Here is a 72,089-nt window from a genome sequence, read left to right as displayed (position 1 = left end):
TATTTGAATTATGGATTTCAAATGGAACATTATTGTGGCATGAATCTTCTTTATTAAAATAAAAATATGGTCTTTATAAAAGCATAACACTTTTTAAGATTTGAGAGAGTGAGAATCCTTGAGTAGGTGACAGCACTTATAGCAAGGAAGGCAGATGTGATTCATGTATGAAAGCTAGTTGTGAAAATAGAGAGCTTTCTCCCAGGTCTTACTATAGGTGAAGGGGGCTTCTAGACAAGTCTTATAGCATGAAAGGATAGTATTCATCTTGACAAAAGTAATTTATCAGGGCATGACGCATGTAATTCTGCTTTCCCCAATGTACTGACTTGCTGGTGAAAATGATTTTTTGATTCCTTTCTAGGGGCTGCCACAGAAGGAAGTCACCAGACTGCTGTTCTTTTGCACTAGTTCATTGTTAGAAAATTATCTGAAGATTTTTTTTTTTTTTTTTTTTTTTGTTTCAGTAGGTTGACACCGAAATAGCATTGTTAGATACTATTCTGCTTTGCATTACCCTTTTAATTTTAGGCTATGTGTGATATTTTGTGAATCTGTTAGGTTGTTATCAGGCTAGGTTTTATCAGCTCGGCTAGATTACTGTGATTCTGAGATTTTCAGAGCAGTGAGAGGCTGTTCTGTCTCAAGATCCCACATATATACTGAATTTGGCCTTATGCCACCCAGAAAACACTGTAGTTTTTTTCCTGATAAACATGGTCTGAAGAAGGGAGGGCAAGATCATTTTTGCAGTTGTAAAGAAATAAATAGGTGAGAGACAATAGGTAACATGAAGCAAAAAAAAAAAAAAAAAAAAAAAAAAAAAAGAAAATATGGGAGTGGGGTGGGAAAAAAAGATACTGCTTTTCTTTCAACACCAATTTACAAATGGAGGCGGGGTGCGGTGAGGAGAAAAGAACTCTTCAGAATTCCTCAGAGCTGGGAGATAATAAAGCATTCTAAATCAAAAAGGAGGGCATTATTATTGGAAGAAGGTGCATATTCCTCCCATCTTCAGCGAAGGCAGAATGACAACAGCCCAAATAGCCTCACCTTTATGCCATGAACTGTTATGTCCTTAGAGAAGCCACCTCTGGGTACATGATGGACTGACTGGGGACACCTCTTATTGATGTAACAAGAGCAGATTATACCTGACTGACACTGTTTTCTATAGTGGGATTGGACTGTCTCTCTTGCAAACAAGGCAAGAGCAATGAAAGTTGTATACCACAGCAAGGCTTTTGTTGTGATTTCTCACATTTTTAGTCAAACCAAGGAGACATGGGTTGTGAGTGTGGACTACAAGGTGGCTGAGAAGCTAGCTGGCTTACCAGCCTCAGTGGAGTGCTAGTATTTCAAAGCCTAACTGGTTGTCATCTGGATTTAATAGAAAATAATTCTCCATTATTATCTCAAAGTACTGGAGCAGGGCCCAGAGTGATTTGCAAAATCTTCATACTGGAGTTTTGACGGAACTTGACTACACTATATCCCGGGCAATCAAATCTAAAATTGAAACTGGCCTTGCTTTGAGCAAAAGGTTGAGCGGGATGTCTCCCAAATGTCCCTTTGAACCTAAAATTGTTCTGTGATTCTGAGTTGTCGCAGTGCTTCCAATAGTCACTCAAACCAAGCCTGATTGTTGAGTTTTGTCATGCCCATCCACTGCACGAATCACTCTGAATTCACCAGGAAAACAATATTAAATGCAGGTAATCACTTCAGCATTCAATGTGCATGGTGAACAGTGTACCAGAAACTGCATCATTAAATATGGAAAAGGCCTTGCTAATCACTGACCTTTGTTAAAGATTCATATAGTCTAAATACTTCCCCAGAATTTTAACAACCTTCCTCTTCAATTAAAATAAAATAAATGCATCAGAGCACAGAGAGAATTGTCAAGTACAGGAAAGTACAGTTCAGAATGTACATCCTTGATTGAAAAAGTCACCTAATCAATGGGATCATTGAAGTAATGTATAATCAAGTAGCAGGGAACGTTCAACAGCTTTCCTCTGCACAAAAATTGTGAATAGAATTTAATTGTTTCTGGACTGAACTTTGTTTAACCACCTTGAGTCATATTTCAGCGACACTATTGAATGAACTGTCTGCTGCAATTACTAGTCAACCTAATGAAAAATTTGCTGAAGCCTGTTACAAAAGTCTTCAGGATGAAAACAAAAGGTGGGTTTCATATAGGTATATAAAATTACATTTTTTCAGAGATAGAAAAGCTCCTTAAGAGATAAAAGGTAGTACTTAAAGCTATTCAACCCAGACTCAATACCAGTTGAGAAAATATATTGATGGATATTTACTTTTTGTGCTGGATCATTGCAGTATTTAAGAACCCCACAAAGAAATTATAATAGAAAATATCTTCTGTTGGAACTCATTAAGTTTTGGTTCCGTGAAGGCCTTCTTGATAAATGTTGCTGTTCCCACCAGTGGTCTGGTGCTTCCTTTGCAGATGATTTTATGATGTAACATTATGTATACGTTATGTATCATTATGTATGCATTTATGTGACATAGAATCCTTCCTACCCTTGGAGTAAGCCAATTCTGCTGGTTTTCTATAGCTCTGCTGACTCGCATGAGACTTTTGGATCTACACTAAATATAGGATTGGTACCAATGGGACCATGTGTTGTTTTTGTAAGTCACTCTCTTCTGTAATGCCAGCAGGAGATAATAGCAAGACAATAGTTTTATTTGTCGGTTTAAGCAGCAGAGGTTTGTTTTGGTTTTGCGTTGTGGTTGTTGTTTTTATAGGGTTCTCTGTTTTTCCAGCACTGAAGTAAGAAAAACTTCACAGTAGCTTCATCGTACACTCACCCATGAAGTCGTATTGATTGTCAGGTGCAAGCATTCTGACAGCTGTGAAATGAGTGGATGCTGTGGTGCTAAGGAATGAAGAATTTGGAACTGCAGGAGTTCTATGGCAAGGAGTGTGCTTCTTATTGCTTTTTGTTGAAAGTGGCAGATATGGTTACGACTGAAGGTTACTATTATTTCAGTGAATCCATCCTGAAGTCTGTCACTAGATACAATATGGTATTTGAAAGAAAAGGTTGATGCATGATAGGTAAGGCTCTGAGGGTAAACCATACTATAACAAGAAGTTATAGAGCTTGTACCTGTCTGCCTTTTAAACAGTAGTTATCAGAGTTTTTGAAAAGAGATTTTCAGATATGGATATGGGACTGGGTATTAGAGGCATGTACAATTTAGCGATAGGAGATGAGTCTTTGCCGCTGACAGACACACTTCAGTGAGGTTTTAATTTTATCATACCTTGTCTTTCTTGTGAACAAAGCTAGCAAATGTTAACACTGTACTCAGAGTTTGTTCAGTCAAAATGTTTCTCCTCAAGATTGCAAGTGGTGGACATAGATAAATGGTTTGAGATTAATTTCTGAATTTGAAAAGTAAACTGCAGCAGTCTCAGTCTTTAGTAAGCAAGATCTGAGGGGCAGAGAAGCCTCTTTTGTTGTGTAAAAGGATATGTTTGCTATTGTGATTGACTGTTACGGAAAAGCATCATAAAATGTAATGTAGAATCTTGTAAAATGCTAAAGCACTTTTAAAATGCCACTGAAAAGTTGTTTCTAGTTCTCCAATTAAAAGTTATTACTCTCCAGTTTTACCTTGATTATGTGGTAAATTCCTTGGAACCTTATTTGTTTTATTCCTTTGAATTAATCTAGACTTCTCCATAACATGAATGACAGATGACCCCAAGGGGCCTGAACTTTGCTATTTTTACCATATTGGAGATTCAGTGATTGAATTTCAGTGTCATGTACCAAGAATGAAATCCGTCAAACAGTTTAGAAAAACATGGCTAATTTAGCAGTGTTAGATAAAACAACTCCTTTTGTTTTTTCCTGTGACATTAATAGCCTCTATTTTCAGCACAATTGGCCTTTGGCGACTATTGGTAACATGGGAGGATATTTTTGGAAAAGGGAGGAAATAAAAAAAGGATTAAACCACAGGGAATTGCAAGGGAGAGAGAATGCTGAAGAACAGAATTGCTAAGGAAGAAATAGCTTTACAGCAAGTTCCTGGACTATAGCATTTCATTTCTCTTGTGTTCCCTATATGGGTTCAAAATAGGTCAGACACAAAAATGCACACTTTATCTTAACATTGTGGTTTAACTAGGTACTACACAGATGCTTGCTTGCTTGCTTGCTCTGCACACCTCTCTCCCCACCCTTCCTTGGGATGTGGAACAGAATCAGAAAAATGTAAAACATGTGGATTGAGATAAAAATAGTTTCGTAATTGGGGAGGGGGAAGTAAAATATAATAATAATTTTAATGAAAAGGAGAGAGATTATGAAAATCCAAGAAAAAAGTGATGCATAGTACAATTGCTTGCTACCCACTGATGGATACTCAGCCCTCACCATGGCAGACTGGCACCTTCCAACTAAGCTCCCTCAGTTTTTTATACTGAGCAGACATTTTCTGTTATGGAATGTCCCTTTGGCTGGTACAGATCAGCTGTCCTGGCCACACTCCCTCCAGGCTTCTTTGCACCTGCTCTCTGGCAGGGTATGGGAAACCGAAAAGTCTTTGACTTAAGGTAAGCACTGCTTGTCAACAACTAAACCATCAATGTGTTATCAGCATCATTCCCATCCACTGGCTGCTTCCACCACTGTAAGCACATGGCCCTGGCCCTGGTGGGTTGGTGAGAGTGTGTTATAGCCAGTCTGCGAGGCCCTGCCACATTTATACTGCAGACACCATCCTCCACACAAGCTTGTCCTGCTTGATTGCAGCTCCTGTTTCACATTAATGGATAACCTTTGTGAGAGTGTCCATGCTTTGGTCATGAACCCACCTGTCAGTTACATCCCTTTTTGGCCCAAGGTGTCATGGGCCGAACTGAGCTAAAAATAGTTTACACTTATGGTACATCTGAGCCACTTAGCAGTTGGATTAACCTTTTGGTTAATCTGATGTTCTTCAATGGCCTAGGTCTTGGTGCATGAGCATTCATGTGATGTACCAGGTTTCCCCCTCAGGCAGAAATTTTGCCACAGTCATATAATCATTAAGGTTGGGTAAGACCACCAAGACTATTGAGTCCAACTTTTGACCACCACCATGACAACCTAAACATTGAATAGTTTCTTGAACTCTTCTAGGGATGGTGACTCTACTATGTTCCTAGGCAGACCGTTCCAAAGCCTGACCTGATGCCTGAATAAAAGGCATATGTGACAGGAAATGGATTAATCTTTTAATAGTACATTTTTTATTGTCAGGCTTCAGTGTTGTAACTGGAGATGCCTTGAAAAACCAAAGTTAAGTTTGCAATGCAGGGTGATGACAGGAATCTTGTGCTGGTCATTTCCTACTTCTGTTTTACTGTGTGGGTACATTTCAAAGATATTTTTATTACTTTAGTTGGTACTTTCATTAAGTGAATAGTGATGCTTATGGCAAAATCTGCTCAAACATTGCTTATGGTAGTCTCTCAGCCAAATGTAGGTCTGACTCACTAAATCTTTCTGTAAATTATAACAAAAAGCATATAGGTGTGTCACTTAAGGACATGGTTTAATGGTGGACTTGGCAGTGTTAGATTTATAGTTTTATTCAATCTTACAGGTATTTTTTAGCTTCAATTATTCTTTGATTATGTTTTGAAAAAAGGAAGCATTCCCTCCCCTTTATTTGCTTTTGACAAATCTCCCAATCATAAAGAGAGTGTCAAAGACAAGTAATTCAGATTTGTTCCTCTTTGTTTCCACTCAGCTTTGAAGTTAATGACAATGTAAACTTAGTGTGGAATGTGAACAAAAAGGAAACATATGAGAAAATAGAGAAATAAAAAGAAAGGAATTAGTCTTTCCATTGTTGTGGAGTATGCAACTAGGATGTCTTGAATTTTTAGCTCAGTGATGAACTTCTGGTTTAATTAATTTTTTATATGTTTCTCGGTCTTCAAAAATATGGATAATCTGATTTAATAAGATTGAACCTCTTAATATTTGAACAGAATATTAACAAAGAATTAGTCTTCTCTCGGTTCTATCAACATGAGTCCAAAATAACTCCCTTGATTTCTTAGAATACTTGTCCAGTAATGGAATATCACAAAGAATTGAAAATAAATTATAGCATACTGCTTTGGAGCTCTTCAAAAGTACTTTCTTGCAAGATTAGATTATATTTTAACTGGCTCACTAAATAGTTATTAACTGCAGTTCAGTTTACACTAGAGATTTTTTATGAACAGTTATTAGATTGGGCTTTCGATCAGAATGAATCATTCTTGTTTCATACCCCGTGCCTGTGACTAAACTTTGAAATTAGCCCAGATCTGCAGAATGGCTGTTTAGTGATAATATCTAGTGAGATATTCTTCCTGTTTCCATGCAGAAAAGAGGATCTGACTTGCACACTATATGCAAATCTGGTTTGATGTCAGATAAACTTGGATCCTTCAAAGTATTTTCATGTTAGGATTAAGCTGCACTTAGGCTTTTATAAGAGTAATAAGGGTCTTTCAATAAAACCAAACCCACAAAAAACTCAAACCAAAGGCAAGCCATGGGCAGGCCTCTTTTTCTAGACTTTTTGGGTTTTATTTTTCTTCTATTCATTATCAGAAGCAAGGCATCCTTCCTCATTAGCCAATAGCAGACGAGTGTCTCCAAGGTGCTCCTGGAGTTCTGCTGATTAGTTTCTTGCCATCTTGAGTTACTAATAGTTTTCAGGGCTTTTTCCTTAAGGAGTCATATTCTGCAGGTTTGGTTATAGAATTAGTTGGAGATGAAAAACTACAGGAGGGAGTTGTAAGCAAATAAACTCATAGTGCTGAGCCTCTTTTCAAAGTAAGAAAGTGAACCTACATGGCAGCCCAATGCTGGCAGCTCTGAGAAGCACTGCTTTTTGCACATTTTGACCTCTGTATCAACTGAAGTACACAATGTAAATGACTGACTTTGAAGTTACTATCATAAGGTTTAGGGCTTTTCTGCCTTATTCTACAAGCCGTGAACGATATGCCCTTATTGTGCATTCACAGGCTATTCAGCATCTGCACAACTGGCTGCTTGTCTTCATTGTGGACCAAAGGCATTTGTACAATGTAGATATTGAATACAGTAAAGAACTTAATAGCTTGGGAAGCTAAAAAATGTGATCTGAATTTTGGCTATAATGAGTGACTGCCGACACTTAAAGTCAGACAAAACCATCATGACTTAAACCAGGGTACTCTGTTGATTGACCTACCCAATTGTGGTGGTAATTTATAACAATAGTATAGAAAGGTGAGGTGGTATTTGTACATGACCTTCACTAAAATCTTTTGACAAAGTTACCTGCTATTTCTAGCAATTTAAATAAATTCAAAATAATTATAGATATGAATTATAACATGTTTCCTATGTGTTCTAGATATCTGTAATAATTAGGTGATGGATGGAGATGCACTGATCTCTGACTACTTCTTGAACCTGGTTTTAAAACTGGATAATATCTTAGTAAGATTTCTCTTTATTAGAAAAAGCAAATTTAATCCCCAAAATAGCCCACAAACTGTTTTTTGCAGCTTATTAGAGATTGTCCTAGTAGTTAACTTCCCAGGGCCTTGCCTGAGGCTGAAGCGGTTTCTAACAATCCATCATTAACTTCTGTGACAACCGCAGGTAGGCTGTGATTGTCAGAATTAGTCATGACATGCTGTAGACCTCCTACTGTCATTCTAAAAAATGCAGTTGCACCAGGTTTTCCACACTGGCTAAGTGACTGGGTACAAGAATGAATGTGAAACGAGTTTATTTCACACACTCTTACAGGAAAATCTATGCTGTCTAATCTATGTTTGTCCAAGCCTCTCCTTAGTGTCTTAAATATCTGCTACTGGAATCATCCTTTCTTCAGTATCAATGTCCCATTGTCATCCATGCATCACAAGTTCTTCAGCTTTTAACCCCAGTTATGTGCAAATCCCAAGAGGAGAACTAGAATCTGCAAATAAACCTGATTAACTGGAAATAGTTGTAAATATATCATGAACTGTTGCTCTCTTATTAAGAAGAAAATATGGAAATGCAGCTTTAGCTCCTTAAAGTTAAAATCCATTTTTAAGCATGGTCCACCTAGTAACACATTTCCTACAAATTGTTCCAGCTGCCAGTAATGTAGGCATTTATTGTGCTGTATGTTATAACCAGGACAGAGACCTCATTCTTTGTTGGAATGAGTTTGTAAGAAAATTGCATCGTCCTTCTTTCTGAATGTCCCTGTATGTCCCAAACATAATAAATACATCTGGTAATCTAGATGTTTATATATCAAAATTACTCCAGTGTGAGAAATCATATTATGTCATGTCAAAAAGATCTGATGTAAATTATTTGAATGGGAAACTTGCCTGAGAAAATGTCTTTGTAACTGTATTTATACTATGACATACTATATTTTTATTAATTTATTGTGCAGGAAGAAATGTATACTTTTATGGATTGACTTCATTATTAAATATGCAGAACATTCTTCCAAAGTTTGAAGAAAAAAAGAATTTTAATTTCTGTGAATAAGTGTTGGTATTTAAACTTTTTTTTTTAAGTTGAGAATTTCCTCAGGACAGAAAACTTACCAGTGCTGTTCGTACATTTAGTAAAGATTGACAGGAAGATGATGCCTTTCTGTTCTGCTAGGATGCAAAAATTTGTAGTTATTCATTTGTTTGGGCCAGTTATGCATGCTGAATGGAAGATACCTGAAATGTTAAGGAAGCTGTGATATGATAAACTGAAGAACAAAGCATGCATTTGAGAAGAAGAGAACGCTTCAAGGGCAAACTTGAAGTACTACTTCAAGTGATGTGCAACAGATGAAATTACTTGGAAATTATAAAGAGTACACAGATCATGGTGGTAGATAGCACCATAACCCAGCATCACGTTTTCTGGGAAGACATGAAGAGGGAATGTGGATGTAAAGAGATGGCCTTGAAGGCAGCCAAAAGTGCAACAGGCATCATTTTTTCTATGTGTCTGCGTAACAAGTGCTGAAAAATCATCTGCTTATCTACTAGAATTTTTAGCTGCAGTCCCAACTGTAGCGCATGAAATTGCCAATTCTGACTCACCTTAAGTTTCAAAAGGATCACAACAACAATGTAAGGGGAAGCAAAGAACTGAAAGAACCTTAAAAGGTTATCTAATTCATCCTTTTTTTGCCAAAGTCCACCAAGACAATTTAAAATAATTCTTAAATAAATTTTATCTCATTTTTTTAAGACCAAAACTTTTCCAGTTGAAGATTCCATAAAGTTTTAAACAATCTGTAAAATCTGTGACCACCCTTACTGCTACAAAGGGGTTTCCTTTCTCTTTTTTTTTTTCTTACCCTTTCTTTCACTGTAATTTAAATTCATTACTTAACCTCTCTGCAATTAGGATAAGAAAACCAAATTTTCTTTCCTTTCTGCTATGCTTTTTAATTACCCCACTTTTCAGCCTTCTCTTGTCTATATTAGATAACTACTATTCCTTCCCTTTTTCCACATAGGTCATATTTTGCAGACCTCTCACAGACCTCTCACTTTCTTATCAATCTATTCTGGACTTTGTCCAACTGGAACATATAGTTGAGATCTTACTAGCTGCACAATAAACAAGATGATTACTGAATATGACTTGCCAACAATAATTTTATTTATGCATGTCAAGATAGTATTTATCTTTTTTCTTAAAAGCACAACATTCTTGCCTTAGCCTAACTTGTAACTCATAATCACTGACAACCTCTCCATTCCTTCTGCAAAACAGTTAATAAATCACCTTTCCTGTGTTTGCAGAGCTTGCTTACTTTTGTAGGAAGTTGTCTTTATTGATTAGTATCCTTTGTTTTTAAATTCCAGCTTTCCAATATTTTTGAACTCTAACAATGATTCAAACATGCTTAAATCACCTCTACACTGATGTCACTAGCATGTTTAATGAGAATACTTCTTATTGCATCATACAGATTTGATTAATTGTGATTTTCAGTGGCACAGACAGAAGTCTATTGTGAAATTTCATCTTGCAATACTTTGTTTTAGTGCTGAGACATTTATAATTGTTTAGGGCAATTTTCTGTCATGTAGCTATATATACATGTGTATATATATAGTTGTAACTGTTTCATTTAACATGTTTTGTTTTTAATCACATAATATAGAAACACTATATGAGAAAGTGTCAAAAATTCTAATAATAACCAAATGATAGCCATCTTCCCCTGTATTCAGATATTCCTATCTACATAGGTGCACATACAATAAGATGGCATTTGGTATTTATATGGCAGTAGCATAAAATAGGGAAGATGGTATTCCAAGCAGAGCTTTCTTCTCATAGGGGATTTCTGGAACTGTTTTGTTAGTGGCGAAAGGAGTTTTGATAGAAACTGCTAAAAATGCCCTTTCTTTTCTCAAGAAGTTAGGTGAGGTAGTTGAAGTTTGCATCACACTGCTGTGTGAAAGCAGCAACCAAATAAATAACAGCAGTGTCATTTTCATGAGAGATCTCTTTCTCTCTGCTTTTCTATGTGCATTTGGAATTTGATTGAACCAAAGAGTGAGAAGCTATGGATTAGATCTAGAAATAATAACCTTTCTAATACGCTAAAGACAGAGAAAATCTAAAAACTTTTAAAAACTCTTCTCCCTTTTCCTTGAATTTGGAACAGTTTTAGCACGTAAGACGTGCAGAAAGAAAGTGTTTGAGAGATGCAGTACGGTGGGTTAAAGACTTTTCACCTTTGTACCTTTCTAAAAATAGTACACCTTGCACATAATGATTGTGAGGTGTCACTGGTTTAAAGCAAAGCAGGATGGACATAAAATGATAGAATCCTTTAGACTGAAAAAGATCTCTTAGATCAAGACTAACAGTTAACCCAGCACAGCCCCTGTCCACCACTAAACCATTACATCTATGTGACTTTCAAATACCTCCAGGGTTGGCAACTAAATCCCTTCTCTGAGCAGTCTGTTTCAATGCTTTGCAACCCTTTCCACAAATAAATTTTTCATAATATACAATCTAAACATCCTCTGGTGCAATTTGACATCATTTCCTCTTGTCCTTTCACTTGTTCCTTGGGAGAAGAGACTGACCTGGCTACATCCTTCTTGTAGAGAGCAATGCAACTGCTCTGAAGTGACTCCAGGAGGGACATTTGGCCATGTTTGCTGGCTCCACATGGCTGCTGACCCACTCAGGGTTTGCTAACTCTCTACTACAAGTGCATGTATCTTCTGTTTGTTTGGATCCTAAAGTCTGATCTTGGTCTTGGATCCTCTACTGTGAATTTGTGCTGATACATCAGCATAGTAGAGCAGGGGAACTTTCCTGATTAATTTTGAAAGGTAAAATGCTGCTTATAAGTTCTTGCTTCAGATAGAGTCTTAATAAATGTTGGAAAGGTGGAACTGTAACTATAGAAGCATGTATTCTCTAAGCCTTTTCAGAGGCATCTAAATGCAGGTAGCATCTTCACAGCAATTTGTCCCTCTCTAGAATTTCTGTTCTAGATAGGCTTTACTTTGTACATATTTTTGTTAAATCAAAATATAGTGTAAAGTAAAATGCTTAAAAAAGAAAAAACAGAGGAAAAACCCCATAAAATCTCTCATAATTTTTTGGGAAATATACAGTCATGATAATTGCAACTGATAACTGTAGCTATAGAATCCATTACTTTTATCCATTTTCATTCAAGAAGTACTTCACCAGGCATCAAGTATTTGGATTTTTTTTCTAATCTAGTGCTTTTGGAGGCACAAATACTACCATACTCTTTCAAATTGAATATCATAGCATGAAATTAGTCCAATCATCAATATTTATTTGGGAGAAGTTGTTTGAAAAGTGCAAAACTTGTAACAACTCTGATCAAGTTGAGTGTTCTTGCTTATATGGTACTATCTAACTGTAAAAATTAAATACAAGAATTATAAAACCCAGGTGTTTCTAGGTGCTCAGTATTATTTTGCTACCATTCAAAAGTGCTATAGCAAGGGCAGTAATGCGTAAACACTGGGTTATTATCTTGCTTCATGTAATATGCCACAGGGTAAATAAGGTTGTTTACAAGGTGGTTTTGTCAGAGATAAATTTATCTTTCTGCTGTGGACAGGAATATAATGTTGTCCAAGTAACATGTCTGTACTTAGTGCAGGGTAGTAGTGTTGGGGGAGGATTTTCCTGAGAGTGCATTGAGATGGAATTAGACAAAGCTGTTGTTGTTTGTATCTATTAATGTTCTCTTTCTGAAGAGGAGGTTATCTATGGGCAGAGGGCTTGGATGTTTAAAGTGTAAGTTTGCTTTTTTCCCTTTCATTGTCACTTGAGAATGTCTCATGTATGTCATGTGGGCTTTACTTGTTTTAGATTTGATGTGTAACAAACTGCAGGGAAATTTAGCATGACACTTATTAAAGTTATGTTATTAAAGTTTTTTCCACTTTCTCCCTCCCCGTACGGGCCACCAAATAAGAAATGTCCTAGTTTGGACAAACTTAGGGGGAAAAACCCCCAGAAGAGCTCCCCAGGGAATAAACCCCCAATTCTTTATCCCACTGGACTTAAGAAAAAAATATTTCACTCAGGGGGAAAAGTGGAAAAAACCTATTTATTAACACATACAAGAGAAACACTTCCCAGCACAGATCCAGATGACCAAAAAAAAATTCCACCGAGAGAGAAAAAGAGACGTGGATGATTTGATTTTTACTAGAAGGACGAGATGCTTTTTTGGCCGGTGTTTAGAGGCAGGCTGCAGGGTTTCTTTGGAGCGAGCTGGTGCTGATTTTCGGGAGGTGGGGGGGGGGGGGGGGGAAGGGAGAGGGAGAGAGAGAGAAAGGAAAGAAAAAAACAGCTAGCAAGCTTTAAACAACAGCGAGCTAAAACAAATAATTCAAGCAATATAAAGCCAAAAAATCAAGAAAAAAAACAGCTAACTAACAAACCAGGCAACGAACTACTACCACAGCAGCAAGAGCTACAAGCAGCAGCAGCCAGAGCCAAGCGAGCCACTGCAAGAAGAGAAAAAAACTAAGGCCAGTTCCACAGAGCCGAGCCCAGGCGGCCCCTTCCCCGGGAGCAGACAGCTTCATGGCCAAGGGGGGCAGGGTGAGGAGTCAGTCAAAACACCAACCCAGGACACTTATTAATTACAATTCAGATCTCTCTATACCACAGAGTTTAGAGGTCAGACCATAAGGATACTACAGAAGTTCAGGGCAAATATTCAGACTTTCCAGAGTTCAGGATTGTGGTGGAGCTGAACAAACTTCTATTAATCTGTAACATTCCATATGTGTTGCTTCCAGATGTAAAATTTAAATACTAAATGAACTTTGCTATTAGTTTAAGTTCAATTAAGAAATAGGTAAAGCCTTTTTACATGTAAATTTTTTTTCTTGTATATCAAGTATATTAAGCTTGATGCACAGAAAACTTGAAACCAAGATTTACTGCTGCTTCCAGATTTCAGTAGGTGGATAAACTTCAATCACATAGTCTACATATAGTTCTGAGAAAATAATGAAAGATGCTACTTTTTTCCACTTCTGCTTCCAGCTTATGCTAAAAGTCTTGGCTGATGGAACTTCTATAGCTTCCCACAATTGAATGTCTCTTACTCTAAGAAAAAATAAACACATCTTGCAAGTCACTTAAAATGCAGAGCCCCCATCTTCTTCTGCTGTTTTGAATTTCCTGGATGGACAAAAAATGTGAGAAAAATCTGGATTTGATGATCTGGCCAAGCTGCCCCAGTTCCCTGTGTAAGATGTCTGTACCCCAGCTGTGCCTGTGACCCTGACAGAAATGCAGCTGCAGCACTGGGGGTTGCCAGCCACAGGGAAATTAGGAATCCTGAAGTGAAACCAGGTGGAAAGCAGTCTGTTAGAAAGCTTGGAATCTGCTGCCAAAAATTACTTAGACTGCTCTGATCATCACGATTTTTAACAGCAATTAAATGAACAGCAAGGTTATAATAACACTCTTCAACAGTGTTTATGAGAGGAAGCATGAGGAGCACCAGGTTAATGAGAGAACAAGCAAAACTGTGATATTGTTATTGATGACTGAATTGTGACAGACATTAAAGTTAATAATTTTTTTCCTTAAAAGGGTGATATTAGTGAAGTTTTGGAACAAAAGCTTTGGGAAGTGTCAGAAATGAGCAATGTTTTGTCCTTTTTTTTAGTTTGTTTTAGCTTTTGTGATACATTATGAAATCTTCTGGTATAAGTTTGTTTCCATTAGTACTTGGTAGGACAGCTATGAGAGCAAGGGGAATGTTTATGGTTAGAACACAACCCTGAGAAGAAAGGGTACAATACAACTCCAGCTCATTCTGGGTAACTGACAGTGTCGAAACGGGTTGTTCTGTACTGAGTGAACATCTCAGCAAGAGTTCCACCTCCTGTCTGGAAACCTGGTAGTTAAGCCAATTAAAAGTGCACAGAATCAGCTGTAAAGTGCTTCTAATGCATACCTTTAAATTGAATTACTAGCCTTCGAGTGTGCTGGAGCAGCATGTGTTTTGTTAATCAGGCACTGAGTAGCTCTGGCCAATTTTGTTCCTTTTCTCATTCACGTCATTACAAGCAGAAAAGAAAAGTCCTTCATTTGAGCAACTCATGTGAGGAGGCTTTCAGATCTCATAGATTATGACTGCTAATTTCACTGTTACTTTTGCAGTGTGTCATAAAGTGCAGCATCCAAGAGCAAGGATTGCTCAGAAATTATCAGAGGAGAAACTTACACTCTACAGATAAACAGTGGAAACAAACCAGAGGATAGATGCCATTGTAAGGGCTGTAAAAATTTGAGTCGATGGTCATTAGTAGCTGGATTAACTCAGTTTTAAGAAAAATAATTTAACATAGCTCTTTTCTGCATCTGCTGGTTGGCAGGATTGGTATTTTTCATATGCAGTAAGCCACTGTGTGCCACAGAGTAGTGAGGCAATGAAGTAGGAGAAACTGAGCTGAGATTTGTGAAATGGGCAAATATTTAAATTAGTAAAGGAAAAGACTTCAGCAGAATCTTCTGAAATATTTTATATGTAGGGAAGTGTTAGGCCAGTGGCAAATCTATTCCTGGGAGGTGTAACATACTGCCAAACTCAGGAAATGAAAAAATCCATCTACTGCCAGTTGTTGCCTGGTCTTACTCCCTCTGTGGGTTTGTGTTCATGTATGAAAATACAGATCCTCAGGTTGCTTGTGAATAAACATTAATTCATTACTTTCAGCATGTTTCCACCAATTTTTCCCAAGTGAAACATTGGCCTGGATTTAGTGGAGGTAGAAATATCAGTGATATTTTCCTCCATTCTCTTTCCCAAGAAATGTATTCTAACACCTGAAAAGTTGGTAAGTCATTTGGAAAGATAAAATATAGGTCATGCTTCCAGAACTTATTCACTGCAACCTCTAGTGTTGCTGCTGCTGCCTCCTGCTCAGTGGGGAAATGTGTGCAAATCCCCTGTGTAGATAAAGCCCAAGTGATCTCAGATCAGTAACATCCAGTATTGACAGGGCAGTCACATTTTCTTTACTGAGAGAAAGAAATCAAGGTCACCTCACAAAAAGGAAGTATTGCTTTCCCTATATTTATGAGGGGATTGGTTTTTTGCTCTGCTAGTGAAGGGTTTTATTTTTGATTAGTTGGTTAGTTGAGGTTGATTTATTCATTTATTTGGTGGGATTTTGTTTGTTTAGTTTTTTTGGTTTTTTTGGTTTTTTTTTTTTTTTTTTTCAGATAGCTCTTGCCAATTGAAGGCCAATTAAAAACAAGGCAAACTGAGAATGACCTTATTCTTCAGCTGATGACAGAAATTGCCAGGCAGGGTTCCCAGTGACTCAGAAGCAGGGATGAATCTATCTGACATCCCAGAAACACTGCTTTCCTCTGACAGAAGTTTGTATCACCCCCCTTGTTGCAAACAAAATAGGTCAGGGTCAAGAATTTGGCATTTTTCAGCAAAACTTTGTTCCTCTGAGAATTTCCAGATAGATTCACTTTGAAGTGAGGGAGTCAAAAGGACTAAATTATCATCTTGTCAAAGCTACTTCTCTTCCAAATGCCTGTTTAAAATACAGTGGCACAGATGCTCTCTGCCGTAACCAGAATGTTTCAGAGCAGGATGTTGTTTAAATTTCACTTGTTCTCTCAATGTTCTTTCCCATAATAATGTCAGTCCTTTTGAAGAAACAAACAAAGGAAATAAAAGCTGAAATAAGGCGGCTCTGTAAGCATTTGTGGGGGAATCTGTTGTGTTCCATGCTCAACAAGAAAGCCTTTGAAAAGAAGCAACTTGTGGGAATGCTTGGAGACCAATCCCCCTCCTTCCCTTCCACGTGCTCTGTCCTCCTGGCCTCACCTTTGAAAAGTGGTCAGCTAGAATGCAGCAGGAGAGAAAAGGACAAGCACCTGGAAAGCCAAAGAAGTTTAACAATTTCAGTCTCAGACTTGAAGACTCATCCAGGCGATGTCAGAAGAGCAGCAGACCAATTTCTGTTCCTGGTGGGAGCACCAGGGCCAGGTAGACAGTATCCCACAGGAAATTATGTCTTCTTCAAATTATAAAGGACAGAGGGAGAGAAAGGCCACTTTGCTTCTTATTGAATACCTCCTTTCATGTTTGTGCTCAGATTTGTTGGATATTTACGGATCAAGTCACAAACTACTTCCAGTGCATTCCATCCTGCAGAGGCCTTTCTGTAAATACAGGAGAAAAAGGAGGAAGATGCCTATTCCTCATCTAGCCTTTTTTCCATTTTTATTTTGTCATACTTTTGGTTTTGCACTGTTGGTTGACATACAGTGACTTAAAAGGGAAAAAAATATATATCTCAGTGTATTAATATTTTTAAAGGAGATTCTGTTTCCCTCTGTGTAAAACAGAGTCAGGTGTCACTTCCTGCATGACCCCATCCCTCTTCCTTTTCTTAAGTGTTTCAGCACATGAATTACTGTCTTTCAAATATTAATGCAACTAGTGCTTGAATAAAATAAACTATCCAGGTGGTTTTAGTGTTGTGTTGTCCTTCAGTGCTCATAGTAAAGAGGATTTTTAATCCAGCTGAATGGGGGCATCCATTAATGTAAAAGCCTTGCAGCTCAAAATCATTTGGAATAAATAGGAGCAAGGAAGAGAAAAAGAAAGAAAAAAAAGAGACGAAACAGCACTTTCCACCTAAATTCAACCATACACTTGAAATGCATTCATTTTTGAATAATGTTCAGAAGCTACAGAAAAGAAGTAAAATAAGACAAGAAATGCTGTTACCCATTTACCAACTGGAGACCTCATTTTGGCACATTTAGGAGCCATTTTTGCACCTTCATTTCCTTCACATTAGAAAGTCATTCTCCCTCAAAGGAAAAAAAACTGTATATGTATTATATTTCTAAAAGAAGATCTTTTACTTCCAGTCCAAGGCATAGAAAATCATAGATGCATTCATGTCTGTTCCATGTTCCTTGACCAGGAGGTTGATAGGTTGATCCAGCTGTACTGCAGAAAGGTTCTGTATTTGCTTTTCTTCTTCATTAAAATTGACAGTTAATTTTAATGTTATTTTGGTGCAAATCCTCGTTTTCTTCAACTCTTACCACCTTATCCAATACACAGGAATTAGAAACCCCTTAGAAATTATTAAATTTTAAATTATTAAATTGGTCTTTTTTTTTTTATTATTTTTATACAATACTTTTTTTTTGCTTTCATTTTATTTCTGTTGATTGCAGGTGCTTTTCACCAATGTTTATTTTTGCTGTTGTGGATATTTGGAATCAGCTGCTTCAGTAGGTCTCTGATATATTGGTTTTATTTTAATCAATGTAATCAAAGGCATGGAGATCAGGAATGGAATGGAAGGGGGGAGCTTGCCAAGAGGGTGAACAGTGCTGAGGGTTTGAGTGCAATGTAAATCACAGGGCATTCCAAAGTCTGGGAAGCAAGAAGGAAAAGATAGACCAGTCTTTTCCCATCTGACTGTTAAATAAGCTTATTTTGAGAGATGTTCAGCAAAGGCCTTTCTCCCTCACAGCTCTGTTTTTTCTATGCCATGAGCCTGCAGCAAAATTGCAATCCTTTCAGAACGCCTGCACTAGCACAGACGCCTGCAGGAGGGAGGATAAAGCCCAGTAGCATTTTCAGCAGGAGCTCTGGACCAGCACAGTGTTCCAGTGAAGATGCTATTAACATCTGTTTGTCTGCTGTTCATGGTTTAAGTCTCAGTGGGAGCTCATCTGCTGGGGGAAGGGTTTCAAGAAAGGTCAAGTGAGAAATACACTCTGCCCCACCCCAGGTTTTGAAGGGTTTGTTTTCACTGTGGCTTTGTTGTTTTTCCTCAGGCTAAAGTACAAAGTCATCTGGACTGAAAAACACATGTTGCTCGTTGTGCATAAGAGATGGGCTTTCCATGTGTGGGAAGCAGCACTGCCATTCACCTTTCTCTCCTTCCAAACAGTAGGAATACTTGCAGAGAATCTCTCTGAGCAGAAAAGTTAACCTGCACTTCTTCCTGCTGTCTTCCAAATACAGCCAATTATCTTTGCCAGTATTGGAGATTTCTCTGTATAGGTGATCAGTCATTTCTGCTGAGCTGTGGTGGGATTTCCTCATTAAAAGAAGGGACAAAGAGAGAAGCAAACTATCATTATGAGTCTAAACAATACAAACTTCAACTAGACCAGAACACCTCAAAATTGGGATATTTTGCCCAAGGTTTTTCATAGACTCCAGGGAAGGAAAGAGTGGTATTTATTTTAATGTTATTCTTTCTACACATTGGTAAGTTTCTGTTTGTTCTAAGGTGGCAGAAATGGAGCTAAGCACTACTGTTTATATTTGCATTTCAGCAGGTTTGACGGTGACCTTCCTCCCCCAGTTCACCCAAATGAAATTAAAAGATGCAAGGGGAAAAGTTGTAAGTTCTCGAAAAGGACTGTCTTCAAAAGTCATGCAATAATGCTGTGGATGGATTTTAAAATAGGCCTTGCTAAATTTATGATCACTAATAACATTTGTAGTTACAGTATGCAAGCAAAGATAAGGCCACTCTAATTTCATGCTCCAGGAACTGAGATGATTGCCCACGGGGGGTCAGGAAGGATATTTTCCCTCCATGCAAATCCAGCACTGCACAGCTGCTTGGGACCCATAATCACCCCTCCCATCCAAGGAACATGCCTGGCTTTAGGACATGCTGAAGTGATGGGCTGGGCTGGGGCTCTCAAGGCTTCTTATTACCATGGGCAACTCCAGAGCTCTTCAGTTTCAAATGCTGTAGAAATACTGAACGAAATTCTGCTAATTCTCACAGCAACTCCTTTCATTTGAGTGTGGTATCTCCAGGATTGCCAATGACCAATGTTGGATTGTCTGCTTTGTTACTTAACATATTCTCTAAACTTCTCCAGAACTACATATGTGAAACACAAGTAATTCAAGGCACCTAAAATACTTTGAAATCCTCCACTAGAATTTCTCTAATCTTAGGTTTGTGATCACTTCTGAATTTCTGAGGTAATGAATCTTTGGTGATGAAATTATAGCTAACATATATATATGACCTATGTGTTTATCATTTACCTATGTGAATGCCAAACAACAAACAAATTAAAAAGACCATCCTTATCTAAAATCTAGTGAAAAAGCAGAGAAATGGATGGGAGAAACTAGCCTTTGATTTCAAGGATGTTAAATAAGTTTGTCAGGAATTGAATATAATGCCATTTTTTTTAAAGTACTTCTAAAAGTGAATTACAGTACATACTTCAATATTCTCACTCAACAGATGAAAAAAAAAAAAATAAGACAAAGCAATTAAGTGAATCAGTCAAAACCTTGGAGTATTTTGGGGAGATTTTGACATTTGCCCAAAAAAGAAGAACATAATGTTTAATCTGTCTTAAATGGCTGGTCCTGCCTGTTCACATGGAGAGAGAAAAGAAAGTAAACCACTCATTTATCTATTCATATATCTAATTATTTCATATGAATATAGATATTTTCATATCTACTATTTTTATAAAAAAGGTTTTCACTGTTGAAAGTAAATGTTTTGTAATATAAATTAAATTCCTATGGTTATAAGGAGAAATTTCAGCAATTTTAGTCCAGCTGGATTTGGGATAGATGCTATGAAGTTTGGAAGTTTTAACATCATAAATAAAATACTTTGCCCAAGTATCTGCTGCCTCTGTTTCTCAGTAGCCCAGACAGCTGGAGAAGAACAGCATCTGCCTCCACATGTCAGTCTTTGGATGGAAAAAGCAGACATTTTGACATTGTATCCAGCAGAGAGATGCACCTCACAAAGGTTTTGTTTGATAGGAATCCATTTATTTATGTTGGAGTGCTTGATGTTAGCTTGCTCTAATTTTTTACCTCGCTCATGTGCTCCTGTTGCTACTCCCCTGGGTTCCTTCAAGGACCAAGACTACAGTTAATTTCAGTCTCATTAAAATCCAATGTTTACTGGTTTCAAAAGCTGAAGATTTGCAGATTCCAGGCATTTGATTCAGATTGCCAAACAAGCCACATGCTACAGACAGAAACATCTCTTTACTCTGTCCCTGAGCAACAGCAGGAGAGGAACTGAGAAGACATTTGTGTGCCCTCAGCCTTTGATGAATTTCTGGGTATATAATTTCCCTGTACCATGTCATGTAAACTAGGTGATACAGACAACACAGATAGGGCTTGCAAAAATAGTAACCTGAAAATTTTTCCTTCAGAACTGCACAAAGTAGAAGCCAGAGTGGTCCAAAACTATTTTTGACTGTTCTTCAGAGTTTTGTTTTATCGAGTAAATGCTATGTGGTGAGCCAAGAGATGAGCCCATTCACACAAAGAGGTGTATCAATGCACCATGGGCAAAGCAGCACATCAGCAGGTATATTTTGGCAAGGGTAGGAATAGAGGGCCTGGTGGGAATAGTGGGGCTAATCCTACCTCTGCCTGCCTTTGTTAGTAAATGCCTGCCTTACCTCTGCATTTTCAGTCTCTAAATCATCAGTGACAAACCAGGAGATTGACAGGAGCTGGCTGAGATGGACCCCATTGATAATTTCCTGTGTAAGAGCCACAGGTACTATGTTTTCAGTGCACTGGAGGTGACAGCCTGATATTAAACCACACAAAGAAATTAGTGAAACTAAAGCTCAGTGTCTAGTTGATTCAGGCTGGTCCAATTTTGAGCAATTTTCTCAGCAAGCAGCAGTGTTTATCCTCCAGAGCAGCCATTCATTTATTCCCATTACAATTACATGGAGGTAAAATGTAGTAATGTGGCAGAAGCCAATTACCCACTGTATGCTTGGGTACAGGGGTGTTGGTGAACACATGCCATCCATCTCAACAGTGATTCTGTCCACTAATAAATACCCAGGAAAGAAATTTACAACAGACCCATGAACAATCCCTTGGTACTGAGACCCATTTTAAAGTGATTTAATTGACAATAGCCAACTGAGAGTGTAGGTTTTAAGGTTTTTTTGATTATTCTTGTTATCATCTTAGAATATTTGCAGCTGGTTTTTTATCTCTGACTTTCCTTTTTGTATAGATTAATATCCAGCTTTTTTGTATTGCCTTGTATTTAAATATTTATAAATAATTGAAGATTTTGAACAAAGGAGAAAGCTTTATGCAGAATAAAAGTTGCAGTAGGCTGGGAAAAATAGGTCTTAAACCTTCAACTCAAAACATGGTGGGAGTAGATGTCCCACATCTGTAATAGTGAGTCTAATTATGCTTTTGTTAGAGATACTGAAATTGGATACTATGCCAAAATAGCAGATTAGGCAGGGAAAAGAGTCTATATTTTATCTTTAGCATTGGCTGTATTAAAGTCCAAAGGAAGTTCAATAAATACCTGTCAAAAAGCTTTGTATTTGAAACTGTCAACAGTATTTATATTTTTTGCTCTGTCTTTCACTCTGTTTTTGGTTTTTTCCTCTTTATCCTTCGCTAAGGTGTAACCAGTACCTCCTGATTTTATGATTTTGTCATTAGTTGTGTTTCATAAACCTATGTGTTGGCAGTAGTGTGCCTCAAAATGCAGTATCCCAGAGGAAGCAAGCATTTATCCTGTATTACATGGCATCATAATGCAACACAACACAGCTTGAATTGCACTCTCCAAATCCATGCCCCAGAGGTGAAGTGTGATTACCCAAATAAGCATAGAAAGAAAATAAGGACACTTTAGAAAGTAAGAATTAACTGGCATCTTGGGAGAGAACCGATTTTCCCGTCATGCACTCCTCTTCAGCAGAGAAGCAAGGAAAATAAAACATTGCTGGTGTGATATAAAATAAAACACTGCAGGTGTGATGTCCTGTGCTCTGGGTGTCAGAGCAGCTGGGATATATGGAGTTATGCTGAGAAGGGCACAAAATCCAGACAGGGACCCCTATTTTAATACCTTTCTGTCTTGATAGTGAGCTCTGTCACTACCAATAAGCTTGTGTCAGAGTCAGGAGGAGACCTACATAGTTTCACCCTATTCAAGAAGTAAGTACCCATTACATCTACACTGAAGTCCTAGTGTAAGGGAAGGAATGATTGCCTAAAGTTTGGGGCAAAAAATTGTGATTCTGGAGCTATGAGTTCAATTGTATCCTCTGTCTCAATGCTGATGGTTGATTTTGAGCAAGTTGCTCACATCATCAATTCCCATTTGTTCAAGGCACGTAATAGCAGATTCCTGCTTCCCTTGGGGGGGAAAAAAAAAAAAAAGTGTGAGAGATTATAAGAAACAGGGGCTTTTAGAAACCAGAGGGGTAGGCAGAGGACTGAAATCTATTTGTGGAAGCCCTGAGAGGTGTCCTTGAATTTCAGTTACCTGGTGCTGATAGCCTGGAGTATTCCTGGGTCTTGTTTTTCTCTCTGCCTCAGACATGCTCCCAGAAGAGGCTCGGATCAGGGTTTTGCTGCAGTAAGTCCTGCAGTGGCAGCAAAGAAGGAGGATTAATGGCAAATTGCTGGGGGAGGGCAGGCTCGTTTGTGTAAGCTCCTGATAGACATCCTTATTGCTGAGAAGCTCCTCAGAGCATCTCAGCAGACTTAGCAGTGTTTCTTTCAAGCCAGACTTGACTTTTTTGATGTTGGGCTAGCAAGAGAATATGAAGCTGAGCAGCATTTCTCTCTACAGTATGGTCTGAGCATTCCTTCAGCTGTTTTTTTTTTTTTTTTTTTTTGGTAGAAAGTTGATCCAATGTTCCTTCAGTGCTTTTCTATCCCACAGGACAGTGTTTCTCAGAATCTCTGTGTATGCCTGCCACAAGTGAAAGGCAGCTGGTTTTCAGCCCCGAATGTCACCAGCCCCAGTGAGAAGACATTTGATCTGCCATTTGCCCAAGGACATTTAGAGGAAACCCCTGATGTTTTGAAAAGTGCCCTGGGAACATTCATCACCAAGGCTCAGAGCAAAATGATTGTTGATTGTGCACAGAAGTGTATGGCAGTAAGGAAAATATGTCTTTCTCAAATTTTCCTGAGAAGTACTCAGATGAACATTCTCTCAAAATAGGCTGTCCTTCCCCTGGCTTCCTGAGCTGCACAAATCACAGGTAAATCCACCTAAAGGCTACAAAACATTAAGCCAACATATTTCCCCACGATTTTATTAATTCTATCTGTAAAAAAATAGATGAAAAATAGCCCTGCTATAAAGAATATCTGTGTAGAGAAGGGTCATCAAACATCAGCCATTCCTTAGCTATAAGCATTTGCAAAACAGGTAGATAACATGGAAGGGAAATTCTTATTGGATAACCTTGAATAACCTGATTTTAAACCTTGCTTGGCTTAGACTGCAGTAATAATGTAATTGATTGATTTATTAGAAAAATAAGGATGTCTCTTTATTGTTTTAGGTATGTCTGTAGGATTAACCACGCAATAAATAAAATGAAATCCTGTGTCAGTAGATTTTAATACCAGCTGTCCAGCTGGCCTCTTCTTGCCATCATTATCTAATGTGCACACACTCTCTTTTGTAGAGACCCTCCAGACTGCTCTTAGTTCTGTGACAAAATCTGTAAGGACAAATATGAGTTTTTAGTGCACCAACAGGTACTATTAGGAGGAAAAAGAGGAAAAAACCTGGCTTACACAGAAGGGAGGAAAATTTCATTATTTTCCATAATTTCTATTTCAGACTTGGAGAAAGGCTGGACTACATGGTAATTTATTTGGTTTTACTGATTATATCAGCTATTTGGATCACATTCAGAAACTCACCAAATCCAGGCTATTTTGAAGAGCATGTTAGAGTGTTTTTTGCAGGAAACTTCCTTTCAGTCATCCTTTCCTACCTGGAAAAAGGAAGGAGACTTCAGTTCGCATGTCCCTGATGAATGGGCTTGCTGGAGCAAAGCATTTCCTTAAGAGTTGTTCTCATGCTGGGACTTTACAATACAAAACTTCTGTAATTGCCTGAGAAGGGACAAGGCAGTGCTCCAAAAAACACTGCTGAGAGGTGATGGAAAAACTTTAATATTTGTATTATATCATCCCCAGGAAAGCAGGAATCTCAAGGCACTGTGGAAGTGTAGCAAGTACTTATGGTTTAGGTGCTCAAGCTGAGCAGATCAGATCAGAAAGTCAAAGATGAGTGCCTCAGCTCCCTGTCCTTTGCAGCTGGATGTGTCAGATGAAGGATCTGCAGGTCCCTGTGACAGCAGGAAGGGCTCAGAAGAAGGATGTCAGCCCTTCCTGTGAGAGAGAAGGCAGGGAAGCATCCTGGAGGTGCCTGGCTGCCTGGGAGACGTGGCACATAATTACTCATGGAAATCAAAGTGCAGGAAATACATCCTCCCTAAAACAGGGAATTGAGAACAAAAAGCAGCAAATAAATTAAAGCAAATCACAGTGTATAGCTGGCTTTTGTGACTCAGTGGTAGTCAGGTGTAACAGGCTACAGGGGGTTCAAATTCTTGTGTTCTGCTTGCCAGGAGACAACCCTAACATGAGGTGACAAACACAGCAGGCTGGAAGAGAGGGCTTGTCACCTGCCCATGGCAAAGGGCATTTCTGGCCTGTTGGAAGAAGATTACCCCTCTGTAACCATTCTCAAAACCTTCTACTTTGTTAGCCAAAAAATAATCTCAGGAGGACAGCAGCACTCCAGTGTCTCCCCAGCAGCTTCGGTCACCTGAGAAAAGTTCTGTCAGTGGGATTATTTCTCTGCTGGTAAACTTCCCACCTGACATTCATTTACATGATTGAAATGTAGACTTCAGATGCCTGACTCCATTCCTTTCTTCACTGCTTGACTCCCTGTGTAGCCATGGCTCCCATGGGGAAGATGTGTGAGGTGAACACCAGAAGGAAGCACCAGCACAGGAGTTAACCACATGGTGAGCTGCCATACAGTGGGGAAAGGGTGAACTCAGTCTTAAAAGGTATAAAACAGGTGGGGAGGGCAGAGGAGGAATTGCTATTATCCTACACTACCTTTATTCTATATAACCACTTTATATAACCACTTTAACTTTACTGGATTTATTCCAGGTTTACATAAATGAAGGTAGTACCAGGTTTAGGTGAATCTAAGGGTGTCTGATAGTATCCAAAAGGCAATGCAATGTTGAAAGCCCAGTCTTCAAATAAACCCCATACATTCTGCCAAATCTAGCAGTGAATTTTAAGAAGAAAGGAGCTGCTTTAATGCTTTTGAGCTGGAAACTTTGGAGATGCCTCTGCTGTTTCTTTGTCTAGCATTTTCATTATTATGCTATATAGTAAAGAGTTAGCTAGTAATAAAGAGAGATTAGAGGTTGAATCTGTGATAGCTCTAAAATCAGAAACAATTGTGATGTATAATTAAGTTTAAAAGGCCACAAAGGAAGAGTTTCTAATTTTAACATAAAATGCACAGCTTCAGTTATTAAAAAAAAAAACAAAAAAAAAAACTTGGCAAATTTTACAAAAAGTAATTGAAGAAACCACATAAAGATTGATTTTTTTTTTTTTTTTAAGACTAGCAGACTAAAGGTCTGGTAAGTATACTTTACATTTTTTTCTGTGTTCCAAGAACTCTAACCTTTTAGTGCATGTAATTTTTTACCTAGTATTTACTCAGTATGGGGAAGTGTAACACACTGAGTGCTACCTTTGTGTAATTGTAGATTTAATCACTGATCATCTCAATACCCAAATCCATTCTGACTAATACTAATGCAGATAATTCTCACAAATACATCACAGCTGTGTGCATGAGTAAAGACACACTTGATTGCTTCACTTTGAGATTAGTGTTTAGCTCTTCTTTCACAAGAGAATAATGCAACTATTCACATTACATGTAAAATTTTCAGTGTCTACTGACATTAAAGCTACCAATGAAGCAAAACTATGATTGTTTTGAACCCCTTATTGTCAGAGATTGGGAGGGAAAAAGTTTGAAGTTTCAGTGCAGTATGAAGCTCATTATCTATTTCTGTGTTAGGAAATTGGTTTTAATTCTTATACTGTTCTAGAGTTTTTCAATACAGCATAGGAGAGATAAAGACAAATAAAAATTTTGTCATTTTTCAAAAGTATGGCTTCAGTTAGACTGCAGCAAGGTAGAAACAACTGTATTATTGTGGTGTGCATCATTAAAAATACAGTAACCAATACTTGCTGCACTAAACTTACAAGATTTTTTTCCCCCTTATGATAGAGTGACAAATTTAACTGTGGAGGTGAATATTAACTTAGTGATTAGGGTCCTTTCAGTAATGGTGCCTGGTTTTACATGGTTTTTGCATAGCTTGTATCAGCTGCACACAGTAAATCTTCTATGTCTAGTAACAGTAAGAGCAGAATTCTCCTGGAAGGGCAGAAGAGTGGCTGTGTGAGTCAGGTCAAAGTTCAGTCCAGACCAGGATCCTGCCACTGCCAGTGATTAACTTGTTGGACTTTTGTTCCATGAATTTGTCTATCTGCTGTTTTGAAATCATGTGAACTTTTTAAAGAATGCACAATATCCTGTGACAATGATGTGCATTCTCCATGGATAAATTGTTCTGTTTGGGATTTGCTTCCCTAAACTCAAACATGGTGTGCCAAATGGTTAACAACTCTGGATTTCAAATACCCTACCACTGAAAAATTATTTGTTATTTTTAATGCTAAAGCATAGCAGTTATTTCTGAGCAAGTCCCAGTTAGCCTTCAGTTACCAGTGTAAGGTACTTGAGAAGTTTGATGTGGGATCTCCCAAAAACAGATATATGCAAACATTATCTACCTAATGCTATTAGGAAGAGGCAGATATAGCAATTTCTACCTCTGATAATGGTGTTCCACTTGCTTACAGTTTGCTTTGCAACTTTTCATGCAGCGGTTTTGAAGACTCCCTTGTTTAAATGTGCTCAGTACAGAATAACTACTGTGTTGCTTCACAGGTATAACAGAGTCCCAGATTGACCCAGTATAATTTTAATTTCCTGAACTCGTCTATAACTGTGTTCTGTTAAGCAGCTGCCATGTTTCACCACAGTAATAGGTGATGATAATTCTGTGTAACATGAGAGATACAGAGCACTGAAAATAAAATATTATCATGCTTTTGGAAAATAATGCTCGGGCAACAGTGGATTCTCACCACAGATGCAGTGAAACGGAGATTGCAGATTTGTCTAATGTTGCCAGACACCATCCCCTGAAGAAGACACCAATAACTCAGATTTGGCTTGGGTGAAGACTCTCAGTGGTGGCTTTGCTAAGCCCTGGAACTGAAGGATTGAACTGCTAGTCTCCAGGTCCATATCAAAGGACAAGAGAGACTGTCACTCCCTCTCCCCCTTGCTTCTCCTTTCTTTTGCCTTCATGTTAAGCAGGAAACACATCTTCATTCATGGCTCTCCAGCAGTGTGGTGATGCTTTATTGACAGAGCATTAAAACAATACTCTATTTTTCAAATCAACTAGATCCCCAGTGTATAACAACAAGACCACAGTAAAAATACTGGTTCATTAAGCTCCTAGGTGACTTTATGTGCCCAACATGAACTGTGAGTGACAGGTTAAAAGTTCAGTGCAGGTACTGATATTAGCAACATTTCAGCAATAACCCTTTTCCACAAGTAAATTGCTCCACTCTATTAATTAAGACAAAAACCCATTTTCTTTCTGTTGTTGCTGGATGTATCATTCACCTTAAATTCCTGGTTATGCCTATGTCTGCTGATCAATGCAGAAGGAAGAATGATCCTATTTATAGATGAATCTCTTCAGTCCAACACATGCATTATTCTAGGCTGATAGAAACCCAGTAGAAACTTCTCCCCTGCAGAGTCCCTCTTGTGTGCCATCAGTCAGCAGCTGTTCTATGTCTGCTGCTCTTCTTTATGCATTTTTATTATTTTTCTTCCTGAAGTAAGCAGCAAGTTCAGAAGTACTGTGTTTCAGCAAGTTGCTTATAATCTCTACACTGAATAGTCATAGACACATATATTTTAAATAAAGAAGTGTGTATATATGCACAAAAATAGGATTACCCCCAGGGAGAGTGTTATTTTCCACCATCTGAAAAGAAGTCACGGGTGTCTCTGATGCCTGGAAGTTCTGGACAGGATACATTATTCCTTTTGACCATTTCATCTTTTTTTCCTATGTTTGCTTACCTGTCAGTCTTCATGTGCTGAGATATTTCTGAAGAGGTGGACTATGATCAGTCTAGGAAAATGCAAATATTTGCACATTTAAATTTCTCTCCCTAATGGTTGAAATCCACCCATGTTGTTGAAGGGCTCTGGAGGGCAATGGAGTCACCTGTGGTCACAGATATCTGGTGCCAGCAGAGCAACGCAGTGTCTCAGGAACGTGTTCTGCCCTCCTGTCTCCTGTGGGTTTGCAATTCAGCAATACTAATTGTTCAATTAACAATATAAATGAGCTGACGGCCTCTATTAGAACAGTTGGCAGAGTTCACATATTCATTATGTGTTTAAATCTCCTAATTAACCAAAGATTTTATTCTATTAAGGTAGGGAAGTATTGCTTACTGACCATTTGCACCACTAATTACTACATGCAGAGAAAAAAATGTATTCCTTCTATAAATGTAAAAATTATATGTCTTTTCCCCCACATTTTTTTGTCTAAGACAGCCTAAGATCATTATACAGAAAAAGAAGAAGCCTTCATTACTTTATTGCAGATGTGATGACCTCGGGTGAGAAAAACTAGAAAGAACAAGTAGAAAAAAAAATATGAGAAGAGACATACTGACTTTTATCATTCCTACAGATTCAGGTTGCTTTGTCCTTCAGCAGCTATCATATATTGTTTGCCATGAGACTTGCAATTAATCAAAGAAGGTTTCCTCTGTATTTGGTGTGCCAGTGACTCTGGGAAAGGCTCTGTCTCTGGATGGAAGGACTTCTGTTTGGCAACTTACCTGCTACTGGTGCACAGTAAGATCTGGAATGATGAGCAAAGTAAGAAAGAGGGGAATGGTAAAGAAAGGATACACTTTGAGGACAGAAAGAAACCACTTGAATCCTTTTACCCTTGTCTCTGTTTTCTACCTAGAAGGGAATGTGAGGGGAAAGTTAAAAGACATGTAGAAATTGCCTATAAGCAAGTTTCCTGAGTCTGTTCTCTAAGGCCCTGTCATGTTGCTGGCAGCAGAGAGAATAATCTACAAGCTTGGAAAACACAGTTACAGTGTTGAAGTTTTTGTTGTTGTTTTTCTTAAATTTTCAGTAATAACCATGACAGTATCAGTGTGGTCAGGGTATAATGAGAAGGGATATTTCTTCCTCTGTGCTATAAAATATTAATGGTTTTGAGCTCTGTGCTAATAAATATAAATTAATAATACTATAGAAATCAACTGTCAGTCTAGCTTGTGTTCTGGCAAGATAAAGGGACTTCAAATGCCATTTTTGTCCCATCTGAGCCTACTTGGGTGGTATTTTTGCATTTAAATATTCAGGAGAGTCTGGGCTTTTTGAGTGCTGTAAAAATATGTATTTTACAAGTTTAAATTCCTGGGCAATGGATTTTAAAAGCTACCTTGGGACTTCTGAATGCTGTTTCTCAAGGGCAGTAGGGGAAGTCATGAGAGTGAAAAATTGCCTGGATTCTGATGGAAATGAGAGTGCTTATTCCTCTTAGAACTTTGCATAATATTTGGTTAAAGTGGCCTTGCAAAGGTTAATCTTCCTCCAACAAAAAGGAGAAGAAGGTTGTCCTCTAAACCTTTCACCTAATACCTACAGCAACAAGTCAAGTACAAGTAGAGCTTTAACTCAGTGGAAATAGTTTACTGTAATGTTTCTGCAGTGCAAGCACTACATATTGCCATTTTTATTCTCCAGTTGTTCCTGCCACCCTACCACCATCAGCTGCCTGGAAGACTGCAGCCTTTCCTTTTGGATTTGGCCCTCAGTGCACTTACCTCTGCTTCTGTCATGTTAATGTTAAATGTTTGCTCTGCCCTTCACAAATGAGCTAGATTAGATTTGGAAATCCCAGCTAATGATGAGTGCAGCTTTGTTTTATGGGAAATATTTTGCATGGGCAAATGTGATCCCAGTGCTTTGGGTACTGTGGGCACTTGGAGCTGAGATTGAAGCTGCTGGGTCTGAAAAGAGACTTGATAGGTTGGAAAATTTCTCCTCTGAGTCATGCTGTAGAAGCTGTAATCCTTAAACTGGAGCTTTCTCATTTTGCAAGAGCAAACTGAAATTGCTGCCTGGCCTGGGATGAAAAGTTGCCTTTCTGTGGTGAATTTTCAGGCTGAGTTAGAAGCCATTGATTTGAAGAATACTTGGAGAAAGCTGAGAATAAACTTCTCACGGGACAGAAAGTAGCATCTGTACATTGTTGCTTTCCCACTGAAATTATTGGATTAATGGTGCTGGATTTTCTTCTATTGTATAAATTGATAGAATTGTGGAACCCTTTAGATTGGAAAAGGCTTTTAAGGATCATTAAGTCCAGCTGTAAATAAACCACTGCCAAGCCCACCACTACACCCTGTCCCCTTGTGCAGTACCTACACAGATTTTAGAGACCTGCAGCAAGGCTGACACAACTGCTTCCCTAGGCAGCCTTTTCCAGTGCCTGACAGCTCTTTTGGTGAAGAAATGGTTGCATTTAGAAATCTAAACATGCTCTGGCACAACCTGAGACTGTTTCTTGTTTTCCTATCACTTGTTACCTGGGAGAAGAGACCAACCCTACAAGGCCACCAGCTCCTTTCAGGGATTTGTAGAGAGAGATAAGGTCTCCCTGAGCCAATTTTCTCTTCTAGTCTAAACACCCCAGTTCCCTCAAGTGTTCCTCATAATCTTGTGCTCCAGAACCTTCACTAGCTCCATTGCCCTTCTCTAGAAAGCCTCCAGCACTTGCCATTTCTCTCTTGTAGAAAGCAGCCCAAAAAGAACAGTCTTTGAAGGTGCTATGGAAGCCTGGAGCCACAGATATGTATTTTTGTTATTATAATTAGAAACAAATTTTGTGGGCACTGCAGGAGCTGCATTAATGGCAAGGGAAGTGATGAAACTGGATGAGGCTGTCTCTTAGCTGCAAAGCAACAGGTACAGGCAAGGAGAGTTAGACACAGATTTCCACAGATTTCCAAGGTCTGTTTTCCTATGATCTCAGCATCCAGGAAAATACTCTTTCATTAAATATGCATTTTGATTTCTCTAGGGTGATAAATTGATATTACCTCAGCCTAGCTTAATCTTAATTATCTATGATTTCCTTCAACCCCCAGAAAAGGTCACATCAGTCGTCACCAGACAAATGTGTTTCACATGTTGTGAAGGAAGCCCTGTAATGCACAGGGTGTTTCCTCTGGGAGGTGGGCTCCAAGCACTGTGCTCAGAGCAGGGTAGCTCAGTATGGATAGCAGAGAAAGTAGCATGATGCAGAGGGAGCAGCATGTTAGGACAGGCTATTGCATGGGTAATATTTGTCAGAGATGGGTTCCTTTGCTCTGAAAAATTAGAAAGAGGTTCTCATAGGAGTGACACTGAGAGACCTTTTATGCAGAACTGGCTGGATTTATGTTTCTCAAAAGATGTGAGCCTAGGGCTGGATTTCTGTGACTCAGATTGGTGCCTTGCAGCCCTGCCCTGAGGGCAGCTAAGAAAACCAAACCATGTGAGGAGGAAGCCAAGGGAGGATGACATCCCAGTGCAGTCATATCTTTGTATAGAAGATTACTTTCTCTTGAAATAGAAATGACAGGTGTTGTTTATTACAAGCCTTTCTACAGTTCAGCACTAGCCCAGCTTCCTTGCCCACTGTGTGTATTCAACTACATACAGAAAGTCAAGCTGGCAGCAGGGGATGTATATGAGTGATTAAGACAAGTGATAAAACTGAAAGCTACTGACTTTGGTGAAGATTACCACTCAGGAAACATTTGGTACTTTCTGCAGTTCACCTCTTGGTCAGATGGTTAGAAAGTTCTTGCTGCAGCTTGTGCAATGTGTATGCACAGGTATCATCCTTGTACCTTCCCAAATATGTTACTGGATTAGTAACAAATTATTTGCAAAGTGGAAAGCAGTACAGTCACTCTATGAGTTCAGCTATCCAACTGAGCATACTTTAGATACAGTTCATAGCAAGTAGTCTATAGTTCTTTTGCTGGTAATTAATATTCTTACAGCAAATGAGCACTTCTTTTTTACTCCAAGTGGATAAATAGTTGGAAAAATAAAAATCAAAATATTTTCACTGTACAGTGGAAGTGGTGGCCATGTTGGAGATGTTCAAAACCCCTGAGCACCCAGCTCTGGCTGATGCTGTGTGAGCAGGGGTATCTGGACAGGATGATTTCCAAAGACCTCATCCAACCTCAGCTATCCTGTGGTTGTGTAGTCAAGTGAACATAACATCTCTTAGTACAAGAGAATGCAGGCTTTTGCATTGCAGATTAATTGTTGATACTTACAGGCTTAAATGCTAAAGGCTAGAATTTTGAACTCTAGCTCTGTTTAAATTTGGAATCCTGGGTCCGAGTCAAAGGAATATACACATATAAAGAACTGTAGACTTCACTCAGGAGAAAGACTTGCAAATATTTGAGAAGGGAGCTGAATCACTTCACACTCACATCAGTGAAAAACTGAAGTAACTGTAGAGGGTGGAATCTGTTCTTCAGTGTCTTATGATGAGCAAGTAAATTATTTAGCACTTTTTTAGATGGAAAAAATCAATACCAAGAATGTCAGGGGAAAAACAAAGCTCATCCTCAGCCTCAGTGCAGGATACTAGCTCTTCCTATTTCCACATTTCATTCTGCAATTACAAGTACCTGGACATGCCAGAGTTAAGAGGTTTGCCATGTGTGCAACCCTTAGAAGAACAGATTGGTGCAGCATATCTATTTTCTCAGCAGATAAACATGATTTTTTTTCCTGGCGGGTGGTTTGGAATTGTATTTGGGCAGTCAGCTTTGCATATGGATGCCAGAACACCTGTCACTCAAGAATGTATTTATAGAAACTGTAAACTAATTAATTCCCTTAAACCTCCCAGTGGTTTTTGATGGCATGTTATGATAGTCTGTCCAGTGGGGATTACATCACTGTTTTTCTGGATCTAATTTGCTTATCTGCTTCCTTTTTCCCTTCTACCTTTTCTGTCTTGCCACCTGCCTCTAAAGCAAAGATAGCAAAGCTCTGTTCCTGAAGAGCAGTGTGCCAGCTCCTCTCTTTGAGACTGCAGGGCCTTGCTCTGCCTGCCAGCAGCTCCCTGGCTCTACCTGGAGATCCAGGTGAGACCTGAGCACAGAAGGCTTTCTATGAAACAGTTTCAGAAGGCTCAGTGCTGGCAGCTTGCTGTCCCCCCAGCTTGAGCAAGCTGCTTTGTGGCTTTTTGCACACCAGGGTCTTTGGTACCCCCTCTCTCTGTATGGGTACCCACCAGAGAGCTCAAACTGCTGCTCCTCCCTCAGTGAGAAGGAAAAATGTGCTGCAGCCCTGCTGCTCACCTGCACGGAACTTGCAGGGGCTGTTAGCCTGTCAAATTGGGCAGAAATTGGCCAACTTCAAGCAGTCACAAAGAGGTAAATTGACAGGCAAGAACATGACTGCATAAAATCATTTCATGGGAATTACATGTGCCAGGCTAAAGATGAGGAATATTTCAACATTCTCCCATTGATAAGAAAGTATTGTCCTCATCCTCTGGGATTTCTTCAGCTGTCCAACAGCTCTGTGGCTCCATGCCTACATTGTTCCTTCATTTCCTGATCCAATGTTCAAGCCATATTTCATTCCTGGGAGCAGAACACTGTAACTCTGCCTGCACGTGTGCTGTGGAATAAAGGGGCTCTCAAACTTTCTTTTGGGAGTGGTTTCATATTGCATGATATAACTGTGATTTTAGTGGGCTAACAGGAGAATCAGCATCATCAACTCCTCAGCCTAGTGATGATAAACTTTCTCTAGGAATGAGAATATCTTGGACTTAGTCCCATTCTTTTTTGTATGACTACAGAAGAGGATTTGCAAGCAAAGGGAGAAGGAAAAAGTGGGAAAGGTAAGCTGAGTGTTACATGTGCGTAAAGTTATGTCACAAATGCAACTGTGCTTTTTTCTACCTATTTTAATTTTTATTTCCAGTCTTTGACACATACATACAGCCAGACTAACTACATCCACAGGTAAATGTTCATTCTGGATAAGAGCTTGCATCTGACATAAGTGAAGCCTCAGTTCAGCTCTTTCAGAGCTTGGATTCACTGTCTTCCTTTGCTTCAGACTTTCTGTGTACTTTTGCAATGCTGCTACTCAGGAGAGGTCTCCAATTTCCTGCATCAAGGAGGGAAAGTAAGGAGAAAAAACCAGCCATGCAGTGGACACCTTGAAATGACTGGCTGTAAAGGCCTTCTTCTGTGCTCTGTGGCTTCAGTTCCTGGCTTTAAAAGGGAGATAATGATTCACTGATGAACACTTACAGGCTGTGAGTTGCTCATATAGTCTTATCCTAAACTATGCTAGGTTTCTGCCTTGCCTACACATCATGCTTGGGCACTGTACAAGCAGTTGATATGAGCTTTCTAGAATAGTCTCTTTTGTGAGATATTTGGTTACTTGTGAAACACAATGAAAAAATTAGGAAGATGTGCTGACTGAGAAGGTATCAACAACATTAAACCATTTACTCACATAATAATGTTAAAATATCTGAGACTTTATTTAGACATTATTATGTATGACTCTCATTTAATTACATAATTATTTATCTAATGAATTATTTCATCAGATATATATTCAAATTATAGGATTTAACATGCCTTAGTTAGTGTGGTCTAGAATGAAGTACCTAATGGAAATGTACCAGTTTCATCTAATTTTCAGAAAACAGCAAAGGCAGTTCATCATCTTAACAACATCTTATTGATGTTGGTAACAATACATTTGGCACCAAAACACATAGAGAATCACTTCTATGTGAGAAAAAAAATTATTTAACTGGATAACTAATACTGATTATAGACTTTTCAGATGGCAAGATCTATTAATGAGTAAATTAGGATTAAGATACTTGGCCTCATTTCTCATTTCTATCTGAGATTTTCTGCATGACTTTGGACAAGCAAGCTGAAGATTTTGTGTGCTACTTAAACATTTCCTTACACCCCAAAGTGGTGATGTTGCTTGTATAATTCTTGACCACTGGAAGCACCTTCAAAACCAGAAGGAGAAATCAGCAGAATGCTGATTTTTGCAATCATGTGGAACTGGCTTAACTCACTAGACTATGAGAAACTGTTTCCTCAGCCACAGAAACCCCACCAATATAAAGCCAGTAAACTTTTAGAGGAGAAGGATATCTTTCCTTTACACATCCTTTATTCCTCAGGAGTTTCTGTGAGCAGTGATACCCATCTGAGCAGCAGCACAGATCTGAAGCTCTCATTCCTAGCTGGCATTCATCTTCATGGTCATGTGTTTGTATGTCTTGACTACCAAGAAAATGAAATTAAAAAACTTATTCTGATTGATTTACTTTTTTGGTGTCACTCCTTATTGTTTGTAATACTGCACATACATCTGTTCTGCAACATTAACATTTCTCATATTTTTTCTAGTCCTCAATGTTTGACTGTTCTATATAAGCTGAGATACAAAATTTTCTTCCTGGGTTAGGTACCCAGCAAGTTTTTTTCTACAGAATATGACATATTTCGTTACTTTTGTTTCTCTCTTCTTCAGTAGATTAATTTTTCTTCCTTTGAATGTTAATTGAGAGATAAATTATCATTTTGAATGCATTCATCTTGTTTACTGACGTTTTTAAATAATTTTTTTTTTATTCTTGCCATTGTCCACATTGTAAGGTAATGATTGCTGAAGAAACTATTACATAATAGCTGCATACACAAAATAATATTATTTCCAAAATGTTCTGTCATGTTTTGCATCTCTGGAGCAGTACTGTGGATATTTCTCAAAACAAGTTGACCATTATGGATTTCGTGTTATCAAAGCCATGGTTGCAACTCTAGGCTGTTTGGACTCCAAATCATCTCATATTCTTCAGATTCTCTGGAATGAGTTAGCAGAACAGCTTTTACTGAAAAAAAAAATCCAGCTGACTGAAGAAAAGCCCTCAGGTGAGTTCAACCTGGTTTTTGTGTTAGCCATGTTTAAACAATTTACAAAGGTTCATAGGTGTAAATCAATGTCCATAACTCCTGCTGAGTTTCAGAAGTTGACTAAAAAATTTGAATTTGTGTTTTGGCCATCCAGGCCAGGGGCTGAGAAGGAAGGTTTTAAGTAGGATACTTATTTGACAGCTGGATCCTCATGTGCAAGCATGTTTAAATGAACTTTCACCTGAATTGACTGTAGATCACAGACCCTTGAATGCTTTGAGTTGGAGGAGATGTTAAGCATCACCTAATTCTAAACCCCCACCCACCCACTGTGGGCAGGGACACACACCACAGGGGCACTTGTCACCCTCACAATTAAAAATTTCTTCCTAACATCCTACCTACATCACTCCATATCCCTGGGAAAAGTCCTTCTGTCTGGCCCTTCAGGGGTCCCTGGAGCCTCCTCTTCTCCAGGCTGAGGAATCCCAGCTCTGTGCTCATAGCAGAGGTGCTCCAGCCCTCTGATCAGCTTTGTGTTCTGCTGCAGACCCAGCCCAGCAGGTCTGTGCCCTTCTTGTGTTGGGGGCCATTCAGCTGAACACATCCTTCTCTGGCCCCTGTCCTATCCAGACATGAAGCTTTTAAGGGGGTTTTGATTTTTTTTGTGCCAGAGAATTTAATAGAATCTATTCATCCTTATGTTTACCTGTAGATATGCATGAATACAACACAACTTAGGCCTTTCTTGCTTTATTCAGAAGCCTTTTCTATTGACTGTATAGGACAAATTTACTTGTGCAAGACAATGTCTTGACTGAGTAGGTGAATCTGACTGGGTAGCTGGAGCATACAACAGAGGTAGAATAGAGCTGGGGAGGACAAACTGAAATTTTCACAGGCTAAACCAGCACACTTAGAATATTAAAAGTAAGTAGAATTTTGAATTGTAATCTTTAGCCAAATGGCTACACTTCAAATTTTTACAAAAGAACAAGTATCAGTTCTGCAATGTCACAAAATAACCTTAGTTTTTACCACTGCTTAAGCTAAGCATCAGGTTTTGGGAGTGTTTTTAAACTTAAAAAGGGATGTCATGATCAGGTTCTTCATTCCAGCTGTACATTGTTCATATTAGTTCTTAATATTAATGTGCTTCTTCCAGATACGTTTGTATGTTTGTGCTATTTGTTGTAAAGTATGACAAGTAAAGATGCTGACTAAAATCTAAAATGCTAGAGAGAAAATTAAAACCATCTAAGTATTCATTAAGTGTCCTTTCAACTTGATGAGTTGCCAAGTGGAGCTAGCTGGTAAAACCATGACTAAACGACTTGTGTCAGAATTGTCTCACTTTCTGAAGCTAAAATTTATCACCAGTAAGGTTTTGTTGCAGCAAAGAGTATTTTCTTGCCAGTTTCTCTCTCTTCTTCTCAGCAGTCTGCCAAAAAAAAAAAACCAACCTAATTGATGTTTCATTTGTGATCTCAGAGCTGTTGAAAAAGTAATAGGTTATTTCACTCATAGAAAGTCAGGACTCTGTTTCTTTTTTGCAGATGGGACTTTCTTCTGCAGGCAAACAGATTTCAAAATATGAAAATTCTCTGAGAGAGAATCCTTCCTTTTTCCACATAGCACTATTTCCAAGGTAACCTGGCCACAAAGAGTACTTCAAAGAGATTGGATGGTGCTGTTTGTTTGAAATAAAAGCACAATCAATAAGGATATCTAAGCATGAAGTGGTGAGAATGCATTGCTTTATGGAAAAGCAATTTTTATTTTGATACATTGAGAAATGAATGTAAAATAAAAACCCTCAGGGTTGGCTTAATGAAATCTCTTAATGCCTGTGAGATCATTAGACTCAATTAAGTGTTTGACTGGCAGTTACACTCAGCCCTTAAGAGAAAAATCATGTTAACATACTGGACTACAAATATAAGTGAAGTTACCTCATATTGCTCCATGGTTAAGAGCTCACTACTGCAGAGCTTTCAGACAACAGGAAATTATTCAAAGACTCATTTTACTTCAAAAAGCATGTTCCAGCAACCAGCAGAAAAAAAAATGCTGATGGGAAATCTGTGACTTGTGGAAAAGACATGGAGTTGTGCAAAGCTTCCTGCAGGGAGCAGGGCCCAAGGGAATCAGGTTCTCATCTGGTTTGTTCATTCTGGGCAGATCAGCACACCTGTGTCACAATGCTTGGTGTGCAAACTGCAGCAACGCTTTTTCAAAGGAAAAAACCTCAAACTTGGAAGAGAAATTATTGTATTTTCTGTCCTTATGATGAGGAGACATCCAGATTTTGTGTTAAAATGCCATACATGGTGAGAAACTTTATGTAATTTTATTTGTTCAGGAGCTGGCCACCCCACCAACCAAAAACATCTGAAATGTTCCTCTCTATCCAATGGGTTGTTCCCTGACATGAAAATTTTTGACAAAGTTTCTCTTAGGCTGTTACCATTTGGCCAGTGAGAGTGTCTCCTTGACTGGTAACAAAGGAGTGCTTGTCAAACACAAACAGGCTAATAATTCCATTTCTTTGAAGTTTGTTTCAGAGAAGCCACTATGAAATCCAGGAAAAAAAAAACAAAAACAAAAAACCAGTAATACAGCTGTCAGTGCCTTGAATGAAAATTACATGAATGATCTTTGACTGTACTTCAAGGAACCAGTCATTGAAACTGCAGAACTTACTTTGAGATGAAATGTTTGTGCCAAAAGCATGACTTTTTATTTTTTAACTGAATCTTTTGTTTGTTTGTTTTTTTCTCAGAAACTGCATAGCCATGTTGAAGATCTTTAAATAACCACTGAATACTTCTGTTCTACCAGCAAAGTAATGTTGTACTTTTGATTGTCAAAAACATTTAGATAATGAACACCCATTGATTCCTCCATAAAGATATATGGGGGGGGGGGGGGGGGGGGGATGGGGAGATATTCTCAGTTCTGGATTTCAAATCCTTCCATTTAAATCACAGCAATAAAAAGAGCACATTGGACATGGCTTAGTTAATTCATTTTGTATTGCTTTTATTTTGATTTAATGAGAATGCTGTTAAGGAGAGCACAATGCATAAGGAGAGCTGATGGCTGGAAATGGGATCTATTTAGGTTAGAAGTCAGGTACAGATATTTAGCAGTGAGGTTATTTAACCTTCAGAAGAGCTTACTCTTACCAAAAACTGTGGTGAATTTTTCATCCCTGCAATTTGTTTTTTAACCCAGATTGAACATAATTTAGGGCATCCCTATTAACTGGGCTATATGGGACATCAGGCTAATGAATAGGAATGTTCCTTCTACTATGTATGAATCTATGTTGGTGGAAGCACAGAAAATTCTACCTCTGTAAAAATTAAGAAACATTCAGGTACCTGAACATGGACTTTGGCTAGAGGTAGTTGGGAATTTTTCACTGAAATGATGTTCCACCTTGCAATTTCCAAGGCAGACAAAAAAGAGTAGGATAGCATTTTTTAAGTGTCATACCTTTCTGATGGAGAACTAAAATTAAAATTGCTATTTTATTTTATGTTAGTTGACCTGAATATGAGTATTGATTTTGTTTTGACAGTGATCTAAACTATTTTCCTTCAGATCAATATTAAATAAATATAATATAAAATAGCATTTTGCCATAGATAAATTTTACCTTTCTAGAACCTGAATTCTTTTATAAGCTGAGATTTTTGTCAAACACATATTCAGGAATGCATTGTTTGGAATCATATGACTCAGCTAATGTGTGCTCTTGATGGTTTTTATTTGGTCCTAAGGCCTGTCTGTCAGCCTGCTATGGAAGCAGAAGACAAAACTGGATTGAGAGAATAAGAAGATGAAATTTTATGCTGGAATAAAACTGAGTAACAGAACCACTTATTTCTAATAAATTCAGATGTTTTAACTGAATATGTCAAAATGGGACCTCTTGACATTTCTGAATGCATTTTATTTCTTGGAGTTTGTTCAGTGTTCTCATTCTGCATCAGAATGATTCCAAGTTTTGCAGAGGTTTGACTGAATTTTGCCCAGTTTCTGTTTTCAGATAAATTTTTGAAACTTCATCATGGAAGACTGGGGCTCACAGAAATAATATGGTTATGTTTTTTCTTTTTTAAAAAACAACTTTTCTGGATGGAAGGGATACTGACTCTCTATTAAGACATATAAAAGCAGAAAAAATGGATGAACTTTGAAGGCTGAGCCATAAGCAAGTCACAAAAAATTCTTAAATATCTTGCTTCATCTTCCCTACAGTATTTTACTCACCTTTCAGTATTAACTATTTCTACTCCAATTGAAAATTCAACAAAATTCATTTAAAATGCCTCCATTTCATTTTCCTTGAAAATACTGTAGATATTGATATATATAGATATAGATACAGATATAGATATAGATATATTGGTATATAGATAGAGGCTTGACAGTCTCCCCAGGAATGAAGGCAGAGTTTATTGGGTTTTTAGGGAACACAGAGCATTAAATGTTATTGGGTGCTTCACAAAGCACTCTTGGAATAGAGACTGGTATTAAAAATGTGAAGTGTAGAGATTCTGATGGTGGATAATAGAAAGATAAAGAGAGAGAGAAGAAAAAAGTTGTAGGATAACTGTTGTGTTAACCAAGCCTCAAACAGCCCATGGGACTGGGGGAGGAGTTGAAGAGTAAAAGTGAGATTACTCGTGGGTTGAGATAAAAGTAGCTTAATAGAGAAAGCAAAAAACAACCACACAAGCTGTGAAAAACAAGGAATTAACTCTCTGCTTCCCATCTCCAGGACAGCAGGGCCCCATCACCTGTGGTGGTTAATTGGGAAGACAAACACCATCCCTGCAAACATTCCCCCTCCTCCTTCTTCACCCCACTTTTTACACACAGCAGGATGTCACAGGCTCTGGAATATCCCTGGGGTCACCTGTGCTGGCTGTGCCTCCTCCCAAATCCAGCCCCAGCCCTCTCAGCAGAGCAGCACCAAAGCAGAAAAGGTTTTGGCTCTGTGCAAGCCCAGCTCAGCAACAACAAAACATCTCTGTGCTATCAGCCCTGTGTGCAGCACAGCACAAACACAGCCCTGGCAGGAAAATCAACCCTGCCCCAGCCAGAGCCAGCACACTGAGTTATAACATTATTCCAAGGAGTAGTGATGGTGGTGGAAGAGATGGCATAAGGAAAACTCATATTAGAATTAGTTAAGAAGAAGAAAATGTGAGTTTTAGAATAAATTAGCGTATCTAATATCTGTTTCCTGGAGAAAAGTATTCTTTTTTTTTCTTTTATTTATCTCTCCTTTTTTCCTCTTTTTCAACTTTTTTTTTATGATTTCAACTAAACTTAAAATGGACAAGAATTTTAAAATTCCATTTTCAATTGAAACACAAATCATATGATATCTCTATTGACTCTGTTCTTAGACGCAGATTTGGTAAGAACCGTCTAATCTGAAGAAAATCCAAAGATTTCTTTTATTTTTTCTTCTTTTAACCTTATCAGTGTGACAAATTTTTGAATATTTTGTGAAGCAAAACATTCTGATTTTTTATTGTTATTATTTTAAATTACCTTCCTTATCAAGAATAAGTTAAATGTAAAATTAATGCTAAAGTTGCAATCAATGTTTATTTCATGGGGTTTTGGGGTTTTTTAGTTTGTTTTTGGTTTTTTTTTTTTTTTTTTTTTTGTTTGTTTGTTTGTTTTTGTTTTTGCTTTTGTTTTTTTCCTTTTTTTTTCCAGTTTTAGGACAGATCAGTGGTAGGGTGCATTTTGGAACATTTTGAATTAGTTATTGTTCTTGTTCAAAAAGTGTTCCCTTATATTCCCAAAGATCTAGTCTAAAAAACATGTTTTTAAGGTTCCAACAGAAAACAATGCACAGAATGCAAATGTGGAACAATTTAGTGTGCAGCAAAGGAATATCAATCAGCTTACTTGACAGGTTATAATTTGCAATTTATCTGGTCATATCCTTAGTCTTAGTTTTCCTAAGATACTGTGAACTATTCTATAGTGTCTTTTGGTTATTTTGTAAGCAACTCAGGTCACTACTTTTCATTAATTTAGGGTTTTTTCTTTCTTGTGGTTTAGCTATTGAAGTAAAGAATATTAATTATGGATTCCACTGTTTCTTCTGCTTGTGAATCATTCATGAATTAGTCCTGATTTCTGTGAATGCCATTTTTATTTGTCATTAGTCCCTGAATCTCTTCAATGAATAGCTTACCCCTTCAGAGTGTTTTTGAGGACTGTTTGCCTTGAGATTATTCATTATTGATGTTGAACTGTGAGAAATATGACATAGTTTAAGCAATTTTTCTGGAAGACCAGCATATTTTAATTATGGAAAAACAAACAAAACCTTCCCACCTAAGGGGAAAAAAAAAAAAAAAGCCACCAAAAAGTTGAATCTGGTAAAATGCTTCAGTACAATAAACTTATTTGCAGCATGGTGAACAGAGGGTGCATCTGCTCTCAGAACATTTTCTGTGAGGAATTGGCAGCTTTTTTCACAAACCAAATCTCATCTTATTGATCTAATAAATTGTTATAAATCATCTATCATTGCAAATTTTCTTTCATGGCAGCATGTAAAATATGTAAATATATTTTAATAATAGTATTTGTGCAAACTCTTTTGTATGATCAGGTGTTGATTTAAGACTCCACTGAGATCCCCTTTGGTGTTTACATTTGCTTGCTCCTGTTGTTCTGTGCCTAATTATTCATTCAAATGTGCATTATTCAAATGATGGCCTATTGCTTTCATTTCTGCTTTACTTTCTTCCTTTATAGTTAATAGCACCATGACAGTTTTGCCAATGAAGGAGTCAGGCATGTTTTATTCTCCTGTGTCAGAATGACACTTCACTGTCCTCATCCCATCCCTCCAAACGCAAAACAAAAGCAGCATCTGTTTAAATCCAAACTTTAATTTCTAAAACACAGAAAATAATGTGACTTCAGAAGCAATCTGCTCAGCAGAGGAGAGGCTGGGATTATTTCCTGCTACCTGTTAAAGCTATTAAAAAAATACACCACTTAAAGGTTCATAAATACTTCTAGTGTTAAACCTGTTGCATGTGGTGTCTGCTTCAGGGTATTGCACAGCCTCCTGAGATGTGACCCAGTGATTTTTAAAAACTCTGAGTGCTCTAGGAGGTTCAGGCTGCATTCTATTATCTACCAAGCTCTGCCAAGACACATGCACAGAGGGAGCTTGTATCCAAGAACAAATCTTTGACTGTTGACACTAGAAAACAACTCTCCAAAAGATTAAAAAAAACCTAGACACTTTCTAGACATGCAAAGCATTTGCTAGATATCAGATGTTTTGAAAATGTTTTGAAGGATGTTCTTCTTGTGATTTATTATTTATTGGAGAATTGTATTGGAAATACCTGTTGTGGGAAATAAATAACTTTCAAGTTACATTTCAAGTTGTCTGAGAGTATTTTTTTTTGTAAGGATTGAATCACAGTGGGTATGGATTTTTCAAAAGTCTTGATCATTTACAGTTCCATTAGAAATCGATGAAAACTGCAGCTGCTCAGCACCTCTATAAAATCAGACCCTTTAGGAATCAGAATAGTAATGGCAATTATGCTATGAAGGACAAAATTACTAGACCTATAAATCCCTTTGTTTCACTGTTATTCTCTAAAAAGTGATTTACAAAAAACTCCCGATGTCTTGGGAATTTCCATTTTTCTGCAACTCAGTGACTTTGTATTTAACTTGTTCTTTTCAAGGGAAGATCACATTGTTGCTGTACCAGACACCTGAAAATTAATCTGTCCTCCCTTTTTGTCTCAGAAGTACTGTCAATAGAAGCTTTGGGGGATCAGATTCTATCTCCTAGTTGTACCCATTATCACTGGTCTGTTACAAGGGAAAATAAATAAAGGGCTGTAGTTAATGGCACAACAAACATGACAGTTCCATGCTTTGCTAAAAAAAAAAAACAAAAAAACAAGAAGACTATAGTACAGAGGTAAGCAAGGGTCATATTTGTAAAGCACGTGGTGTAGTTCTGCCATCTTCTCCAGAACTGGTGAGGCAAGAGCTAAACCAGAGATTTGAATCAGGAGATGATCTAGGGAAAAGTGAAGAAAACATTAATTGGAACATACTGAAGGAAAGGGGTTGTTTAGCTGCTGCACATTGGAGCAGCTGCTGGGAGGACCATGCAAGTAGAACCAATCCTACCTGGAGAGATGGAGTTTTCCAGATCAGCTTTCTGGGTCCTTTCCAGCCCTGTATTGACTGGTTTCTACAGAAAAGCCTTCCATGGACAAATATTGGAAAGGAGATTCAGCAGAGGGAGGAGGAGTAAAATCTGTTCCTTATCTGAACCTGACTTCTCATCCACTCTTGCTACCCTGAGCTTGCTGTTCCTCAGCAAGTACATTTTCTCCCTCTGCTTCATTTCCTCATGAAAAGTTTTTAAAGATCCTGGCTATATCCTTGATCTGTTTGCCATTTTTTTCCCTATTTAAAAAAAAATAAATAAGTAGAAAGAACCCCTAAATTGGGACAAAGCTAGTTTCTATACTGCTCTGAAATGTTAACAGCAGCTCTGTTCAGATGGTTCTGTTTCAAACCAGCTCTGACAGAGCTGTGCAGTGTTTAGTCACTTGCAGACTGTGAAGGAAAACAATTGTGTGTGAAAACAGACTTTCTGGCAACAGTGGAAGATCCTCAGTAAAACAAAACAAAAGTGGGCTTCCTATCCTGAAAGGTTTCAGACTAGTTCCTATTCTGAACAGGGATGTAATGCTGAAGTTCTCAAAAATGTTTCTGAATTACTAACCTAGGCAGAGGAAAGGACTTGGTCAGCAGAATTTTGTCTTAATTTCCTGGGAGTTCAGAGTACAGAATCCTTTTCACATCAAACCTCCAAGTGCTTCTGTATTTTAAGGCAGTCCTTCTGAACTAGAATACCTCCACAGTAAAAATAATAATAAAGAAACAGCTTTTAGGAGTGAGGATCCTTGTAGAAACTGGATCCTTTGCTTGCAAAGAGTTTCAGTTTTGATGAGCCAACAAAAAGTTTATTGAACTCTCTGACTTTGTACCTAATCCTGAAAGCTTGTTTCATTAAAATAGCAGACTCTTAACACAAGCTGAGGTACAGGCACCCTCTTGACAACACATGGATTTGTCACCTCATTCATTTCAGGGGGTGTCTTGCCAGCAGGATGTTGATTTCCAGATTTTTGTTGCAAATTACAGCTCTCCAATGTCAGCTTTAACCCTGCCTCTGTCCTTTTGTATTCTCTCTCTTCTTTTTAATTAAGTGGTGCAATTTATTCCTCTTAAATCAGTGTGATGTGGTAAAAGGTCCATACTCGGAGCCAAAATGTTGTTAGTAGAATTGCATTTGATTCCCAATAAATTCTGTTGTCCTTTCCTTGTCACAGGCCAGCCCATGATAGTTCAGACAACATTTCTGCTGACTTCATGCTTTGTTATGACAGCTTGTTTGTCCCTCCCAGACACAGATATCAGCCTTTTTCTTATCCCTAGTTATTCCATGGCATTTTTGAATTTAGATGGCAGCTGTGTTAAATACACACAGAACCTCTTTGTGCCATTGTCAGAGAGACCTCTCCCTCTCTGTGATCATACTTGTTAAATCAGGTTAATCACACTTGTCTCTGGGCTTGGCCTGCAATTCTTTGCATATTTGGTTCATCTCAGGGAGCATGCAAATGTTACAGGAAATCTCATTCCCAACTAGCATTAATACAGAACATTGTTTTACTGCCCTGTTTACAGGTCACTCATATTTCTTATTGAATCAACTGATAGAAGAAAGGGAACAAGAGGTACATGCACATTCTTTCACCACAAAGAATGCATCAAGCAAAATATCCCAGCAACAGATGGCTTAGAAATAGTACAGGGATGTGATTCTGCAGATGGTCTAGCTGCTTTGAGGAGGGCCATCCTGAAGAATGGAGTTATTTATATGTTATTATTTATAAGTTCTGCCCAAAGTTGGAATTAAGATGGAGCCAAATAGCAGCAAGCACCCAATGTGAAAAAAAAAAGAAAAAATATGAATATTTTTTCCGGTATTTCCCATCCCATTGTTTGTCAGGTTGTGTTATATTATCATGTTGAATACAAAGGCAATATCATGTAATACACAGTGACTTGGGAGGGGGAGGAAATGGAGAACCATGCTGTGTGTCCTAAACAAAACTATTTTTGTTACTCAGAATTGAAATAGATACCATGAAGTTACTAGTAGTAACTCACTGAGTTAAAATACATGTGAAAGCTTGTTGGATTTGGACTTCTCAGATTTCTAGCTTGGAAATGCACATAAAATGATTTACATGTAACCACTGCATTTCTGCCAGTTTGATTAGAAGACTGGATGTAATACCTCTAATTACAAAGGGAGATTGCTAAGAGAAAATCTTGCTGAGTTCCATTGTGATAGATATTGGGATAGTGAAACAAATGTGACTGCAGCCCATATAAATGTCAAAATAAATTAATAAACCCTTGCCAGTGGAAGTTATAATGCTGTTAAACAAATGAGATTAAATCCTGAAAGCAACTAACACATAAAAATTCTGCAGTTCCGATCAAAGTAAGGAAACAGGACTGAAACTGTTGGAACAGCCTGAAAATGCTTTTAGTGAATATTGAAGCTGCCTCTCATTCTAGACCTGTATGTGAATTGTTCTAAAATGGACCATCTGGTACAATAATATGCCTGGTTTCATTGTTCAGCGCCTCTCATTCCTGTGATTGTTAGAACAGGACTGATCTAGAGTGATGAAGCAAAGGACAATCCATTATCTCTGCCCCTGGAGCCTGGCAGGGACACTGTGTATGCCTCTCTGAAACAACTCCCAATCATTAGCCTTTATCAGCTCCAGGAGAGACTTCCCAGAAAGCAAATCCCTGTGGATTGAATCATCAATGCCTTCATTTAGCAGAAGAAAACCAGCTGTGCATAGATCATGGTGAGAAGATTCCTGGTTGGCAGCATGTGTTGAAGAAGATTGCATCCATGCTTTTTTAAACCTGTTCCCACAACTTGTGGCCAGGTGTTTAGAGGAGGTACATTGCTTTCTAAGATGTTTTCTTTTTTTTTTTTCTAGCCCAATAATCTTTTATCATGCAATGGAATATGTTGGATTCCAACGTTACAAATACTTGGGGGGGAGGGCCAAATACACCAGTCTTATATTGCTGTAACTCTTATCTAGAAAAGCACTTCCAGATTTAGTTCATAAACAAGGGAGGATTGGGAAGGCAGAAAGATTCGTTTTTCAACAACCCCCTAATTGATATAACTAGAATTGTGACATTTTAAACTTTTGAAGGCAAGTGAGGTATGAAACATCCTCTCTATTTCATACTTTCCTTCTCTATTATTTACTCAAACCTAGGGGGTCTTAATGTGGTAAGACTCATGGTAATTTTTCATTAGAATTCCACCATGGGCTAGCTTCAATATACTGAGATTTTCAGGCATGTCAGATTTTTAGTCAATTCTTAAAAAAACTGTCTGGAAAGCTACAGTTACCAGATAATCCATTAAGGTGCTCAAGCATGTGCCTAACTGGAAAGATGCAAGTTGTGATGGTGGTGGGAGTGGGCTTGCCTTCTATCAATGCTCCACCAATTTTTGCAGACTTCATCCACTATCTGGGCTGCTCTGGCAACTTGGGTTTTCAAAACTGGGTGAGAAAACTCTGCAGACATTATCAGCTCAAATAAGGTGCACATAGCTTTGGAAAGGAGCCCTTTAGGACAGATGTATTTAGAAACAGAAAACTGGATCGTTTTGAATTCTTGGATTAAAAAAATCTGTGGGCATCTGAGATTTTAGGAGGCAAGCAGGTGCTTTGAAAGAGCCTTTTGAACTTGAGATATAACATAAGTACCTCCTGAGTTGTATTTCTGGAAATGGCTCTTATCAAGCTTGCACCTGAATCAGAACCTATTTAACTGAAAAACTTAGAAATATAAAAGCATTAAGGGTTAATGTTACAGCAACTTCACTTAATGATCCAAGACAATTATGCTTAGTTACAAACCATTATAAAGAAGATGCAAAACAGCTGTTATATGCAGTCACATATAATAGTGTTATTTAACATGTGACCCAGCAGCATATATTATCTAGTGCAGATGTTTTCAATTGAAATAAGCCCATAAAACTTGCCATCTCCTGGCACAACTGGTAGAATGTTATTTCTGCAAGAAAAATAAATTCTGCACAGACGTTTCATCTGTCACAACCATGATCCATAAGACTGGAAAAGTTTTCTCTGAAAACCTGCCTAACTGAAAAGGAATGAGAACAAAGTGCATTTTTCACCTTTATCTTTTATTTCTAAATGTCTCTGACATCTCAACATATACAGGTGTAGGATTTCTTTATGTAGTAAAAGATCAAATACTGCCAATTTTGTTGCAACTCTTTTTAAATAAAATTTCATCTGAAAAATTATGTGGCTATAAATACTGGAGCTTAGTTCCCCACCTATGTGAACCAGCTTGAAGTGTAATTAGTGTGATGTTATACAAAAGGCAAACGATTAATTAAATTACTATTAAGTTTTTCATTTGCTTCATATTTTCTCTCTGGCTCCTTGTTCCAAAGTTTAACTCATTATGGAGTGGATCACTCACAAAAGTGGCTGGATTTCTGAGGGGGTAATGCTCTGCATCAAAAATGCCATAAGATCTTAAATAAAGGTGGAGTTTAAGTGTTGAGAGTAATTTTTAATTATAGGCAGGAATAACACTATATACTTGAAATGACTGATTATATTTTAGTAGGCAATTGTCTTTCCATAAAATAGCAATAGTGAGCTATTTAAATAAATTGCTAGTTAAATATCAGGAATATTTTTCTTCTAATTATTTTGTTTTGTCCCACTGAAATGGTGAGCAGCTGTGTTACAATACTGCCAGCTCCTTTTCAGTAATAAGGATGTTTCAATGTGCTAACTGGTAAATTCCTGAATTTTTGATGACTTAAATTAGGATGTCTGAGAGCACAGGGGAAAAACATCTAAAAAAAAATTAGAGGAGAGATTCTAATGACTGAACAGATACCTGTGTGTGTGCTAGGAAAGACAGGGAATATCTGTATGCCACAATGTAATGCACATGTTCTTCTGGTGACACTTGTGTTCCCAGCCTGAATTGCCACATGGTGATGGTGTATGAAAAGACCAGTGCTCAGCTCAGTGCCTCCCACCTGGTTTTTCATTTGGAGCATTGTTGGGCTGGCTGTCACTAAGGGAAGTGCACAGCAGGCTGCAACAGGAATTTTCAAACCACAAGTTGCACTGTAACTTGACTACCTTGGGGATTTATCAACTAGGTTTTGGCCCAGACTGGCATAAAATGGATTATTAATGTTCTGGTGGCAGTATCCTGGGGTTTTGGAACAATTGAGACAATTTTTAGTTAAAATTCTTGGATGAGTTTTGGGAGTGTGAAACATGTGGGGGCTTGTAGGAGAAAGATACTTGAATAGTTATTTTTATTCCAGGTATAACACCTCTATACCTATTTATACCTATCTAAGCTTGTGCTGTAGCTCTCTGCCTCAGGTCAGGAATAGGTACTGGAGTAAGCAGTGTTAGAAGCCCTTATGCACAGCAATGTTACATAAATATAAGGACTGCAGGTCAGGTCAAAAATTCCCATGGATCTGTATCTGCCATTGCTCTCACCTCCATATGTGTGACAAGAATTTAGATGCACCATGTCCTTGGGTTGCAGAGAAAAAAATGAGTGAGTGTGAAGCAAGACAAATCTAGAGGCACTACAAAAACAAAAATCTCTGCTTGTTTACTTGAGGCTGGGAGATAAATCCAAAGATTCTTAACTCTGGAATTTTCCTATTTGATGTTGCCCTTTGTTGGCAAATGGGCTGTCAAAGTTATCTGTGGGAGTCCAGAGTATTCCTCTGGCTTCCCTGGGAGGTTTAAGACCCCCCTGGCGGGGTCCCCAAGGACCCTCGAATGAGACCCAGGTGTCTCGGGGGCTGGATTTGGCTCCTTGGAGCAATTTACCAACATTGAGAGAAGAAATGCAAGCCACAAGAGTAAATAGAGTGTAAATTAGACTGTTAGAATGTAGAATTAGCAGATTTCTAGAATGTTTGTGATAAGGGACATGTGGCCAAGATGAAGAATTGGGGGTGTGGGTACCTCTTCCTCCTTCTTCTCCGTGTCATCCATGCTGGGTGACACGCTGGCACTCTTAGATTGGATGAGAACAGATCTGGACCATGTAACAAGATTGTATTATATTGGGGGTCATTTGTAAATACCTAGTACGTAGTTTAGAGTATAAAAGATAAGTCCTGCCTCTGCCAGGCAGATTCTGCCCTGGACATCTGGCGAGCAGACTGCTGTTCGCTGGACCAAGCATTCCTGAGATAAGAAACAATAAACAACCAAGAAAACCTCTAAGAACAGCCTCCTGCAGTCTCTCATCGATGGGCATTGGAAAGAGCTGGGTTCCAAACCACCTGCATGTCCTCCAGAGGTGATCTCAGGTCTAAGGAGACACCTCAGGATGTGACATTTGGCGTCCTCTGGGTGGGCTGCAGCCTGCAAAGGTGGGTGCAGACCCCTGGACCCGGAAAACCCAGCTCGAGAAGACGCCATTGAAAAGGACTGTGGAGGAGATTTTTGGCCCTCTGCCAAGAAAAGCCGCGGTCCAGACGCGAGTCGGAGAGGAGGTGTCCCGGGAAGCCTCGCTCCTGTGCACTGCTGGTTGGTTTCAGGAACCTCCGAATCGATTTTGGACAAATTGCTTTTGGGTAAGACGGTTCAGATTCAGATACATCATAGGAACACTATAGGCAGAACTCTCAGCAAGGAACAGCTCACTTTAGCATCCACTTTGAAAGTTTTAGCTTTTGTTCATCCTGTCTCTGTCACAGAGAAGGAATTCCGAGATTTGTGTGGGTGAAGCTTCGTTACCCACAGACAGAAACAAATGTGCTATTTACAGCAGGATTCTGGCAAAAAGTTAATTGTGATTGATATCAGTCTGTAACTCTGAGAGATAAGGGAGTGAAGGACTCCCGAAAGTGTAGCTTTATCCAGTCTCTCCTTGGCAGAAAGCAATTAAAGTCCCTCAGAGACTGGGGAAGGATTCTCACTTAGCCATGAGCTGGGGGAGGGAAGTTTATAGCTGCCATGCCAGCAGCAGCCGGTTCAGCAAAGGTCTTGCCAGCAGCAAGGTCAGGAAAAATTAAGTTTAAAATATTTCCAAGTGAGTTAAAGAACTCGGATTTTTTATTTCTTCACCCCTTCAGAAAACATGACCCCAGGAGGTGGGAGGGCGCTATAGACGACTCCCCGGGCCGTGGGGGACAGAGGGGAGGGGGACAGGACCGCGAAAAAAGCGGGGAAAAAGCGGGGGGCTGTGACTCCGGTTTCGATCCTTATAACGCAAGGCAGTGCGGCCGCGGCGACGGTGCCGGCACCCCGGGAGCGCGGGAAAAACCGCGCGGGGGATTCGCGGGAAGCGCGGAACCCAGAAATAGCGGGCTCGGTGCGTGGAGCCGCAGGCATGTTCAGGGAGGGACAATCTGCGGCGGCGGCCGGGACGCAGAAACGCAGGACCGTGAGGGCGGCTCTCAGCCAAAAGGGGGGTGGGGATGTGAGCACGATTCATTGTCCGCGGAAAAACCCCGTTGGTCAGTGGCGCCTCATGGGGAACCCAGGCGGAGCGACCCCCAGGGGCGGCGGGATCGCTCTCAGACGCGGCGGGCGGGGGAATTTCTCGCGGCCGGGGGGAGGCGGCTCCGGGCGGGACCGGCGGGCGGGATTCACGGGGGTGGCGCCGCCCATGCCGGGGACGGGGCGGGTCTCGGCTGCCGGCACAGGAGCGGCGGCGGGGCCAGCCACGCCCGGGGGGGCGGGTCACAGCCGGGAGGGGAATCAGAAGGACAGCCCGACCCGGGAGCAGCCAGCGACGCATGCGTGGTTCGACCTAAGCGTAGGGAACACGCAGGCGCAGCGCCTGGAGGTGCCAACATCCCCGAACACGGAAGTGACAGGAACAGAACAGGGACACTCAAATGTAGACAGGCATCACAGCATGCGGGCACGAAGGCCAAGATTTAGTTCACAGAGCAGTGATTCCAGCGTGGAAGGGCCAGAAATGAGTCACCACAGGGCGGGGCCGGCCCGTGCCGGACGGAGGCGCGGCGGACGGGCTGCGGCTGCAGCGGCCCCGGCCCCGGCCCCGGGCAGGGAGCGCGCGGGAAACATAAAACCAGCTGGAATAATACAATGGGAATAACTCTAAGCTAGGAAATATGAACACAACTAAAAATGTGGAACGCTTCACGAATTTGCGTGTCATCCTTGCGCAGGGGCCATGCTGGTCTTCTCTGTGTCGTTCCAGTTTTGGTATATGTGCTGCCGAAGCGAATTTTTTGGAAAACTGAAAAACATTTATATTTTAGTTGACATCATTTTATGAGCAAGTTTAGAAAAACAAAAAAGGGGGAGACAGAAGCTATGCCTCACATGTGGTTGAACAAAAGTTTTATTATGTATTAAACTTCTTAAATGGTTCTTTTTTAGAGTGAACTCCACCAATTATAAGACATTTTACAAATGATACAAGAGCAAAGCTAAAAGAAAATCCTTTGGTTTTGATCAGAAATTTAGAAGCGGGTAAAACTGAGGGGCCTTTCAAGCTAATCATGTGGGGAGAAGATTGTGCTTGTGTTTTCACAGATGAAGGATTGAGATGGATTCCTACAAAATACATGAAACCATATTGGGCCCAAACGCAACTATGTTAGATAACAAAGCAGATTTATCAGTGATGCAGCCAAGGGAGAAGGGTTGGGGAAATTTAGCAGAGACAGCGGGGTTGGACACAATTTGTTTGGGACATTCCAGGCCAGGAGAGCCATTTTCGGCATGTTTGGTGGGATTGCCAGTGAGAAAATGGCCCATTCCAGAGGGCATCCCTTCATGGGTGATGGGAGTTGTGAGAACTCCTGTGGACAGATGACATGTGTGGGTTCAGTTTCTCCCTGTGGCCTCTTTCGAACCAGAAGAATTAGAAATGTTTTGCTTCAACAAGAATGGACTTCTGTATTGTATTTAATGTTTCAGGAGTGACAAAGAACCAAACAATGAATGTTACTCTGAATCAAGATGTATACAATAATTGTACTGTAGTCTCAAACAAACCATCCTTCCGAGTTTTAGCACAGTTACTGCTGGGAACATTTTTTGTAGGGACAGAATTTGGCTGCTATCCCTGCCTGCATGAACTTGTCTGATCATTCAAAATCAACTCAGAAGAACGTAAGACAGTTGCAGAAAGGTGTGGCAAAGCTTGAAAAAGTTACTGGATCAAGGATGGATGGTCTGTTTGACCTTTCTGATCTTTTACCTTTGTAAAAAGAAATTTTGAAAGTAGGATTTTATATATTAGTGGGGCTTGTAGTTCTCGTCATTTTGCCATGCATCATTCAGTGCACTTGGCATGCCATGGACAAAGCTGTAAAAGAGGTGTTTTTAGTGCAAACAGAGAGGGGAGATGTGGGAGTCCAGAGTATTCCTCTGGCTTCCCTGGAAGGTTTAAGACCCCCCTGGCGGGGTCTCCAAAGATCCTTGAATGAGACCCAGGTGTCTCAGGGGCTGGATTTAGCTCCTTAGAACAATTTACCAACATTGAGAGAAGAAATGCAAGCCACAAAAATAAATAGAGTGTAAATTAGACTGTTAGAATGTAGAATTAGCAGATTTCTAGAATGTTTGTGATAAGGGACACGTGGCCAAGATGAAGAATTGGGGGTGTGGATACCTCTTCCTCCTTCTCCGTGTCATCCATGCTGGGTGACACGCTGGCACTTTTAGATTGGATGAGAACAGATCTGGACCATGTAACAAGATTGTATTGTATTGGGGGTCATTTGTAAATACCTAGTACGTAGTTTAGAGTATAAAAGATAAGTCCTGCCTCTGCCAGGCAGATTCTGCCCTGGACATCTAGCGAGCAAACTGCTGTTTGTTTGTTTTTCCTGTAAGCTGAGCCCTTTTAAATCTCTTCATGCCTCCATTTCTTGTTTCCTTTTAATAGGACTGTGTTTCACTTGAAGACTCAACAAATATTGGACTGAAGACCCCCCAACACTTTTTGAATCGACTAAGTGAAAAAACTTCAGGACCAATGCTACAGAGATTCACTTTTTCACAAGTAAATGAGTTGTCTTCAAATGTTTTTAAATTATTTCTGGTATAGGTTGTTTTAAATTACATTATTGAATATCAAGCACACTGTATTTTTTTACCTTTATAGTCTTTAAGATTATAAACTAAGAGAATTTAAAAGATTCTTTAAAAGTCTGTAATAATTACTCAAAGTATAAATATTTCTTGGTAATACTTAGGTGTTTGGACCTGAAACAGCACAAGAAGAATTCTTTGAAGGTACCATGAACCAACAAGTACAAGATTTCCTAGATGGATATAATCGTCTTGTTTTGAAACATGGTGTTACAAATTCTGGGAAAACTTACACTTTCCAAGGTAAAAGTAGAAATGAGTTCTTCTTGCAAGGAGGAGGGAAGGGGGAAGGGAGAGCCTTTGCCGGCTCCCCGATCCCCCCTGCTCGGCCATGCCACATGGAGAGGGGAGCTCCGGGCCGTGCGGGGCCATGCGGTCAGGGATGAGGGGTCTGGGACCATGCGGCCGGGCCGGGCCCCCCGCAGAGCCGGGGCCGGGGTCCCAAGCAAGCCGGGCCCCCAGCAGAGCCGGGGTGCCGAGCTGGGCCCCCCGCAGAGCCGGGGCACCTGGGCCGGACTCCAGGCCGAGCCCAGAGCTTGGACCAGCGCCCCCCATACCAGAGCGGCTTCACCCGCTTGGCTTGCTTGATGGCAGCACACGTGTCACAGTCGTGGATAACCTGGGAGATGCTGTCCATGGTTAGATCCACCCCTCAGTCTCGTGCCTACTTGTAGGTGGCATCTCTGCCCTGATGACCTGAGGCATCGTGGGCCCATCGAGCTAGGAACAATTCTCCCTTGTGTTCCCAATCTAAGTCTATCTTTGAGACCTCTATCTGTGCAGCCTGATCTACCTGCTCGTTATGTCGGTGTTCTTCATTAGCCCAACTCTTGGGAACATGAGCATCCACATGACTGGACTTTCACGGGTAGCTTCTCTACCCGAGTGGCAATGTCTTTCCACTCATCAGCAGCCCAGATTGGTTTTCCTCTACGTTGCCAATCAGCCTTTTTCCACCTCTCCAGCCACCCCCACAGAGCATTGGCTACCATCCAGGAGTCAGTGTAAAGGTAGAGCTTTGGCCATTTCTCTCTCTCAGCAATGTCCAAGGCCAGCTGAACAGCTTTGAGCTCAGCAAGTTGACTTGATCCACCTTCTCCTTCGGTAGCTTGTGCAATCTGCCGTGTGGGGCTCCATACGGCTGCTTTCCACTTCCGGTTCATCCCCACAATGCGACAGGAACCGTCGGTGAAAAGGGAGTAGCATTTTTCATCTGCTGGCAGTTGGTTGTACGGTGGGGCTTCTTCAGCCCGGGTCACTTGTTTCTGCTCCTCTTCGTCAGCGAGACCAAAATCTTCACCTTCTGGCCAGTTTGTAATTATCTCCAAAATCCCAGGGCGATTCGGGTTACCAATACGGGCGTGCTGCGTGATGAGGGCAATCCACTTGCTCCATGTGGCGTCGGTGGCGTGGTGGGTAGAGGGAACCTTTCCTTTGAACATCCACCCCAGCACTGGCAGTCGGGGTGCCAGGAGAAGCTGTGCTTCCGTGCCAATCACCTCTGAGGCAGCTTGGACTCCTTCATAGGCAGCCAGGATTTCCTTCTTTGTGGAAGTGTCATTGGCTTCAGATCCTTTATAACTTCTGCTCCAGAGTCGCAGGGGTCGGCCTCGGGTCTCACCAGGCACCTTCTGCCACAGGCTCCAGGACAGACCATGGTTCCCGGCTGCAGAGTAGAGCACATTCTTTACCTCTGGTCCCGTCCTGACTGGGCCAAGGGCCACTGCATGAGCGATCTCCTGCTTGATCTGGGCGAAGGCTTGCTGCTGCTCAGGGCCCCAGTGGAAATCGTTCTTCTTGCAGGTGACCAGGTAGAGAGGGCTCACAATCTGGCTGTACTCAGGGATGTGCATTCTCCAAAAGCCTATGGCACCTAGGAAAGCTTGTGTTTCCTTCTTGCTTGTTGGTGGAGACATTGCAGTGATCTTATTGATGACCTCAGTGGGGATCTGGCGCCGTCCATCTTGCCACTTCACTCCCAGGAACTGGATCTCTCGGGCAGGTCCTTTGACTTTGCTCTTTTTAATGGCAAAACCAGCTCCCAGCAAAATCTGGATGATCTTCTCTCCCTTCTCAAATACCTCCACTGCTGTGTTGGCTGATCCCCATTATCTAGGTGCCTCGTTTTGATCTTAGATTTTCTAGTTTCCACAGGGGCAACTGCTACTGGCTGTGGCTGCCCCTGTGATCCGGCTGGAACCTGGACAGATACAACATCTACGGGTTCCACTGCAGCACCATCTGACTCTCCCTCTTTAGGGCAGGGGGAGGGTTTCTCACCAGCTGAAGAAAAGTGCTCCTTCAACATCTGGCTGTGCTCCTTAAACATCTGGCTGTGCTCCTTCAACATCTGGCTTTGCTCCTTCAACACCTGGCTAATATCCTTCACTAGAGCTCCCACCCACTCTGGGTGGTTCATTTCTGCAGTGGGCTGTGGGGCAGCATCAGGCTCTGGGGCAACATCCCTAGTCCCTGGAGCAGAGTCATGTTCTGGGGCAACATCCCTGGTCCCTGGGGCAGGGGCACACTCTGGGGCCACATCCCTAGTCCCTGGGGCAGGGGCAGACTTTGGGACAACATCCCTAGTCCCTTGGGCAGGGTCATGTTCTGGGGCAACATCCCTAGTCCCTGGGGCAGGAGCAGACTCTGGGGCCACATCCCTAGTCCCTGGGGTAGGTATCAGGGTTGTTAACCAAGCCAATATTCCCTTGTTTCTGAATGCTAAGTAGAGCAGGCCTATCAACAACGCCAGCCACTGTATAATAACGCTAGGAATTAAAACAGATCTGAAATCCTTGAAAACTGGTGGAGTTGCCTCAAAAAACTGGGTGATGGGTTGGAATTCTTTTTCAAAATCATGAACATTATTCCAAATTATTCTCCAAATTTCAGTAGGAAAAGTGGTTTCCTCCACTTCTCGTATAATTGAGGCAGCAACTGACTGCATCCACAATTGAACCTGGATACAGCAGAGAGCTAAAGAAATGTTAGCCAATTTGTTCATTAATACTTCTAAATCAATACTATTCAAAATTCCCAATCTTGTTCCCACAACACCGGTTATGTCTCTTGTTTGTTTCTTGAGAGGATCCTCTTGGTCTTGCATTGGCAATTTGACTTGTTTAAAAGACCATGCTGATTTAAACAATATTTGCTTTTGGCTAGTTTTCCAAATTTCCTAAGGTCCAGTTTCAAAAATTTTCAGGCTCAGTATAACCAGTGGTTGGGTAGTAGGTGTTATAACATTAATATCAAGTTCCCCTCAGTATTTTATATTGTTTTTACCACACATAATTTCATAGGAAAATTGTACAACAGTTCAATTTTGATTTTGAATCTTCACGAAATATACAGGTTTGATGAGGGATTCAGCAATTAATCTTCATGTTCCGTGGTATTATTCTGTGAAAAGTAAACACAACAGAATCTGCCACAAAGAGGCAGGAGGTTAAAATGATGGAACTATTCAGCATGTAATGCAGACTGGAATTCTGTTAACTTCCCAATAATTTGCTGCTAAAAAGGGAGCCACTCTGTACCTCCTTTAAACACAGGATAAGAATCAGTGTAGTTGCAGACAAAGGAGGCACTCCGCGCTTCAAGCTAGAAAACATTCCAAATAACCATCAGCAACCCAACCCAAGAGCCACCCCGTCCCCCAGCAATAATTTGTTCAGCAGAAACAACATTAGTGAACAAAAAATTAGTGAACAAAGATTGTTTGGGGGAGAGAGCAGAGGCTACTTTAATTACCAAGACAGGTTTGTCATAGCTGCTACCCAAGCTCTCAGTTTCTGTTATTGCCAGATTTTTTACAGTTCCTTCTGTTACTGAGAATTTCTGGGCCACCCCGTCAGGGGGGGCAGTCTCAGTAGTGGCTGTCTTCAAAAACTTCACTTCCTGAGAAGGTTTTTGCATTTTCTCTGAGGCAATTTGCAAGTTAGGGCCTTCTAAATGGGAGATTATTTTTTGTTGGGTATCCCCCACTACTTCTATTTCATTTCTTCCCACAAGGGTATTACCAATATATTGATAAACAGCCCCATTGTCAGGTTTGTGGTTTTGGTTTGGCCATACAGGGGAGTTTTGCAAGTCCTGTATAACCGGCTTGAGCCCTTCTTTGGTACCAGAGGAAAGAGGGCATTGTTTTACAGGTAATTGCATAGGTGATTTATAGCCAGCAGTGAGTTTTATTTCATGTATAATTTGCAAGCAGGCAGCTTTGTGAATGTTTTCTAGGAGTTGGTCAGGAGTACCAACTAAAGCTACAAGGTCTCCCCTTTCCAAAGGGTTAAGCCCTGCTGCCCAATAAACTGCACGCTGAGTTGAGGACCGTAAGTTACGTTTGACTTCTGTTGTTAAGAAACTTCCATGTCCCCAGTACCCACTAGCTGCTTCTTCTGATAATTTAGTAGCAGTGTACAGGATTTTTGTAGTGGTTATTTGTGGGTCAAAATTCTCATCATTGATAAAATTGTATTCTGTTTTAACCAAAGGTCTCAAGCTAGGGCAGCAATATTCCCCACTATTTTTCATCAGAGTCAGTTCTTTTTGAGGATATATTTGATTAGTTTCTTTCTCTTCTGTTTCTTTTGGCAAATCAGTGTGTTTTAAAGTGTTGGTGTGTTCTTGTCTTAGGGCAGCTCTTAAAGAATGATTCTCATCTCTTAAAGAATGAATCTCATCTCTCAAAGCATGATTGTCATTCCTTTCTTCATCTAATTGTTTTTGCAAAATTTCCACTAAATTTTGTAAGGAGTCAATAATTGCTCTTTCTTCACTTCTTCGCGTAAAGCGAGTTTCTATAGCTGCCGTAAGACAGGCCCCCAAAACTGAGCAGAGAATGGTCTTATTTTTGCCCAGTTTGAATTTTGTTTCATGTTGCAAAGAATGTATCCTATCAATCACATTTTCTAAATTAAACCAGTTACTGTATGCCCAATCTTCTCCCCCTTGGGAGGGTCTGGCTTTGTACTTAGCTAGCAAAGCATAAAAAGCATTTTTATCTTCTTCGGACATTTTTACGAAGGGACTAAAACCACTCTCAGGGAGGCACACTTAAAATTACACAAAAAGCACAGCTAAAACTGTGTTTCCCTTCTCGTCCCTGGAGCGGGTGAAGAGACCACACTACTTGGGAGGTACTACCTTAGTTACAAAACAGCTTGTCTCTTCGTGATCCCAAGTAGTCAACAACAAACAACAAACACCCAGCCTTTAGCTGAGGACAACCCCTTTCTTCCCTGCCTGGGTTAGGGGTCCAAAACTGTGGGAGTCCAGGGTATTTCCCTGACTCCTTTGGGGATGCAAAAACCCCCATGGCAGACCCCTCTGAGACCCCCAAATGGTGCCCAAGAGCTGCAGGGGCTGGATTTAGCTCCTTGGGAGAGTTTGCCAACACTGAGGGAAGAATCGCAAAACATGAAAGCTAGCAGAGTGTAAATTAGAATAATGTGTCAATGCGTCAATATTAAAAATCCAACACTGACTGGTTCTTGTCAGATACAAGGGAGACTGACCAGATCTTGACAGGTAAAAAATTTCAGGAAATCTTTACAAATCACCACATAGAAAAAGACCTCCAAGACTATTCAGTATTCCTGGATGTCTACAGGAGAGACAGGACTGAACACAAAAGATTTGCCAGGGTTGAAAGTCAACAAATCCATTCTCCCCAAGGAATTCCCAATGTCGGTTTGCGTTCTGATGGATGTTCCTGTCCCTGTGTTCATCCAGGTGCCCACAGGGAGACAAGATGATGCAGAGCTCCACCAGGTGTATTCACAACACAGATCACCAGGACCAAGGATCATCAGGGCTCTGCCCAACAGGGGTCACTGGGGATCATCCAACACCGACCCTCCCATGGGGAATGGAGCTGGTGCAGAGCACGAAGCTCTTCCCACACTCGCGGCACTCACAGGGCTTCCCTTAGTGATGCCTCTGTTGGTGTTGGGTCAAGTGAGAGCTGTGTGAGAAGCTCTTCCCACACTCATGACACTCGAAGGGCCTCTCCCCAGTGTGGATGCGCCGGTGGACAGTGAGATTGGAGTTGTGCTTGAATCCCTCCCCACAGTTGGGGCAGCGGAAGGGCCTCCCCTCTGTGTGAATCCGCTCATGTAGGAGGAGATGGGAGCTGGTGTGAAACCTCTTATCACAAACAGGACACTGGTAGAGCCTCTCGCCAATGTGGATCCACTGGTGGACTCTCAGGGTGGGGCTCTGCCCAAAGTTCTTCCCACATTCCAAGCAGGTGTAGGGCTGTTCCCAAGTGTGGATCACCTGGTGCTGCATCAGGTGGGAGATGTTCCTGAAGCTCTTCCCACATTTCCCACACTCATAAGGCCTCTCCCCAGTGTGGATCCTCTGGTGCTCGATCAGATGGCAGCTCCAGCTGAAACCCTTCCCACATTCCAAGCACTTGTGGGGCTTCTCCCCTCCATGAGGCTTCTCCACCAGCTCTCAGCTCTGCCTGCATCTCCGGCCGCCTTCCCGGCTCAGGGAGGGTCTTTCCTCCTCATTGCAGCTCCCTGGGCTGGGTGTGCAGCCCCTCCTTGGGAGGAATCTCCGGGGCTTTTCCTCCTTCTCCATCCACCCACACCTTGGGAATGAAAAATCCTGGTTTGAGGGAAAAAACAAGAGGAGAGGGCCTTGGTCAGGGGTTCTTATTTGCCCAATGTTGTCTGGTGGCCTGATTCAGGTCCGGCACGGTGACCCTAACCCAGGGTCACTCGGTTCATTAGCTTTAGGACACCAATGTGGTGGACAGCAAATGGCGTTTATTGAGGGGTTACAAGGGTCTTTATAGCCTAGATAGTGGTGGTTATTTTCCCTAGCTTACGTCCGGCTGTGAGCTTAGATCCGGAGCAGTGGATTTCTGAGGGGAGAGGTGTTCCTATCTTAACCGTACATCCCAATATCTTCCGCACGCTTTTCCCTAACTCTCCACAGTTCCCCCCTCTCTCATGATTAGTAAAATTTATATGAAATTATGAAGTGTAGATATCACAAATTTTTCGTGGGTTAGTAAAGTTAGTATAAAATTGTAAATTTGTTAGTAACAGGCACACTTTAAAGCAGTTGTCGACGTTCGACAAGCATAATGTTAACTGTTTTTAAACGCTTTTTGACAAATAGCACCAATTTGTTAAATATGCAAGGCCTGAAGATTAGTGTTAGTAGGATTATAGTGACCGGGCCGATTAAGGTAGAAATTAGGGTGGTGAGCCATGGGGACTGGTTGAACCACGATTCAAACCAGCCCTGTTTAGCTTCTCTGTCCATTTTTTTCTGGTTTAGTCGTTCCTTTAGCTCGGCCATGGAGTCTCTAACGACTCCTGTATGGTCCGCATAAAAGCAGCATTCCTCTTTTAAGGCGGCACACAGGCCTCCTCGCTGCATGAGCAGAAGGTCCAGTTCTCGCCTGTTTTGGAGGACGACTTCCGAGAGTGAGGAGAGGGATTTTTCCAGGGCAGAAATGGATTTCTCAATTCTTTGCAAGTCCTCGTCCACTGTCATCTGCAGTTGGGCCAGGCCTTGATGTTGTGTTGCGAGGGCCGAGACGCCTGTTGCAGCACCGGTAGCTTCTAAGCCCAGGAGCATTGCGATGGTGATGCTTGTCAACACTTTTCGCTTGTGGAGCCGGTTGGGTTCCTTAAGCAGGCGGTACACTTTTTTTTCCTGGCGATACAGAACTCTGGGGACAATTAAAACTTGGACACAGAAGTCGGTAGAATGATTGAATTTGTCAAGGAGCACACACGGGCTTACTCCGGATTGTTGACAGACCCATATTTCCGATGCAGCTGGGATCACCCACTGGAACTTCCCCCCTTTTAGTTTGACGAATTCCTGGCAGACTTTGCCCATCTGCATTGCCAGGGTTGCATTGCCAAAGCATTTGCCTTGGCCCGTGATTTGGCTTAGGGTAATGCTGTTCCGGGGGGTGTCCCATCTGCACTGGCGTGGACTGTCTGACTTGGAAAAGGTAAGTGGGAGATTGAGGGCAACACCTTCGTAGAAAGGGGGTTGTGCATCATAGCATAACCAGCATGATTCTGTGAGGTTTGGGTTGGACTGATTTAACGATATAAAGGTTGCATTTAACACACTGAGGAATGGATTGGAGAGGGTTGGTGTGGTTAAGAGATTGGATAGAGAGGAGGTAGATTTGTGCATTTGTGTTTTGTGTTTGGAGCTATGGTTAGCTGTGATTTCTGTTTTGAGTTTACACAGTGAAAGAGCATGCCATTACACTGGTTATTGCAGTGCGAACAGCTGCCTGAATGGGAGCGAGGTGTTTTTCCTTTGCTACATGTCTGATCATGGCTGCGATATTAGACCCAGGTGGCAGCGATTTTAAAATGTTTTTGGTGGCTGAATTGCACTGCTGGCGCAGGCAGTCTGCTAGCACTGGTTCTTTTGCTTTTGAGGGCAGTGCTGAGCAGTCTAAAGCTGCCTGGAGACGATCTACAAACTGAGTGAAGCTTTCACTCTCGCTTTGCGTTATAGTGGACCATGGTGATGGTCTGGCTATTGCTTTAGAGGCAGTACGGATGGCTTTTCGGGCAGCACGGGTGGCAGTCATGACCTCATGGGCTCGCAGGCCCTTTGCCTGTGCTTGTGGGGTAATCATGGCTGGGTCTCTGCCTATCAGCCTCTGTATGCTGGAGCCATGGAGAGGATGGTTCTTCCCAATTACTAGGGCTAGCTGCTTCGCACAGTTGTCCTCTCATTCTTGTTTAAAACCGATTATCCCTGCCTCATCAAAGATTAATCTGCAAGTTTGTTTAATATTAAAGGGGAGCATATCTTTGCCTTCAAAAATGCTATTAATAAGTGTTGGAGAAGATGAAACTGAGGAATTTTGCAAATATGAATGCTTAGATTTTGGGAATTGTTGGGGAAGGTAAAACAGGAAATCTCTAGTTACTGAATTACCATAAACACAATAGGATGGCTCACCAAAGCTAATCCACTTTTAATTAAACAATGCTTTTGGCCAGAGGGCAAGGCCAAAAGACACAAAAGACTGACCCGAACCCAAAGATTAGATCTTAGAGTTTAGAATGTCACATGCTATGCTAATGTAAGATTTCTTATAGGCTGTATGTAAATGCTATAGAATTAGTATTTTGTATTAGATTGGTTCTTAGGGATTAGAATATTCATGATGGAAGTGGATTTATTGTGTTACAAACGGGAAGTCACTCTCTTTTTTTTTCTTTTTCTCTTCCTATCTTTGCTCCTTGCTCTTCTTCTCCCACTTCTTCTCTCCTCTCCCTCTCCCTTTACCCCAATACCCTTTTATCCCATTACTCTTCTTCTCTTCTTCCTCTCTTTTCTCTTTTCTTTTCTTCTTCTCTTCCCTTCTTCTTTACTCTCTCTCTCTACCTTCCTTCTTCTCTCTTTCTCTCCCCCTTTTATCTCTTTAATCTGCACGTGGCTGTGCCGAGCAGGTCCTAGCAGACTCCCTTATAATAAACTGCAACTGTAGCTTTTAGCATTTACAGAGCGTCTGAGTCTTGTTTCTCGCGTCCACCCTGATACAAAGAGTCCAGGAGTCGCCCGCAAATAAGTCTGGAAACCATGGCAGAATTGATTCCTTTGTCAGCAACCGCTTTCACGATAGCCTGCACATCCTTCGGGTTTACCGGGAAATACATTCTTTGGTTTCCGCCAGCACCCCCCACTCTGACTGGGAATACTAACTTGGCAGACGGAGCCCACTCTGCACATGCTATTTTTATTTTACGCCAGTCTGTAAGGGGGGGTTCGATTTGTGTCTGGTGTCCCCCTAACCCATGCCGGAGGGTTATAGCTAGTGGTGTTATATTTTGCGGCTCCCTTCTTATGAAAGCTGCAGCCGATGTCAGGTTCCTCTTCCGACTATCCCTCCGACCGGCTGTCCCAGCTTTGGTTAGAGTCAGAGCCGGAAGTCGACTGACTGGACGTTTCCGGGCTGCTCAGCCTTTTTCTCGGGCTCCGCCCTCGCCCCTTCCCCCGGGGGCCGGACCGTTCCCTCCCCCTGGGATCCCCCCGCCTCCTGCTGGGGGAGGTTCTTGCCCTATATGGACCTGATTTAAAATGAGCTCTGTGATTGGTCTTACGCTCCGCCTCGGGGGCTGTCCCTTCTTCCTGCTCGTTTGCGCTTGCGCTGTTCAGCGAGCTCTCTGCATGTCCGCCCCCCGCGTTAGCGCCCTTCCCCCCGCCACGAGGCTTGGCGCTATTTTTAAATTTATAAGGTGGTGGAGATTTTTTATCTGCTGCTGCGAGCTCTGATATTATAGCAGCACTCTGTGCCTCCTCCGTTAGCCCCTGCCACAATGCTCGCGCGCGGTCCCCCGCCTCCGGTGGCGGTGAGTTCGAACCGGGAGGGTGAGGAGGGAGCTCCGGGGACCGCGCGTCTGCGCGGTTGGCTGGGTCCGCGGTTTGAGTAGCCGCCCCGATCCCCAGCTGCGGCGTGGCGAATAAACAAGTTCGCGCGGCTTTCCAGGTTTCCTGCTCCTGCCGAGCAGCCCGCAAAGCCTGGATAACTTTGCTTTATGATTTAAGGGGTTTTTCTGAGCCGGAGGACATGGTGTCCTCAGCCAGGGCTGTGGTGCATTTATCCCATACGTCCGGATGGAGAATTTCTACCGGGCTCTCTATAGCCCCCAGCTTAATCAACCTCGGCACTGCGAGAATAAAATCCTTAAGCTTACAATCAATATTCCACTGAGCGTGGATCTCACTTACGACCTTCGCGACAGCTTCCATGCTCCTCGCTGGTCCAGGGGACGTCACCCTCACTGCACTCGCCAGCGCTGCAGTCGCCGGGTCCTGGTCAGGCGAACCCCAAAATCCGGGCGGTCGGTTCCCGACGTTTTGTCCCGGGTTTCGGCACCAATTTGTTGTCTGGTGGCCTGATTCAGGTCCGGCACGGTGGCCCTAACCCAGGGTCACTCGGTTCATTAGCTTTAGGACACCAATGTGGTGGACAGCAAATGGCGTTTATTGAGGGGTTACAAGGGTCTTTATAGCCTAGATAGTGGTGGTTATTTTCCCTAGCTTACGTCCGGCTGTGAGCTTAGATCCGGAGCAGTGGATTTCTGAGGGGAGAGGGGTTCCTATCTGTCCTGGGTTGGTGTTTTGACTGAATTCTCACCCTGCCCCCCCTTGGCCATGAAGCTGTCTGCTCCCAGGGGAGGGGCCGCCTGGGCTCGACTCTGTGGACTGGCCTTGGTTTTTTTCTTTCTTGCCGTGGCTCGCTTGGCTCTGGCTGCTGCTGCTCGTGGCTTTTCGCTGCTGTGGTAGTAGTTCGTTGCCTGGTTTGTTAGTTAGCTGTTTTTTTCCTTGATTTTTTGGCTTTATATTGCTTGAATCATTTGTTTTAGCTCGCTGTTGTTTAAGGCTTGCTGGCTGTTTTTTCTCGCCTTTCTCTCTCTCTCCCTCTCCCTTCCCCCCCCTCACCTCCCGAGGATCAGCACCAGCTCGCTCTGGAGGAACCCTGCGGCCTGCCTCTGGACACCGGCCAGAGAAGCATCTCGTCCTTCCAGTGAAGATCGAATCATCCACGTCTCTCTTTCTCTCTCAGTGAAAATTTTTTTTGTCATCTGGATCTGTGCTGGGAAGTGTTTCTCTTGTATGTGTTAATAAATAGGTTTTTTCCACTTTTCCCCCTGAGTAAAATATTTTTTTCTTAAGTCCAGTGGGATAAAAAATTGGAGGTTTATTCCCTGGAAAGCTCTTCAGGGGGTTTTTTCCCCTAAATTTGTCCAAACTAGGACACTATCTTAACCGTACATCCCAATATCTTCCGCACGCTTTTCCCTAACTCTCCACAGCCCAAGTTCAACTCAGGAAGACATTGGGCATCTTGTGTCTGTAGGAACTACCAAAACACCAAGATTCAGCCCAAAAATCCTCCAAATATCAAGACACAGATGAAAAAGCCCCGCAAACAGAGAGATTTAGCCCTAATCCCCTCCAAAATATAAAGATTCAGCCCCTGCAAAAAACCAAAGCAACAATGCTTAGGCCAATAAACCTCAGAAACACCAAGATTGACCTATGTAAAAATCATAGATCTCCCTCCCCTGTAACCTGCTGCATGTGTGGGAAGCAATGCACATGGGACTGGGGGAGAGGCTATAGACACAGGGAGGGGTGGAACATTGTGCTGATTCCCATTTCTGCTCCTCCTTCTCCTGTGTCCCTGCCCTTCCCACATTTGTCTTCCTTCTACTATTCCTCTTCCTCCTGCACAATCCCACCTTCTCCTCCCACATGCATCATTTGACCATTTTGTTCTTCAACCCTGCTTCTCCTTCCCTTCTCCTGCTGCCCCCAGCACCCACTGCCAGCTCCCTCTTCCCCCCACACCCACAGCATCCCAGCGCAGGGGCAGGGATGGAGCCGGGGCAGCGCTGGGCTCTCGGCCGCTCGCACCCGCACTCGGTCCCCACTGCAGCCGCTCCCGCCACGGCAGCGCGGGGGGGCCCGGCCTTGGCGCTGCCCCCTCCCACCTCCCCAAATTCCCCTCGTGGGGGGCGCTGGGGCCCGGGGGGGCGCAGGTGGGGTCCAGGTGGGGAACGCTGGGACCTGCGGCTCTGCCTGGACCCCCATGGAAGGAAGAACAGGAAAGTGTCTTTACAAACAGATGCTGGGAATCCCCTTGGACATAGGGCCAGGGACGGGTACATAAGGAAGTGACAGCAGAAGCCATCGGGTTCAGAAAATGTTGTTAATTGACCACACAGACTGCTGCTCAGCCAACGTCCTGCTAAATTCATGAACTCTCAGAAGGAGAACAAAGACCTAACAGAGCCATGAATATCGTTAGCTATACAAAAGTGGGGTGCATATTAAGGGGGGGATGCAGTGGGTGCGTTGGGAAGTCTGTACCTCTCAAGTACTTCAGCCAAGTAGAAGAAGCCTCTGTGAAATAGCTGAATGCTCAGGCTAAAAAGCATCTTTCAGTACTTGGGGAAAAAAAAGCACATATAGAAAGGAAAAGGTTAAATATTTGCCACATGTATTGACTGAAGGTTTGTGCTGTGTTGACCCAGAGAAGGACCTGGGAATCTCACAAGTAACGTTACCCAGCAATAAAATGGAGTTGAGAATTCTGAGAACTAATAAGAAATTGCAGGACCTGGATTGAGGATTCTCTGTTTGAGCCAGAATATTGTATGAGTTTTTAAAACCAGACAGCCTCAATGTTGTGGTATGGATTCAAGAAACAGCATAACTTCAGAAAATTAAATAAAACCAAAATGTTTGGTGCCCCAGTCATGGCTCTTCCAGACTCAGAAAATAAATTGGAATTGTGTGTGTGTTCTAGTACTGTCCTGGTTGAAGGGCAGGTGTCTGCCGATAAAGACAGAAGTTTTCCTTTGAAATAGAGACTTTAATTCCACTCCCCCCAAGTATTATAATTGTTTGAATCAAGGACTCTGAGGCAGAGATAAGGGGGCAGGAATAACAGCTCTTTTACTAATATCTCTAACCGGACAAGCAGAAACAACAGCAGTTGTTAAAATTACCAACAAAACAGTTCAAGTTCTGGCACCAAGTTAAAGCTTTGATAACCAAAAGAGCCTCTACATGGATGAGCAGTGCTCGGTGATTACAGAATGAAACTTGTTCAGTGGCACAGGAGGATTTAGAATTGAGGACAGGGGAAGGGTTTAACCCAGCCTTCTGTTTGAACAGCCTGCACAGGGGCTGGGAACAAACCCATGGCTGCATTCAAGAGACAGAGCTCCAGAGCCAGGCTGGGAGAGATTCCCTGGCCTGAGGGACAAAATGTGTTCATGGATGGGTCTGCAAGGGCAGGAGAAGGAAAAAGAGTTCCAAGACACGCTGTGATTAAGGAAAGGGAATTAGAGCAAGATTACACTCTGCCTAAGGAGTGCAGAGAAGCACCACTGGTGGCCAAGTGCCGTGACCCATCCCAAGTGTCCCTGAGCACAGAAACAGCCCCAGCACAGCTCAGCACGGGGGGACTCCTCACCCTGGGCTCAGGGGCTCTCAAGCCCCAGATTTGCACTTCCCAGCTGCAGCACCAGCATGGGAGGCCCCACTGAGCCTGCACTGAAGGCAACGCAGCAGCAGCCAGGGCTCCACATCCGGGGAAGCCCCTGGGGCTGCCCACACATCCTCTGCTCAAATCCTCTGCCTGGGCACCCTCCTTTGGCATCTCCAGCCACTGGGGCCAATCCTTGCTGCCACTGCTGCAGCTTCGCTGCTTTCTGTGCCTGCACTGCCACAGCTGCTGGGGAACACAACGGCACAATTCCACTCTGGCTCTCCATTGCACTCACACACTGGGCTGCCTGGGATTCGACTGCTGGAAAATATACAAAATCTAAATTTAAAAAAAAAATCTTAATTCTGGACTCGGGCTAGGTTTGCTTTTGCATTGGGGAAAGGAATTTCGAAGAGTTTTTTTAAGGAATGTTATGGCATTCAACAGAGATCAGTTTAATATCCCAACAAACTGGGAATAGCCCAAAAGACACCCACAAATGCAACGACCATTAGCAAAACATCAACGGCCATTAGCAAACATCAAGGAACACCCACCCCAGACACAGCCCCGGGCATTGCTGGAGACACCTGGTCTGGAAAAAGCTGAGAAGGAAATCCAGGAGTGGGACCAAATTAACATCAGAAGGACAGAATCAGAGGCAAAGAAATCCGGGTCCTATAGTAAACTAGATACTAAGAACTACACAACTTGGAAGGAATGAACATCAATCCAATGTATTTCAATAGACTCAGACTGTATGAAATTTCGGAAAAATCCAGTGCAATTCCCGTGTCATGGAATGATTTTCTCTGCACACCCGGGCTATGTGTGGAAGAAATTATTTCTGTTGCACATCTTCGCAAGAATCAAATAATGTCTTGACTCTCTAACACTAAAGATGTCAATTGAAAAGCAGATTGTGGGGGGCCATATGTGAGTCATGCAATGGCTGCTGTGCAAGAGAAACATGGGTTCCAGTTAGCCAGGGGAGGAGCTTTAGAAATGCAAATTAACACTGCTGGGGCAAAAACATCCATTTATCATTGGAATTACAGAATTAGGTTACAAGGACAAGCAGTGAGGTCACTGAGAATGTCAGGAAAATTAATCCAAAAACACCAGAAGTTTATGTCCAAAAAGGAGACAGAAGAGTTCTGCTTTGCTTTATTTGAATAAAGGGAGAGGCCATGGGCCATTCGTCTGTGATCTCTCAAATTTTTGGAGGACGCAGCCTCCTTTTTACCCTATTTTCCCGGCCATGTTTCTCTATCTCCTTTTCCATTCACGGAAGTACTTGAGAGGTACAGACATCCCAGAACGCCTCACACATGTGATTCCCCTCTAATTATAACCCCCCCTTTTAATTCTTAATTCTTATAGAAGTCACAGCTTTTCTCCATTGCTTTTTTCTTCTTTCAATATCCTATTTCACTTATCAGCAAACCTACACTTTGTTTTTAAAGGCAATTTTCTCTTTCCATTCATCAATCACTGTAATCCATCCCATTGTTTCTTTTATCCCTCAATGCTGGTCTTATCTACCAGCAGATCCACAGCTCATTTGTAAAGACAAATCCAACATGCCTTTCAAGAATAATTCCAAAACCAAAGAGGATCCAGGAAAAGAGATTGAGTCAATAGTAACTAAAACATTGTAAACGCAATTCTTGAGAAAATGAAGAGGGAGACCTGGAGATCTGTCACCTGCTGCTGCAGGTGGGACACCTGGGGGGACATGGGGACAGCTGGGGGACATGGGGACACCTGGAGATACACCTGAGATACACCTGGGGGTCATGGGGACACCTGGGGACATGTGAGATACACCTGAGCACACCTGGGGACACCTGGAGATCTGTCACCTGCTGCTGCAGGTGGGCACACCTGAGACATTGAGGACGCACTTGGGGGACAGCTGGGGACACCTGAGATACTGGTCAATGCTGGTCAGTGCTGGTCAGTGTTGGTCAGTGGTCACTCAGTGGTCACTCAGTGGTCACTCAGCGGTCACTCTGTGTCCCCCAGGCTGGCGCCAACATCAACGCTGTGGACAAGCAGCGCTGGGGGTGGGGGGGTCAGTGATGACCATGGGTGGTCAGTGGCAGTCAGTACTGGTCAGTACTGGTCTGTACTGGTCTATACTGGTCTGTACCGGTCTGTACTGGTCAGTGCTGGTCAGTGGTCACTTAGCGGTCACTCTGTGTCCCCCAAGGCCGGCGCCAACATCAGTGCGGTGGACAAGCAGCACTGGGGGTGGGGGGGGTCAGTGATGGTCAGAGATGACCATGGGTGGTCAGTGCTGGTCAGTACTGGTCTGTACTGGTCTGTACTGGTCAGCGGCCACTCAGTGGTCACTCTGTCCCCCCAGGCCGGCGCCAACATCAACGCCGTGGACAAGCAGCGCCGCACGCCGCTGATGGAGGCCGTGGCGCACGACCAGCTGGAGGCAGCGCGGTACCTGCTGCTGCGCGGCGGCTGCGTCTACAGCAAGGTGACGTCACCACCGGGCCAGTGACGTCACCGTGACGTCATCGCGCAATGCGGTAACCCCCACACTTCCCACACCCCCCATGGTGTCGCTGCCCCGGTTGATGTCACTTCCTCTTGTGTGATGTCACAGTGCCCTTTATGACCGCACAGAGCTCTCTGTGACATCACCGTGTCCTCTATGACATCACCACATGCTCTATGATGTCACAGTGCTCTCTATGACATCACCACATGCTCTGTGATGTCACAGCGCTCTCTATGACATCACCATGTCCTCTATGACATCACCACATGCTCTATGATGTCACAGTGCTCTCTATGATGTCATTGTGTGCTCTCTGTGATGTCACTGTCCCTTGTGTTACGTCATCCCACCCCTATGCTGTCACCATGCCTCCTATGATGTCACCGTGTTCTCTGTGACATCACAGTGCCGTGTGTGATGTCACTGCGATCTCTGTGACGGCACTGTCCCCTCTATGGCGTCATTGTGCTATATGTGATGTCACCGTGTCCTTTATGATGTCACCACACCCTCTGTGATGTCACGGTGCCCTGTATGATGTCACTGTGCCTTCTATGCTGTCACCATGCCTCCTATGACGTCACCGTGTTCTCTGTGACATCAC

The 72,089-nt window shown here is 41.3% G+C and overlaps 1 protein-coding gene, 2 long non-coding RNA genes and 1 other non-coding gene across 5 annotated transcripts in view; 2 read left to right on the top strand and 2 right to left on the bottom strand.

Annotated features, from left to right (window-relative positions):
- Positions 1-15,469: 15,469 nt before the first annotated feature.
- LOC130266271 (uncharacterized) lies at positions 15,470-29,140 on the bottom strand. Its single transcript, XR_008842805.1, has 4 exons — positions 28,685-29,140; positions 24,313-24,386; positions 22,913-23,012; positions 15,470-18,679 (listed from the first exon to the last, which is right to left on the bottom strand). It is a non-coding gene; the product is annotated as an uncharacterized LOC130266271 (long non-coding RNA).
- Positions 25,114-39,555, top strand: LOC130266270 (uncharacterized). 2 transcript variants are annotated; one of them, XR_008842804.1, is made up of 4 exons: positions 25,114-25,430; positions 36,471-36,651; positions 38,190-38,281; positions 39,416-39,555. It is a non-coding gene; the product is annotated as an uncharacterized LOC130266270 (long non-coding RNA). The 2 variants fall into 2 exon arrangements; XR_008842803.1 differs by lacking the exon at positions 25,114-25,430 and adding an exon at positions 34,184-34,571.
- Positions 39,556-52,975: 13,420 nt separating this feature from the next.
- Positions 52,976-53,078, bottom strand: LOC130266272 (U6 spliceosomal RNA). Its single transcript, XR_008842806.1, has one exon. It is a non-coding gene; the product is annotated as a U6 spliceosomal RNA (small nuclear RNA).
- A 17,738-nt stretch (positions 53,079-70,816) lies between these two features.
- Positions 70,817-72,089, top strand: part of LOC130266269 (histone-lysine N-methyltransferase EHMT2-like) — a 5,317-nt gene continuing 4,044 nt past the window's right edge. Inside the window, exons 1-2 of the mRNA XM_056515590.1 lie at positions 70,817-70,844; positions 71,339-71,461. Of these exons, the coding sequence (XP_056371565.1) occupies positions 71,387-71,461 (75 nt within the window). The 5' untranslated portion in view covers positions 70,817-70,844; positions 71,339-71,386. The remainder of the gene's footprint in view (positions 70,845-71,338; positions 71,462-72,089) is intronic.

Source organism: Oenanthe melanoleuca, unplaced genomic scaffold (genome assembly GCF_029582105.1).
Source record: "Oenanthe melanoleuca isolate GR-GAL-2019-014 unplaced genomic scaffold, OMel1.0 S007, whole genome shotgun sequence".
NCBI lineage: Eukaryota > Metazoa > Chordata > Aves > Passeriformes > Muscicapidae > Oenanthe > Oenanthe melanoleuca.
This window is presented reverse-complemented; position numbering and strand designations above follow the sequence as displayed.